General features: G+C 42.3%; 2 protein-coding genes across 2 annotated transcripts; both read right to left on the bottom strand.

The window, feature by feature from the left end:
• Window positions 1–13107: 13107 nt before the first annotated feature.
• LOC147631951 (transmembrane 9 superfamily member 1-like) lies at window positions 13108–46071 on the bottom strand. Its single transcript, XM_086808488.1, has 13 exons — window positions 45910–46071; window positions 45460–45655; window positions 44385–44489; window positions 44217–44234; window positions 44028–44122; window positions 43784–43936; window positions 43430–43564; window positions 43169–43335; window positions 14777–14871; window positions 14537–14667; window positions 14121–14363; window positions 13750–14023; window positions 13108–13633 (listed from the first exon to the last, which is right to left on the bottom strand). Exons 1-13 carry the CDS (start codon window positions 46000–46002, stop codon window positions 13566–13568), a joined length of 1773 nt encoding a protein of 590 aa, XP_086664614.1. The 5' UTR covers window positions 46003–46071; the 3' UTR covers window positions 13108–13565.
• LOC147631952 (uncharacterized) lies at window positions 27342–28200 on the bottom strand. Its single transcript, XM_086808931.1, has 2 exons — window positions 28117–28200; window positions 27342–27866 (listed from the first exon to the last, which is right to left on the bottom strand). Exons 1-2 carry the CDS (start codon window positions 28198–28200, stop codon window positions 27375–27377), a joined length of 576 nt encoding a protein of 191 aa, XP_086665057.1. The 3' UTR covers window positions 27342–27374.
• Window positions 46072–72089: the final 26018 nt, after the last annotated feature.

Raw genomic sequence — 72089 nt, forward strand, 5'->3', positions numbered from 1 at the left:
CTTGAGCCCAAATTTTCCCGTAAGATCATATATGTGAGGGATCGCTAGCGTCCCATACCACCATGATACCACCCATACATACCTTACCAATTTGAAACTCCCTAGTATGTCGTCTAGGAAATATGAATAAAATCCTATAGAAAAGGAATAAGATGGCCTTATCCTAGACTTTCACATACTAAAACGTGGCTCTATATTCCTGAGACCACATCAAGGAATAACTCTTTCTGAGTACATCATTAGGAAAAGAATCTTGAATTATTGGCGCCTCTCTAATAATAACTACCCAATAAACTCAATAAAGTTGGGGTAGAAAAATAATAATTCACCTAGATATATAAACAACTAGGTATCTAAGTTGGAATATGTACAAAAGAACAAGCAATATACTCCAAAATTATGTGCAAAAAACGAAGGCAAATGGTACCTTCAAAGTACATGATATTATCCAAAAGATCAAAAGACCCTTATAAAACCATGGATAAAAGCATAGAAGCTCCTCGAATCCATAAAAACCATAGTTGATCATAACAATCAATGCATGCCATCTAATGGTCATTAATCATGCCAAAAGAAGCATTAAAATTGGTGTGGCCAACTCATCAATCCGGAGTATATGAACGTGGTGTCGTTCAAGCAAAACTCCAAAGTAAGCAAGTGAAACAAATGTGTGTAACACTCAATAAAAAACCCCTAGATACAAGTGATCTAGGCAAAACCTGATGAGTCCATATAAAACTTGGAAAACATTCAATAAAATCCACCAAAACAAACCGATCAACTAACCCATGATGGAACTTGTCTTAGGCTTAAGAAATTAAGCATATACCACACTTAAATAAGTGCAAAATAAATTATCATGGAAAAGTGTCAAAGGTGAAACACACTTTGAATACAGATTATAGCCATCATTGAAAAACTTAAGGAACATGTCCAAAAATAATGGCTAAACAATGGTTTAAAAAATCATGAAAACATCGTTTAGAATTAATCCAAATAAAAATAACTACTAATACGAGGTATAATCGTATTAATAATATGGAAATAACCCGCATCTATCTAATGTCAGCACGAGAAAACGTACTTCAATATTAAATAACCCTCGAAAATATTAAATTCTCGAGAAAAAGAATTATCATGATTTTTTTATAATTTTTCCTAATTTTCAAGGGCCTCAAAATACGATAATTTTGAATTGTACCAAACCTATCTTATGGCATTCCAACCTATATTTTTCCAAACAAAATTGAGCGATTAGATTTGCAAAAATACCATTGATATTTTAAAAATACCAATTTCTAGGATTTCTAAAAATAATTTCTAGAATATTTCTAATTTCTCTTGAGAATCCCATCATTCATGAAATTTTCAATTCCACCGGACAATTCTCAAATCCAATGAAAATTTATAATTTTAATGGATTTTTTAATTTTTTGGGTCAAAAAATATATTTTTAAAGGAATTTGCATGGTCACGGGTGCCCGAATGGACACCACATACCAAACACCAACCCCACATTTTCTAGAAATTTAAAATGACCTTTATCTAATTTTTCACTAATTTTTAAGAATTTTTTAAAATTTTTAATTAATCCCGAACGTATTAGAATACAAACGGTCAAAAAATTTCGGATTCCGAATGGTTTTCCTGAAATACAGAAAGCCAACAGTTTCAGGAAAATGAAAAGACAAAAAAAGAGTGAAATTTATTTGGAGAAGAAGGAGAGAGGAGAGTGGAGAGGGAGACCCTTCTCCCTCTCTCTCATTTCTGCGCGCAGGTGGGGGGGCTGCGCAGCAGCCGCCGCCGCGGGTGAAAATCGCCCCCCCTGAAATTTTTTTGTAAAAGCTTTGTATTAAAGCTTTTAAAATAAAAGCTTGATTTTTTTAAAAAGTTAAAAAATCTTTAAAAAAGGGATTTCCTTTTTATAAAAAAAAGCTTTTGAAAGCCTTTCAAAAAAGCTTGAAAAAGGGATAAGAGATTTGGAAAAAATTTACTTCTCTGAGATATTTTATTTTCCCTCTGGAAATTTATTTTAGGATTGTTTAACATAATAGGCAATAAAAATCTTTGTCGCTCGGCTATCACCACTATGTCCTGTGACCTCCTTCCTCCATCTTGATTCTCTTCTACTATCACCACTATGTCATGTGCCCTCCTTCCTCCATCTTGATACTCTATAGAGAACGGGTCAAACTAAGTAGTAGAATAAACATAATAACTTCAACTTTAAAAAAAGAAATTATACTCACCTCTCCTACTATCCAAGAGTGGTGTAACAGACTCCAGAATCTTTTGGAGTTCTAATTCTCTAAGCTTTCTAGCATTACCATTATGATTCATCATAGCCTCCAAAATGATCTCATCTACCACCTTCTTTTGTATACTTTTTGTACGTAAACTCTCAGTAGTCTCCACCATCTTGACCACTCGACCCTTTATGTCTTCTAATTCCTTCCTTGATGCACCGCTTGCAAGTGCATGTTGATGAAATCCTACGTGTGAAGCACACACCTTGTAAATCCTACGTGAAGCTCATACCTTGTAACTCTAACCCCAACCCTCTCCTTAGGAAGATATGTACATCTTGCATGGGCATAGATCCTTGCACAAAGGACTACTTTTGGAGTGCAAACATACCAAGGAGCCACAATTTCCCGAACCTTTGAAACGCTACCCTTTCATTGGGAATCATTTTGCATCCCAATCCTTCAAAAATAAGAAAACATTTTATTCTCATAAAGCAAACTGCCCCCACACTTTTGCAATCTCACCACGCCTTAAAAAGAAGAGTTATGGGATGTCACCTTCTTGGACCAAACATGACCATCAAACTTAAACTGTAGACCAATAGTTTTGTTGGGGAAGATCAGCGTGAGAAAACTCAAACTAAAACTAAACATTTCCATTGTATTGGGTAGGAAGCTCCATCAAAAAATGGGTTTATGATACGTGCTAAAGATTCATGCATAGCATATTCTTAGGATTTATTCCTTTAATTACATCTACTATACTAATAGTAGGTGAGTCATCAAAAGCAAGGAGAGGCTCTTATCCATTTGTTTATGTAGAACCTATCACTCGATACTAAAAATCAACAACCAAATTAAGTATCCAAAACAAACTCTTTCTCATGATTTCTAAGTGTAAATGGAACTTTCAAAAGAAACAGCCATGGAGGCACCAATCAAATATTGAAACAACCTTCTTGTGTTTGGTTCCAAATGAAAATACTCCTCTATCTCCTTACCCACAACAATACACACTCCATTGGAAGTTCTCTTGGACAAAAAAACATTAGAGTCCACTTCATACAACAATTATACACGCTCCATTGGAAGTTCTCTTACACAACAAAACATTAGAGTCCTCTTCATACGACAATGCAAATGTCATAGCTCTCCTATATATCAGTTCTCCTCTGTAGAAAGCGATACACTCACAAAAGTGGCATTATATTGGATCAACTTCTTATAGGCTCCTAAAAATTAAAATAGCATTTAATGCCACCATTTTCCAAGCCATGATGTAATGCACAAAAAATCTTTCTAATAATACAAGGTAGTTATCCAAGGTCAGTTAATTCTCTTATAAATCTTTGTAATAACTACCAATAACAATGGGTAAAAATTCCATAATACGTACTAAAAATAACGATCCAAATTTGATATCATTGGAACTACTAAAAATAGACGACCTAAGGAGGCGTGCTCTAATACTAGTCATGAATACCTCTTCAAGGAATGATTAGTATGGGTATGTGCTCAAAATTCAAAGAAAATACCACTTTCCTTTAAAAAATTATTTCCCTTTACATTTTCCCCTCGTGTGTGTGTGAAAAAGTAAATAAGAACTCCCTCTTCTTTTAATAAAAATATAGAGTAGTCATTTGGGGAGGCCAAATTGGACAGTTGTTTGGAGTTAGGGCAATCTGTTAATGGTCTTCCTACATAAGGGCTGCCTGCACTTCCTCCACTAGACCTGCTCTTCCTCCATTTCCCTCGAGCTTACATTTGCTACCACTACTCCCTCCACTCTTTCCCAAAGTGCTTGTTTTGTTGCATGCGGTTCCTCCACACCGTAGATTAAAAAGCTATGCACCGTGTATTTTTTAGGGCTTCAATTCTAAAGTTTCCAAGAGTTTAAATCATCTACCTTGCATTAATATGGTTGCATTTAAGTGCACATATGAAGGTGGGTGTGACAAAAGCAAAGCACAAGGTGGCTTCCATGCATGCAGGCCCTATCCACATTCAAATATGTGTGTGTGTTCATGTGGAGTTTATGTGCAAACATGTATTGTTATGTGCAAAGCTTTTATTGTGCAAGACATGGAATGATAATCAAAACATATTCCCCAATGTAGTTTCTCCCAAGAAACCTCCTAGAGAGTGGGTATCTGCTATACATATAGAGTGACTCCCATGTTCATAAAATTTTATAAAAAACCTCTTGAGTTGAGAAACATAGGCCTAAATGTTTTTTAAAAGACCTCCTATGGGGGAGCCACCGGTAAAACCCCTTGGGAGAAGGATTACAGAGTCCTTCTTGTGTGTGTGTGTGTGTGTGTGTGTGTGTGTGTGTGTGTGTGTGTGTGTGTGTGTGTTTATTACATATCTATGTGTACCTTGAATGGAGGTTCTTCCAGTGAAGCCCCAAAGGGATAGGTGCATCATAGAATGTGTATATATGCATACATGTGTGTGTTTTTATGTGTAAAACTTTGAAGGAATGGCTCCCAAAAACTTACAAGGATTGGCTCTAACTTTTTTTGAAGAAATAACCTCTCCCAAGGGGGTTTCACTGGTGAAACCCCTCAAGAAGAGGTGTTGTATTTGATGTGTGTGCGTGCATAAATTGCATGGATTAGACTGCTAAGAATCTTTAAAAAAAACCACTCCCAAAGTGGTTATGCCAACAAAACACCTTTTGAGAGAGAGGTGATGGTGTGTGTGTGTGTGTGTGTGTGTGTGTGTGTGTGTGTGTGTGTGTAAATTGTACTAAATGTAAACTTCTGCCAATGGGGATTCTATAGTAGGCAAAACCCCCTCAAGAGATACAGGGGAGAAGAGAGCTTGAGCTCTTCCAAGCACACACACACACTCACACAAACCCTAGAAGGGAACACACAAGGTGAGAGGCTAAAAATTTTTCTTCTTCTTCACACACGAAAGAGGTCTACAAAGAAGATAAAGTGAATAACACACATAATAGAGTATATACAAGCGGTCCATAATGTGAGCATGCTAAGTGGAGTGGGTAGGTGTGGACTAGTCGGTGTAGTCCAGCTGTAGAATCTCTGGCAAAGATATGTCTGTGCTAGCTACCAAACCCACCAATGATGTAAACGTCGAACAATCATGCACCTCAAGCTCAACCCCAGCTCATGAACTCCAAGCATATCTAAAAATCTACGGAGCTTCTCAGCTCGTAAAGATGTCAACGACCTGATCCTATGTGCTAACGTAGGCCAAGTCTATGTCGCCTGCCGCCAAGACTCTCTCCCTAATAAAGTGGTAATGTACCTCAATGTGTTTCGTCCACGCATGGAAAACTGAGTTCCTGGCTAACTGTATACTATTAAGATTGTCACAATATATAACAATCTTTCTCTCCACATGCAACCCCAAATCAACAGGCAGCTTGCATAACTAAGATACCTCACATGATGCCACCGAAACTCCTCTGTAGTACTCTGCCTATGTACTACTTGCTGCTCCATGTCACAATAGCACTCTCCAATGAAAACATAAATCCACTAGTAGATCTCCTGTCTGAGATGCTACTTGCCCAATCTGCATTTGTGTACCCATGTAGCTTCAATGGTACACCTGCTGCATAAAACAATGCATAATCAACAGTGGCCCTCGAGACTCTTCATTTCCTTGAACCACTCTCACCATGACTTGTCATGTGGTTCGAAGCACGTGAATCAATATACCATACATCATCCTTACATGTTGCTACATCATTTCCAGACACAGCATTAACCACGTGTTACATAACAAACAACCTCTCATTATCCTCATTATTTCTGCTAGAGGATGCATAGTTGTTTTGTTTCACTTTTCCGTTTCACATGTCAATATGTTTCTTATAGCAATCTTCCTACACATGTCCAAGCTCACACAGTCAAAACAACCTCGTGTATTAGTATGCTGCTTTTGCCAATTACCACGACCTCTTTGACTCCTCCTTCCTGTAAACTGGCCTCTTTCACCTGTGTGTTGTTGTTGTGAATCCTGGGAGGACTATTGCTGTTACTGCTAACCATAATTCTGATTACCTGTTCAGCCACCACCTTGGCCACGTCCACGACCTCTACCTCTTCCTCTACTTAAACTTGTGTAAAAGGCATGTTGCTCTGAATTGTTTTTGTTTTGTGAAGACTATTGATCTTCACCCAAATTCTTATCTTCAATGATAAGCATTGACACCAAATCTATGAAGTTGGTAATGTTCTCCCGAGTCTGAAGAATAGAGGTCTTGAATACCTTGTATTGTGGCCCGAGACCACGTAGACACACTTCCACCTTATCATCATCATCAACAGAAAGAAACACCAATTGATGCAATGGATTCCATAATGCTCTTGATCTTCAAAGTATAATCATTCACAAAAATATTTTTCGCCTCCATAGTATGAAGCTCAATCTTCAACTGAATCTTTCATGCCTTGGTGTTAGTTTCATACAGCTTCACCAAGGTGTCCCATGCCTCCTTAGGTGACTTGGCATCCTGGATATGCCCAATCATAGTGTCATGTATGCTGATAGAAAGCCAATATATGACTTTCTTTGTTCCTTGATTCCAATCCTTGAATTCTTTTACATCTGCAGCAGTTGGATTAATCTCTAGTATCTCCGGTGCATCCTCATGTTCACCTTCATCAATGTAGTCCCAATAGCCTTTTCCCATCAGGATATTTCTCAATCTAAACCTCCAAGCATTGAAGTTGTTCTTGTCAAGATTCTTTACAAAAAATCTCGTTTATTCCATCATTTGACATCTTGTCTACAACACAAATTTACCAAAAACAACACTCTAGTTTGACCTACATAAACTACTGTATTTTCTGTAAGCGATACTATACTACATCCAAATTGTCACAACGAGTGACCTCAATTTACATACATACACCCAATGGCAACTTTGAGACCTCTTTGTAATACACACAGTGTCTACACAACCAATTGCCCTTCCTGTAGTTCCAAAAACAGAGTTCTACAGAGAATCGAAACTTACCCGTAGTGCCCGTGAACACCTACAAACTGAAAAACGATAGTCCAAACGCGCCCGAAACGCGATTTCGGCCCGAAAAATTCTGTCCAACGGACTTTATAATTGCCATGTAACTCTGCTCCCACCGCGAGGAAGGCTCCTCATTCAGATTTCGTTTATCAGTGCCTCTCGAAGAGCTCCTGACAAGGGTGTAGTAGCCAACACAAAGGGGGAAGAGTAGATGAAGCTCTTATCCTCGTACCGCTTGTGTTTGCTGCTCATCCCTTAGCATGAACGAGGCTCTGATACCATGAAAAGATGCAAGGGAGAAGAGAGCCTGAGCTCTTACAAGCACACACACACTCACACAAACCCTAGAAGATAACACACAAGGTGAGAGGCTAAACATTCTTCTTCTTCTTCAGACACGAAAGAGGTCCACAAAGAAGATAAAGTGACTACACACATAATAGAGTATATACAAGCGGTCCATAATGTGAATATGCTCAGTGGAGTGGGTGCGTGTGGACTAGTCGGTGTAGTCGAGCTATAGACTCTATAGCGAAGATATGTCGGTGCTAACTACCAAACCCACCAGTGATGTAAATGTCGAATGGTCATGCAGGCACCTTGTAAGTGATTCTTGTGCTTCTATTGTAGTGAATATTGGAAGAGGTAAAAAGAGAGTTTACGAGCCACATCGAGGTCATAAAGCACAAAAATGCAAAGCAAGTAATGGAGGGTAATGTTGAGACTTATTGTGATCCAGTTGTCTCTGAAGTAATGGCTACATCTGTGGTAGCGCCCACATTGGAGTTGGTGGTGTTATCTTCTAACTTACAGAGCAAGCTATCCAAGGAAAGGATGAGAGAATTCCAACTGAAGGATATCCTCCAAAAGGAGACAAATCAGACAATGATGTGGAGGAGGTGATTCGTGAGTCTATGATAGGGGCAAATTGTGCAGACTATCAACTCATTAATTATTAAACCTAATTCTCAAACACCTTTGATTCCATTGTGTCACTGCATTGTAAATCTTAATTTTTAGGCAATTAAGAAAAGACCTCTCAAATATGAAACAAGCTTTTGAGAGAACTGAAGAAACAATTCTATCAACACACACAAAGTAGAGAAACTCCATAGTTGTCCTTCATTGTACTCCACAAAACACAACACACTACATAATGATAAGTGCATAATAAAATAAACCTAATGCTAATGTCCACACACCTGACCAGTTGGGCATGGCCATTATTGTCCACACACTGCTAGGCACCAGTTCCTGATGAGGTTGCATTCTTAACACACCTCCTCAAAAGCTCTCCATGTTCATCTCATGTACTCCAAGTCTGTCTCTAAAGTACTCATACTTCTCTTTACCAAATGGTTTGGTAAATATATCCACAACCTACTCTTTAGTCTTCACATATGTCAAATCTATCCATCCAACCATCACTTTCTCCCTGATGAAATGATAGTGAACCTCTAAGTGCCTACATAGATTTCACATGTCCAATCCTCTTGTGCCAAATATCAATGTATGGCATTATTCATGACTATTAGAAAACATGCCTGACTTTGATTCTGGTATGCTTACATCTAGCTTGAACAATCAACTCCATCTTGCCTTAGTCACCTAAATCCACCTCTACAAACTTAGGAGTTTCTATAGCTCTATTCCAAGCAATACACATGTTGTTACCATGCCGATTACCCGCATCTTCCTTAGGTAAATATAGTACCAGGCCAATCGCGCAAGCAATCTCCTTCAAAGCAGGAGGAAGCCATAAAGGTAGCCCAACAACTTCCATGCCAATTGCTTGGTATTTTGCATTGGTTTATTGGGTCTATTTGCATGAACATAGATCACAGAGTGCAATATGGACTTATGGCATTGTTAATGGAATTTTTACAAACTTGAGATTTGAAATATTGTGTTTGGACCATTCCACATGAAGATATGTCCAACTTAGTGACCGCTGAAAACCCAAAAAAAAAACACATTAAACGACATCAGATCAAGATGAAGCCCTGGATCCTGTATGGACATGCCATGGCCAATTCAAGTGCCAAGTTGTTTTCGGCTTGGATAAGTAGAGATTAAATTAGGTCCTAATTCGAGGAAATCTGTTTGTTTTGGTGGATTGGAAAAGTGGTCATGGTACATCCATACAGGATCCAGGGCTCTGCCCTGATCTATTGATGTGTTTTTCTAGGTAATGGTTGAGCACCTTAACAATGTCCAATCGCATCACTCCAAAAAAATAAAATGTCCAATGTCTGGGTAATGGTTGAGCACCTTAACAATGTTCGATCGCATCACCCCAAAAAAATAAAATGTCCAATTTTTCATGAGGATCATGGCTATGCAATCCATTTTTTCGCAATCCATTTTTCCATAATCTTTGAGGATTATCTGTAGTGGGAGCATATTTGCATCAGCTGACCTTTTTTCATTGAGACATTGTGAAGGACATATAGGCGAACTTCTAGAGCTATGAAATCCATTCTACAAGAAGATATATCCGATTTCAAGATGCCCAAACGGGTTGTTTTAATGGTCCAACAGCTTTTTTTGGAAGGATATTAGGAGCTGATGGACCCCGATTAAGATGTGGCTTGTTAGAATGTTGAGGATACCCCCTTGAAACCCCCTTGTTAGAATGTTGAGGATACCCCCTTGAAACCTTCTAGCCCACTAGACGTTACTTTGTACCATCCTTCCAAGAGATATCATTGATATTTTTTCCCATGCTGGTCCCAAAAACGGCCCTGATCTGAAAGTCTCTTGCAACCCTTCCAAAACACATCAAACGATATCAAATTAGGACAGAGCCCTAGATCCTATATGGACATACCATGACCAATGAATGTGCCAAGCCATTTCGGGTTTGGACAAGTAGAGATCAAATTAGGCCCAAATTAAAGAAAATCTATTTATTTTTGGGGTGGATTTGGGCCATTGGCTATTTGATGGGTTGTTGGTGAGGCTAATAGTGATTAGTGAACCAGTGATGAGGAAAATTTATCTTAATTTTGAGTAAAAAGCTCGCAAAATTTTAGGATTGAAAAAAAAATCTCGCAATTGAAAGCTTGCATAAAAAATAAACCCCCTTGTTATGTGCACAATAAGTAAAGAACCAAGTGCGACTTATACATGTGGGTAGTCCTCTTTTATAACTTTGGAGTCTTTGTGTAAGAGATCTCCCTCCCAATATGTATTTCACTAATATTCCAAAATCTGGATACAAAATCACATTAGTGCTCCACATTGTTGCATACAACCTATTTGTTGTCCCAAAGTCCTTATAACATACTCATCTTCCAATCCTCAACTAGGAATCTCTCCATACTTGCATATTCACCCTTGCCTGGCACTTCACACCTTCACCATAAAGGTTGCTTCCATTTCACACATTTTAAGTGCTTTGGATCCCAAAGGCATATTCTAAAATCTTCATACTCTCATCTAAGAAACAACATTAAGGGTGAGAGAATATGGTGATGATCGTGTTAACAGCCATGAAGGCATATAGGGCAAAACGAGACAAATTCAATCAATAAGATGACATTATCTCTAAGACCTAGAAGTCACTCTAGGATAAACCATGATGATTTGGCTTCTTAGTTTGGTATTGCCAAGAAGATGTTGCATACAAGGGTGAAACTTTGATTTGCATAGCTAATGTTTTCTCTTCCTTTGTAAAATTGTCTAGAGATCTATGATAGTGTGAAACTAAATCCCCCACTCTATGAGGTTAATTGTAAGTGCGCTCAATCTTAAAGGACTTACATTGAGCAAATATACCTATCTCCCACTTGGAAATTCGCCCATCTTCAACCCTCAATGCACCTCTCTTATCATAATGAAATATAAAAGTTAATTATGTGAATCAAAAAGTGAATGCAAGTGTGTCCTAAATGTCGATACATCGAGTAATGGAACAAATGTCACGTATCTAAGAGTCCAAATGGTCGTGCCGAGTTCTTCATGGCCTCTGCTATGTACACCGCCATGGCTAGTGCATCATTGCATTGAGCCAAGAAGCTCACAATGTCCACAGGACAAGGCACGAGAGAGAGAGAGAGAGAGAGAGAGAGAGAGAGAGAGAGGGGGGGGGGGTATCCATGACCTCTGGTATGTACACAACCATGGCTACCGTGAGATTGCATTGAGCCAAGAAGTTGGCAATATCCATGGGACAGTGGAGGGAGAGAGAGAGAGAGAGAGACAGAGACTTACGGCTATACGTTGACTACTGACAGTATAGCACGCAAGTGTGAAACCTCGGTTTGATGCGTGTGCTACGTGCATAGCCTCAAATCATAGAGGGGTAGTTGGTGTTTTAAGGTTGTTCAGAAGCGCCTATGCAAAGTTTAACATCTATTATAGATTTATTAACGTCTATTAAAGGGCCTAAGGGTGTATGGTACGCTTAACCGCCAACAACTCAACTATGATTTGTACTTAGATTTAGAACAAAGCTTATTTCAAGACCAGATAACATTCCCTTTGCCTCAACTCGGCCATCATGTACCTGAACCTCATTGCGTGAAGAAAACAAGAATCTTGAAACATAAGGTCAAGATAAACATCACTTTGCTTTTACTCAACCATGTCTGACAATATCACCCACAAACAGCCAAGCCTAACAAGAAGCCTCAATATGTGCATTCAACAAGCTGAACTATCATTCAGCAACCAATTTAAAGCTAAGTTACTTTGGCCTGGAGGCCAGAGCTTCTTCCAACATGTCAATATCGATGTAAGGCACCCTCAAGGCTCCCTTCATTCAAGTGTCCCATTTCTAATCATCCGCAAGAGATGCATTGATACATATGATGATGTAGTACGGCCTATAGGACAAAACAAGACAAATGCAATCACTAAGATGACATTATCTCTAAGACCTAGAAGTCACTCAAGGATAAACCATGAATGCTTTGGCTTCTTAGTTTGATATTGCCAAGTGGATGTTGCGTACAAGGGTGAGGATATGCAAAATTTTATTGTCATGTGAACGTCCTGTTCTTTGATTTGCATAGCTAATGTTTTCTCTTCGTTCGTAAAATTGTCTAGAGATCCATGATAGTGTGAAGCTAAATCCCCCACTCTTTGAGGTTAATTGTAAGTGTGCTCAATCTTAAAGGACTTGGATTGAGCAAATAAATATGAAAAATTAACACTACCTTTGTTGACTACAAAAACTAACCCGCCCCCCACCCCCCCCCCCCCCCCCCCCACACACAGAGGCTGCTACCGTAGAAGCTCAAAAACCCAAAAACACTCTAGCCCAAGCCCTAGGAAAGCTGTCCCTGGATACAAAAGCTTATGAACATAATCTGAATTGAGTACAACCCCTTGCTACAATACGTCATTTAACTGATCAAGGCCATGCCTGAGCCGGCTGACTTGATTAAGTAGCACAAGCACTTGCAGCTATATGTTGACTGCTGAAAATATAGCACCCAAGTGTGAAACCTCTGTTTGATGCGTGTGCAGGCTAAACCAATGGAGTGTATATTAATTGAGTCTCCCACGTGCATAGTCTTTGCACCTCAAATCAACGTTGTTTGAAGGTTGTTCAGAAGCGCCTATGCAAGCTTAACATCTATTATTATAGATTTATTAACGTCTATTCAAGGCCCTAAGAGTGTATGAGACAGTTAACCGCCAACAACTCACCTATGATTTGTACTTAGATTTAGAACAAAGCTTGTTTAAAGACCACGTGCATCCTTGTGAATGACACAATTCACAACTAATGACGCAAGGACCCGATAACATTCCCTTGCCTCAACTCAGCCATCATGTCTAATGTCAAATGTCAATACCACCAATTACCAACCTGAACCTCATTGCGTGAAGAGCTTCAAACTCATTACGTAAGGTCAAGATAAACATCACTTTGCTTTTACTCAACCATTTCTGACAATATCACAAGTACCCACATACCCCAAGCCTCACAAGCAGCCTCAATATGTGCTTTCAACAAGCTGAACCATCATTCAGCAACCAATTTAAACTGGGCTACCTTGGCCTTGAGGCCAGAGCTTCTTCCGACATGTCAAAATACCAATGTAAGGCACCTCAAGGCTTCCTTCATTCAGATGTCCCATTTCTAATCATCCGCAAGAGATACATTGATACAGATGATGTTGTAGTATGACAGCAAGCTCAGGCAACTTAAGATGTGTGAGTTTTGGGTTCCCCAAAAAAAAACCTTTCGAAATGGCTATAGGATGCAGCCAGCTTTTACATGGTATCAGCAACTGTTCTTTGACCTATCAAAGCGAATAAGCTTGCTTTATATAGCATTCATCGCTTGATTGGCTCATAAAGTTTCAATCACACTTGATGTTCCTGTAAATCCGCCTCACAAACATGGAAGAACCAAGATAGCCAACAGCACCTGATATACACAGAATAAAAGCTTTAAGTCAATGAGTACAGAGACCACAACTGCAGGGAAGACTTTCCCCACTTACAGAAAGAGCTTCAAGGGAAAAGGAAAAAACAAGTGCTTACCACACAAAATACCAAGTCCAAGGCAGAACATAAGGGTGTAGCCAAAGTAAAAACTCGTCTGGAAGAAACCGGACATCTTGGTCTTCATGTAGTAGTAGTAGATAGAGTAAAAGTATACATACACAGCAGTTGATGCCGCAGAAAAGAAGGACGTCCATTGCCAATGGTAATTTTCAGCATTGAGCAAAAAGTATGTTCCCACTATCGTGGCACAAATGGTCACAATAATGAGAATCACAAAGACCAATAGCATAAATCCGTACACATAATAAACCTGGAACACAAGGAACATGAGAATATGAGATAAACAAGAGCTTCAATGAACCCCATACAACTGCTACAATGTGGACAGCCTATGGCAAACTGCATACCTTGTAGTTCCAGAAGGATGTGAAGATGAAGTACATCTCAATGAAGATGCTTCCAAATGGCAATAACCCTCCCATCAGTGATATCATAAAGGGTGTCAAGTACCACTTTTTCTCAGGAATAGGTCTAGGAATTGTCTTGACACGACAAGGATTGTCTGGAGCACCACTCCAATTCCTACCAATCACTGTACCAAGCAGTGCTAGAGGGAAAGAGATAAAAGCCCATATGATGAAAACCACCACCTAGAGCATAACACAAAGCATCCAAAGCAACTTTAATAATCCGTCTTCCTTAAAACAATCATCTGCATGATCACTGTAAGGAAGTTGAGACACATTGTAAGTGCTTATACAGAGGTACCATTGATCAATGGCCCATTTTTTACCAAAAGCAAAGCAAGATAAAACAAACTTACCATGGTGCCAAAGGGGATAGCTGCCAAAGAACGATAGAAAATTGCTACCATATTCAATGCAAAACCAATGCCAAAACACATGAACGGAAACAGGGAAGCTGTGAGAAGCATGGACTTGATCCAATATTTGCCTGTAGAGCATCAGAAAAGTATTAGCTGCTTTAGAAAGCAAAGCTAGAAAATCTGCAATACACTTCATAGATAATTTCAAAGCCAGATCTGGAATAGATTTATTTATACCATCATTCCGCGAGTAGAGGCCGCCACTCACATATCCAGCTATGAAGGATGTAAATGCATAACATACGATGAATACTGTCACGATCGCTCCACGTCTAGACAAGAAACAGAGTAAGTGACTAATTAATATCAACATGGACATCTATGGAGGAAGCAGTGATGACCCTTTACTAGATATGCGCCTTTTAGAAAAGCAAATGGTCTACCAGATGCCGTGGCCTGTGAGGGTGTGCTGTCTTTGATATTTATGCGTTAAATCATTCCACACTTTGCATTACATTGCTTCCCTCCTGTCTTAGGCAATTCAGGTTACGGTTCACATAGTTACATCGCTAAGCTTACCCACGCATACGAAGCAATACGGCCCTTTTGTGGGTTCAACGTGGAAGACGATGTCTATCCCGTACATGAGCTGCAGAACTCAGTCTTGAAGGGGGCTTCCTCTGACAAACAGAAAAGTTCACCAATTTGAGGATGTGTTCTTCTCTTATTGAAGCAACTAGGAGAACATAATCACATCCTCTGTAATAAGAAAATCCCACCCAGTCATCTTGATTCCTATAGCACCAGCCGGCCTAGGGCTAGGGCAGGGAACACGTGGAATTAATACGTGGAATAACCCAAGGTTAGGGTTAGGATTAACCCAGAATTAGGTTTAAGGCTTAGCCAAGGGCATGAAGACTTGGAATATTTTACATCCCGACTGGCCTAGGGCTAGGGCAGTGAACACATGGAATTAACACCTTCAAACTTTAAAATGCTGATCGGGCACATAAAACTAGCACTATACAAGAAATGCTTTCATCCAGTGAAACAAGTAAAGTTTCAAAGTTATTTCATTTCAAGGTTCTTGGGGTTTTAGTTTCAAAAAAAAAAAAGTTAAAGTACTTCGTGCACATGAGCACATTCATGCATGCCTGTACATATGTGCGTATGTAAGTATACAAACATAAACATGTAAATGTGTGTGTGTATGTGTATGTGTGCACACACACATATATGAGCCTTGAGGTCTATCTACCTCGACTTCAATTGTTTAACAAAAAAATGAATGAGCTGAGGAAGACTTGAACCACAAAACCTGTACAACACTTGGGCCTATGTGCTAGGGTTTTCAGAGATAGAAAAGAGTGCAGTAAAATCACACATACATAAACTATTGTCTATATTATGTACAAGAAAGAAGTGTTACAACTGAATCTCGAGTTCAAAAGATGGCCGAGAGTGACGATGTCAACTCGTAGCCCAACGCTATTGAAGATCTCCTTGGCCAGCCCACGATCTAATGTCACATGCGGAAGAACTACTTGTAATAAGAACTCTACAAAACACAGAGATGAACAAAGAAAAGAAAAAGAGATGTTATATACCTAGATGAATCCAAGAACGTGCCCAAATTCACCTTTTAGGAACGTGCATGTTATATACTCATGGTAGTCAACCCACAAGACTATATAACTATCAACTCCATTATGCATAGTATGGACTAGATACTACGACATCCCCACTAACGTCGTCAGTGCCCAATATTGGGTGTAGAACTCTACATCAAGATATGCTCTCACACACGCACTCCACACACACACACACACAAGAGCATATATTCACACAAAGCCCTTCGTACTGAGTTTCTGTCAAACCTCCAGAGATGCAGGGCACACTCAACCATAATGAAGCCTAGCACTAAGGGAAGTAGCAAATAGAAAGAATTAGTACAGCAAATAAGTTGTTGTAACAGAGTTTTCTGTAGATGTATCGACATGTACATAGATCCTAGCCAACATGCCTCCAAAGAGGCAAGAGTTTGCAACACCTATTTCCTCCCCTCATCCTTGTATCATGGCAACAGTGTTTGAGCATCTCGGGCTTCATCCCCACCATATCCCATGGCTCCACGGAGATACTTGACGTTGAAGAACCACTTGGCTATGTTTTCCTATCTAGACCAAAAACAACTACCTTTGGGTTGTACGTTTTCCAATCATGCATCAATTTAGCTATCACCATTTGGTCCCTCCACCAGTCTTGATCAGCGTTTCAGACGCTTAGCGGAACCTAGGTGTGAACGGGGATTTTCCACAGAACAAAGCTAGAGCACTTTACTGGCATGGTTTGGCTTGAAAGATGGCCATACAGCATGAGCACCATGAGATTTTATCATTAAAGTGACTTATTATATTTGTAAGTTAGTGTTTCCACATGAAGGGCTGGTCATATTACTTTTTTGGGCATGGACAGGTGGACAAAAGAAGGAGCCTATATGAAACTTGGGCACCAAGCCAAGAAAAGCATAAAAGTTGATATTTTTGGGCCAAAACTTGGAGTACAAGCCAACGAAAGCATAAAGTTGATATTTTGGGCAAAGTCCAGCTATTTTGAGAAAAAGGGGAAAAGCAAGGCAAATTTGGCCTATTGATTTTATTAGAAGGGGCTGGCTCTCTCTCTTTTTGCCATGCGCATCCTTTTGGAGGCTTCTCTCTGCTGGCCAACTACAGTTCACCCTCTCTCTTCTCTCTTGCGCTGGCCTTACAGCATATCTGGGATTGTTTCACCTCGCCGACTTGCTCCATGACTTCTACTAGGCTGGTCGACTTCTTCCAGGCATCCCATAGTGCTGGTCGACTTCTTCCAAGGCAGCCACATGGCTGGTCGCTTTCTCCCGGAGCTTGACACGGCTGGTCCAATCTTTTCTGGGCTGTTTTGGGACTGTTTCGGGACTATTTTGGGCTGATTTGAGAGCTCTTCTAGGGCTGATTTTATGGCTCTGTTTTGGGACTGATTTGGCACGAAATTCGGGGCTGTTTTGGGCTCCGTACCGGCCTGTTTTATGGACAGTTTATGAGCTGATTATGGAACTGTTTTGAGACAGTTTATCAAATGGACTTTGGTGGTGTATTTGTATCTTGGCACGAGATAGTTCACGTGTGCAAGATTTGTGCTGAGGCTTTGTGGAAAATCCGGTGTTGTGTGCATCTACAGATGTCCGGCACCCGATCACAAACCAGATACTCAGATCACCTGACATCATTCCAGAGGGAGAATCACAGTACGGGCTGGCACTGCTTCATGTGCAGGACAATGCACACCTGACCTCGGACGCATAGAGTGGAACCCTGGCTGACTCTCCCGAACTGGGCTCACATAGGACTAGTTTCCACTCCAGATTCTACACCGTGTTCAGATATGTCTACGTGGCATCCAAGAACAGGATGCACGTGACATCCCCTTCTGCTTAACTTGACGAAAGCTGCATAGCCTCCAAATAGTCCGTCAATAAAGCCAGATAGTCGTCGAAGAACTCTTTGTCAAACCATACCGCTTCGTGGGTTCCTTAGCTTGAAACTTCGAGAGAAACTGTCTTTGTCTTCGGCCTGAGCCATGCTTGAAGCGGTGCATAAGGATCTGTTCTGAAACCATCAGTTCAGCTTCATTAACAATATCTGGTTCGGCTTCGTCTTTCACTTCTAAAGGGATTGGACCTGCATACCGTTTTAGCCAACTTACATGGAACACATCGTGCATAGTCCAGATCGGAGGTAACTTCAACTTCATTGAAACCTCGTTGATCTTTCTCTGGATAGGAAAAGGTCCAAAGCTCTTGAATGATAACTTTGGGCATCGCTTGCCCACCAGTTTCAGTCTTTGCTTCATGATCCGAAGATAAACCCAATCTCCTTCCGTGAACTTCACATCCCTTTGGTCTTTGTTGGCTTGTCGAGTGTAGGCCTTTTGCGCTTTAGCCCTGACTCCAAAATCTCCCGGTAGGACTCTGTCATTATGTTCGCTTAAGGTACTGAAGACAAGATTCTGGTCAATAGTGACTAGAATGGTCTTCCAAACGATGCTTCATATGGAGTCCTGCCAATAGTTGAAGAAAAGGAATCATTCAAAACAACTTGAACTAAAGGCAAATACGATTCCCACTTACCTTGCTGATCGTGGACATAACACTTCAACACATCAAAGGCCAACTGGTTGTAGATTTTTGTCTAGCCATTAGTTTGTGGGTGAAATGCACTGGAAAAATTCAATTTAGTACCAAAGTTATCAAACAATGACCTGCAAAAATGACTGGTAAACTTGGCATCTCGGTCTGACACTATGGTCCTAAGAATCCCGCCACGGGTACCAATGCCTAATGAACAAATGGGCAACATCTTCGTCGATCACATTAGCCCTGCATGGGATAAGCATAACAAATTTGCTAAATCCATCAATAATAGTCAAGCACTGACGCTTACTCGGACTAGGAGGTAGATTCATGACAAAGTCCATTGATATATCTTGGAAAGGACCTTCGGAAATTGGTCAAGGCTGTAACAACCCTTTCTTCTTTCCACGATAAGCTTTCACTTTCTAACAAACGCCACACTGTTGCACATGTGCAAGCACATCTCGCCTCATTCTTGGCCAATAATACTGCCTTTCTAACTTCTCTAGAGTCGAATTCATGCCCCAACGACCACTAGTGATGGTGTCATGGACATCATGAAGAAGAGCTTCCCTGAACGACTTCATGACACAAAGTCGGCCTTTGTAAAAAAGTCAACAATCGCGTATCAAAAAGTGAAATGGTCATGTGGCATCCAATGCATGTTCCCACTGTGTACGAAATTCCTCGGAATCCACATGCATGTGCTTCATGTCATCTAGTCCCGTACCAACGAGGTCAAGTCTATTGGTCTGAATCAACGTCATTTGTCCCTTCTTGCTCAAAGCATAGACCACTGGATTGGCCTTTCCTGAGAGATACTCGATCATACCGCCAAATTGCTAGAAAATCTAGCTCCAACAGAGCTAACGGTCACTCCACTGTGCACTTGGCATTGTCTGAATCCGGTGTAATACCTAATGGTCAATGTAAACCTCAACTTCTGACCATAGAGGAAATGTTTTCGATGTTTCAGGACCTCAATAACTGCGAGGAGTTCCTGATCGTAGACCGAGTAATTCTTTTATGTGGGCAATAACTTACGAGACATGTAAGCTACTAGATGGCCATTCTGTTGTAATACACCTCCAATTGTAATGTTACTCCCATCGGTGTTCACTTGGAACAGCTCATTCCACGAGACAAGCGCTAGACAAGGCGCTTCTAACAAAGCCACCTTGAGGTTCTTGAATGCCTCCAACGCCCGTGGAGTCATTCGAATCCGAATGCCTTCTAGTCTCAACACCCTTTAGTAGATCGGTGAGATCCGCCGAGAGATCAAAAAACTTGTCTATGTGGGTGGAGTATGCCTAGCATATACCCACAAAGAATCTGATGTCAAAAGCAGCTTGTGGTACTTCCCAATTGATAATCTCGGCCACCTTGGCCGGATCAAGTCGGATGCCCTCGGCACTGATAATGTATCCAAGGTAGTGAACCTCGAACAAACAAAATTCCGACTTCTTCTCATTGACGTAGAGCTTATTGCTTTCCAGCAACTTCAAGACTTTCTTCGATGGTAGCTGAAAATACTAGTATGTCGTCCAAAAATATGAACACACACTTGCCTATTAAGTCCCTGAACACATGCATCATCATGCGTTTGAATGTGGCTGGGACGTTTGTCAAGCCAAAAGGCATGACCACAAATTCATAGTGAGCCCTTTCCGTACGGAAGACTGTCTTGAGAGAGAGAGAGAGAGAGAGAGAGAGAGGACTTTCTTGCAGGTGTTTGTTATAGAGACGGAGAGTGGGAGGGAAGACGTGGGAGTAACTGTTGAGGGTTCTTTTTTAAATTGTATTAAAAAACATCTCCTTTAATGCTAGTTATTAGTCAGGTGTATGCTAGTTAACAGTCACTTGTATGCTAGTTAACATGCTAGTTAAAGTCACTGGTCTTTTTTCTAGGAAAACAAAGAATGTGCAATCTATTGAACTGTGCTTTTATTAACACATAGTTTATGAAAAATCGTAGTTTGTTTAAATGAGGCGGTTTATAAAATGCAATGTATTTAAAGGAATGGATGTTGAATGTATACTGTGATTTGGGCCACTGATTTTATGTATTCACGTGCCCGCCTGTGACAACTATCACTCCACAGACACCCACCCCAGCCTCCACGGCTTCCGTGGTGAGCCCGGCTCCCGCAGACCCCAGTGGCTATCCCTAGTTCTTCAGATAGAGTCACCAACTCTATTCACTCATTAAAGTCAACAACTCTTACACGAATGAATCCATCATGCTCCAGGAAATCCTTCCGCATAGCACAGATCTCTAAAGAATTGTGACAGTAGTCTTCTTAGGACACTCCCTAGAAGTGTGTCCTTTTGTATCACAAAAGAAACAACCCTCCTTCTTGTATTGAGCTATCTCCTCAGTACTCAATTTGCCACTGATCCTGCCTGTCTGAGCTTTCTAGTCTGGAGTAAGCTTGGGCGCATTGGTCGAGTTCTTGGAGCCAGAGACTCCCGTGCTCTATCCTAGGAAATGAAGGAGCTAAAGAAGCTCAGCTCAAACAGTTAGGGTTTCATGTGGGAGACACACACAGAGAAGAAGGGAGAGAGAGAGAGAGAGAGAGACGTATGGGGATAAGTCAACTCACAAAGCATATGAGTGCGTGACTCCCCTATCACACATGTATATTTGCTCTAGTGCACATAGTACATGATAATATACAAGGCCATATCAAGGCTGAAACTGGCCTCATCCAATGCCCATCAAGTGTCTGCAATGAGCAAACCGCTCTGGAGGCAAACTCTTTGTCAACAGATCAGCCGGGTTGTCATCCGTATGAATCTTGACAAGCTGAATCAGCTTGTTCTCTATCACCTCTCTGATGAAGTGATACTTCACATCTACATGCTTCGTCTTTGCATGAAAGACAAGGTTCTTTGCCAACTGGATGGCACTCTGACTGTCACAATGCAACAATGGAATATCCCCTGTATAACCCAAATCAACCACTAACCGAGATAGCCATAATGCCTCCTTGCAAGCCTCTGTGGCTGCAATATACTCGGCCTCTGTAGTAGATAAGGCAGTGCACTTCTGCATCCTGGATATCCATGACACAGCACCTCCTGTGAATGTAAACACATAACCGGTAGTAGACTTCCGATTATCTGGATGACCGGCATAATCCGAATCCGTGTAACCATGCACTAATGCATCGTGTTTGCCAAAGCAGATGCACATATCCTGTGTGCCCTTCAGGTATCTCATGACACCTTTCACTGCTTCCCAATGCTTCTTGCCAGGGTTGGCCATGTATCTAGTAACCACTCCCACTGCAAATGCAATGTCCAGCCTGGTAGCAACCATGGCATACATGAGACTGCCACAAGCTGAAGCATACGGAATCTTGGCCATGTCAGCCCTATCACTATCCGACTGTGGGCTGTCCATAGCACTGAGTTTCACATATGGAGGCAAAGGAGTACTAGTCTTCTTCCATTGAACCTCTGCAAAACTTTGTCAATGTATTCCTTCTGAGACAAATACAACACATGCTGATTTCTGTCCCGAAGTATCCGCATACCCAAAATGTGATTTGCATCACCCAAATCCTTCATATCAAAGGTTTGATGCAGCCTCTTCTTCAAGGCATCCATCTCTTTACGAGATTTCCCGGTAATCAACATATCATCAACATACAAGATGAGGATTAAAAGACTGCCATCCAAAGCTTTCTTGGTGTATAAGTAGTGATCTATGTCACTCCTCCTGAAATCCTGGGATTTCATGAATGTATCAAATTTATGAAACCATTCCCTTGGTGCCTGTTTGAGCCCATAAAGACTCTTTTTCAGCTTGCATACAAGCTTCTCCTTTCCATTTACTGCATAACCCTCTGGCTATTGCATATATATCTCCTCATGGAGATCACCGTGAAGAAAAGCAGTCTTCACATACATCTGAATCAAATCCAGATCATCATGAGCAATCAAAGCTAATACAGCTCTAAGTGTGGTCATTTTGACCACTCATAGTTGTTTCTCGTACGCGTACGAACAGGTTCGTACGGTACGGTTCGTACGGTACGATACCATGCGAATTCGTACGATATCGTACGGTACAATTTTTATTTTATTTTATTTTTTCCCCAAAAATTTTTTCCCTTGGAAAAAAAATTCCAAATGCTAAAAAAAATATAGAAACCCTGCTTTACGAAGATCCCAAATGCTCGCAATACTTCGTAACTTTCCACTCAATATTCCATATGGGGTTGTTGAGAGACCTAAAAAATATGGCGAGGTAGACTGGTAGTGTACACTTGATTGGTAGGATGAGAGAATCTTGCTACATCACTTGGGGATCCCTGGTATAGGTAGGCTAGACAATTAGATTCTCAAGTTATGCACGAGGGAGAAGATTTGGACATGGCCATTTTGATCTAGAGAGGAGTCCCTAAACTTATCACCCTAGATGCACTCCTCGTATTTGTGCAAGGACGGTTCCTTAGTCATAAACGCTACACTGGGAGACCTTTGGTATTGCATTACCCATCCAGGTTCTCTTTTGGAGACAATCGAGAGATCCAATCGGGAGAGACACATATCCATGTTCTGGTTCCTCAAGCACTGTAGACTCCTCCTCTCCCAACCTTCCCTCACATTCAAGCTTGAAGCTCCATAGGTTGTAAGTGTAAAAAATAAAAACCGTATTTTATCGTACGGTATCCGAAAATTTCATATCGTACCAAAAATTCCCGTACGGTATCGTATCGTACGGTATCGTATTTTCGTACCGTGACAACCATGTGACCACTGGAGAGAAGATCTCATCAAAGTCCACACCATATTCCTGCTTGAAGCCCTTAGCCACTAACCTGGCTTTGTATCTTGGCTTTGCATCAGGTGCAACTTTGAGCCTGTAAACCCACTTGCATGGCAAAACTTTCTTGCCTGTAGGCAAATGCACCAACTTCCATGTTCCATTTTTGTGCAGAGAATCCATCTCTGACTTCATAGCACGCTCCCAAAGAGCCTTGTCTGCCCTCTGTAAAGCCTCCTTATAACAAGAGGGCTCCCCACAGTCAATGAGCATCAAGTAGTCAACCCCTAGAACAAACCTGTCAGGGGGTCTGGAGGGTCTTGTGGACCTCCGTACCCAATGATCATCATTTGCAGGTTGCTGTCCAGCCAGCATATCACCTATTGGTGGCTCCTGTTCCATGCCATAAGGTTGAAAGATCATGCCCGGTATCTCCTCTAACTGTGGGATATCCATAGGGATATCTTTTGCCATCTCTGGCTGTCCATTTGGACCATTTTCAACACCATTTAAGGGCTGGTTTTGTTGCTGTAATGGCTGATTTACAACCCTTGGTTGTTGTCCATGATGTCCATCATCATCAAAGATGACTCTGCCATGCTCCTGTTGCCTTGCAGGATCCTTATACATGCATGTTTCATCAAAAATGACATCGTTGCTGCATATAATCTTTCCATTCACTGGATCCCAAAGTCTATACCCCATTTCACCTCTATCACCATATCCTAGGAATATGCATTTGTGAGACTTAGGATCAAGTTTGGTGCGTATTTCCCTGCGTATGTGCACGTACGCAACGCAACCAAACACTCTCAAGTGCTTGTAGGACGGAGGCTTCCCTGTCCATACTTCCTCTGGCACTTTCCCACCAAGCCTCGTGTTAGGTGACCTGTTTATAAGATGAACAGCTGTCATAACAGCTTCAGCCCAAAAAACCATGAGGTAACGCAGCATGTGACAACATAGAACGGACCTTCTCCTGAATGGTCCTGTTCATCCTCTCTGCTGTCCCGTTTTGTGGAGGATCATAAGGAGCAGAGAGCTCCCTCTTGATGCCTTTAGCATCACAAAAGTCCTGAAACTGTTTGGACATATACTCTCCACCATTGTCGGAACGCAAAGCCTTCAGTGTTTTGCCAGTTTGATTCTCAACATGAGCAACAAACTTCTCAAACACTGAGAATGTATCACTCTTCAAACGAAGAGGATAAGCCCACACCTTGCGTGTGGCATCATCAATAAAAGACACAAAATATTTTGCCCCTCCCAAAGAAAGCTGAGGCATCTCACATACATCTGTATGCACAAGCTCTAATTGAGCATCTTTCTGTCCAAGAGCTTTCTTGTGGGGGCACTGGAGTTGCCTGCCATATATACAATGCTCACAAAACTAAAAACTTGAGAACTTTAGAGCAGGCAAGTAACCAAAACGAGGCAATTGCTGCATTCCTTTGACACTCATGTGTCCCAACCGACTATCCCACAGAGATTTCCGGCAGCTCGGTTGCATTTACATTAGCATGGTGACAAACACCAGCATGCATGAAGTAAAGAGTGTCCATCTTAGAGCCTCTGGCAACAACCAGTGAGCCCTTACTAATCTTCCACTTTCCACCACCAAATGTGGTAACATAATCAGCATCATCAAGCTGTCCAGTAGAAAGCAGGTTCTTCTTGATCTCAGGCACATTCCTGACATCATGGAGCATAAGCTGTGAGCCATCTGAAAACACAAGCCTCACATTACCTCTGCCAAGAATCTGGCATGCATGGTTGTCACCCAAATAAACTACTCCTTCGTTGCCAGCAGTATACCTGACAAACAAGTCTCTGCAACCTTTGACATGAAAGGAGACAGCTGAATCAATGATCCATGAGTGCATACCATGTGCATACCATGACCATCTCCTGCATGGAGTGAATGGGCATCAAGTGAAGACATGAATAGGACTTCATCCTCACTGTCACCTGCATGTGACACATTGACTTCTTCAATCTTGACTCCACTTTTGCCCTTTGGCTTTGCATCTTTGGCTTCATCTTTGTCTTTGTCTTTTCCTTTGCCCTTTTCCTTTTGATCATTCTTCCATTTGTAGCATTGCTTTTTGAAATGTCCCTTCTTGCCACAATAATGGCATTCCAAGTCCTTTTTGGAGCGGGACTTGCTCCTTCCCCGTTCTTGGCTTTTACCCCTTTGCTGGGATCTCCCACGTGCATTCATTGCATTGGACTTTCCATCAGAGTTGTTCTTCCTGTTCATCTCCTCTTGAAGGAGAGCACCCTCCACATCTGCATATGACAGCATAGCATTTGAATTGCTAGTGGCTGTCCTGAATGTGTCCCAACTCTCTGGCAAAGTGCATAAGAGAAAGGTGGCTTTGAACTCATCGTCCATTGCCAACCTTTGATTGATGACCTGGCTGACAACACCATTAAACTCATTTAGATGGGCTGTCATAGACGCCCCTTCCTTCATTTGAAGACCTATGAGTTTCTTCAACCAATACACTTTGCTTGAGGCACTTTGCTGGGCATACAAGTCTTGCAATCTTTGCCACATTCCCCAAGCTGTTTTCTCTCCACGTATGCTGAAAAGTAAAGAGTCTGACATAGACAACATGATGGTGGATCTTGCCAGCTCATCCATATCTTCCCATTCTTCAGCAGTAAGAGAAGCGGACATTACACCCTTTCTTTGATGGGCTTGTGCTGCTTCTTCTGGAGCAACACATTATAGCACTGAGTTTGCCAAATGTCATAATTATGTGAGCCTTCAAGCTTTTTGATGTGAAGCAATGAAGAGCTCTCACCTGTGGTTGCCATAGCAATATGCAACCTTTGACACAGTCAATGCCTGACTCCCTGCAAGATGTGCAAACACTACACTAAAGCACACGAAGTGCTCACAGTTGTTCTCCCAAAGTTTATCTCCCACTGCGGAAGCACGAATGCAACTCTCCTCCCACTGAATGTGATAAAATCACCAAAATCTGGTTGCTGCAGATTTATGACAGCACCTTAGATGTGCTCTGTTCCCCTTCCAAAATACTGTACAACAGTACTAAGTGCTCACCAATGATGTACCAAATCTGTACCGGCAAGTACAGCAGCTGAAAATGAGCCTTTTCCTCACTTAAATCAATGTACAGCCATACCAAAACTTGTACAAAGTTGTACCAAATCTGTACCAGAAAGTACAGTAGCAATAAATGCTCTCCTGGTTGTCCAAATGAGTGAAAATCAGACCTTGACAGTCCCCACCACTGCATACAACAGTCCCGGACAGAAATTGGGCAAAAGCCCCTTGACTGCAAGTGGATTACTGAGGGTTCAAGGCATAAAAGTCTTCCCTGCTTCTTTGCCAAGCTCAACAAGCACAAAATCTTGAAAAGCCCCTTGATTCAAGATCAATTTCTGATCATGAATGGTACATTAATGCACATGAAGGCATCTAGAGTCTTCACAATGCTTCCCCTTGGCCACATATACATCCAATACATAAAAGCCCCTTGATTTACTGGCACATTGAGAGCTTGACAGGCATCAACACATTGTCCAAAGCATCAAATGCCAGTGCCTGCATGCAAATCAACCCAATTGGCACAAAAGCCCTTTGATTTGCACTCCAATTTCCTGCAATTTAGCCCCGAATGTGAAATTGATCACATCATACAGCATGTATGAATGCCCAATGGCACAATTACATCAAAAGCCCCAAATGTTACACCCAATTTCCTGCCAATTGACCCGGAATGTGACCAATGTCACCCAATGTTGCCAATTGTGCTCAAATCTAAGCCATTAGGACCTGTACCTGCTCAATTGATGATAATGGACATGCAAATCCCAAAATTGAAGCAAATACCTATGAAATCAGCTCAAGCAGCCGAATGTTAGCACTCAGGTGTCGCAGTGATGAACTTAGTGAGCATGGAACCGAAGAGGGTGTCTTCCTGGATCGCTTGCCAGAGGTGATGATCGGGCATGAAAGAGGCCCACCAGCCGAAGAAATGCCTAAGGACGAAGATCAGGACCTGCAGCAGGACGTAGCCGCCCACCAGTGATGGCACCACCACCGCGTACTGCAGAGTCCTCGACTCCCCCGCCACCGTCAGACCCGCGAACGGATACGCCGCTGCCAACGACACGCATACCAGCACCAGACACGCCATGCCGCCCGCCATCTTCGACAGATCCTCTGCAAGCCACTTCCTCTGTGCCGCTATGGAGACGAACCTGTTAACGTTCTGTGAAGAGAGATAATGCGACACAGAGACTAGGAGGCCTGCGATGCAGCGAATCAGAGCCAGGCTATTGAAGAAGAAGAAGATATGCAGGGATGATGAAAAAGATTGGGATTGAGGCTCTGATACTAGTTGAAGGAGCTAAAGAAGCTCAACTGAAACAGTTAGGGTTTCATGTGCGAGACACACACAGAGAAGAAGGGAGAGAGAGAGAGAGACGTATGGGGATAAGTCAACTCACAAAGCATATGAGTGTGTGACTCCCATATCACACATGTATATTTGCTCTAGTGCACATAGTGCACTTAGTACATTAAAAACACTAAGTGTACTATGTAATATAAAACTTATGGGCTTGTACACACTACAAGGGTGGGCATAATGCCTTTACCCCAACAGGAAAGACCTCGTCTGGTTCTGGCCTTTTCCCCCCGAGGCAGAGTAGCAGATTGGAAAGTCTTGGGCTTTCCACCATTGTGCTTCATTTCCGCACGCTACACAAGCGAGAGTGCATCTTCGAAGGTGGCTGGCCTAAACATACGCACCTCCCACTAGATTTGCGTGTCAAGGTCATAAAGAAACTTCCACTCTTGTCCTTGTCAGATAAACCCAACCGCAAACATATGTTTGAAATTTTGTTAGCAAATTGAAGGACTGATTGCGCATTTTGACACGCTCCCCTAAACTCGTCTTTGAGTCGCTCAAGGTAATAGGGCGGTAGAAACCGTCGCTTCAAGTCGAGGACAAACTCAGCCCAAACACCTTGGCCTACATTAGTACGGGCGTGCCTGTTGGTGCACGGTCCCGAAAGACCAGTGAAAGGCAGGTGTCCACCCAGTGAAGGTGGGAATGAGCCTGTGATTTGGGGCTACTCCGACCAACATCTCTTCCAAGGTGGTACCAAACGTTATGTACTGTACGGATCCGTACGTACTGTACGTTGTTTGGTACGGAAAAAAATTTAAGGTACGTAAAAATACGTACCATTGGTAAAAATACATAAAATCTCAGAAATTTCAGCCACCTACATAAAATTTCAGTCCATGTCCACATTGACATATAAAACTTTCGAAATAGAGATACAACAAGGTCACAAACCTACTAATTCAAAAGTGAGAAATTAGAATCACAAGTCGTCAATCATACTTAATAAGTTAATCATACTTAATACTTAATACTTATTACTTAAGACAAGTCACATTGTCACAAGTGAGTCGTCCACAGATGGTGGGCTAAGGCTCAGAGAGAGAGAGAGAGTTATGTTGCTGCCTTGGGGGCCTGAGCAAGGGTGGGTGAGTTATATTGCCAGCCGTACTAGGCGCCAGTGGGGGCGAACAGAGAGGGCGGCTACGCACAGAGGCGCGAAGCGAACAGGGGCGGTGAGGGCAGAGGCGAACTGAGGCGGCGGTGAGCAGGGGGTGGCCCAGGGAGAAGGTGGCGACGACAGTAGCGAAGAGAGAGAGAGAGAGAGAGAGAGAGAGAGAGAGAGAGAGAGCGACTGTAGAGAGGAGAGAGCATGGCGGCTAGCTCTTACCGGAAGGTTGAGGTCGTACGGCCTCCAGAGTCCAGACGCAAGATGCAGACACAAGACACAGGCACGCCCAAAAAAAAACGTATGGATCGATCCGTATGTACGGATCCCCATACGGTACGGATGTACGGTACGGATTGGATCCGTACGTACGTTTTGATCCTACCTTGATCTCTTCATCGACTTGAACCAGTTTTATTTGGTTGTTTTCACTCCCTTGTGGAGAAATCTGGCCTGTCAAGCCCGTGACACTTGTACAAATATAAATACTCCAAGAAATACAAAAAGTATTGAGGGGGGGCCGGCCCTTTCCGGCCCCAGTGCTGGTGTCATTTTTCAGTATTCCCAGTATTTGTGTTGCTGATGTTGTTTCCATTGTTTAATAACATTTAAATTAAGTGTTCTAAATATGTGTATATTGTCTTCCGATCTCCAGGCTTCCTGTAGGGAGGGGTCACATCCACACTGCCCCTTGTGCTCCAAATCCTAGCTCTAATGGTCTTTTTCTTGGCTGTCCCATCTGGATTAGCTATGAGAATGTCCATGGCATTTCATGCACATGACATTCCCCTCTGCTAAACTTGATGACGGGATTCTAACTTTTTTCTTGGATGACTGTTATTATCCCATTCTGTTCCGGGAGTCCCTCTGTCATCCAAGGTTGACATATACGTGCGTACGGATCCGATCCGTACCGTACGGCCGTACTGTACGGATCCGTACGTGTACGGATCGATCCGTACGTGAGGTTTTTTGGGGGCTGAAAATCGTCGTGCGTTGTCTGATTGGGCACCCGCCTGGCCTTTGGGTACATACTAGGCCTTTGATTAATGTACATTGTATTGTATACACTTATTGCAGAGAGCGTGCGTTACAAAGAGCAGAAAATTATCGAAAAAGACCAGGCGAAAACATTTGCACAGCGTTGGAACTTTGGCGTGCCTGTAGGTAAACTAAGCATCTTCCTCTCTCTCTCTCTCTCTCTCCCTCTTGAGTCTTATCTCTTTCTCCGCGTCACGCAAGACCTCTGGCTTGCCGCTTATAAGTTATTCCTGAGTCCTTTGCATATGTGCTGCGCACTTGGCAGGTGCAGACAAAAGTCTCAAGAGCCATCATGCCTAAGCCAACTAACCCGTATTGGCAAGAGCACACCAATGTCATCTGCATTGTCAACACGCCAGGGCAAGGTGGATCTGGCACGCGACGATGGCAATGCAAGTATTGCAACTTTCAGCTCACCAGTACCATTTCTCGCGTCGTTATGCACTTGACAGGCATTGGCACAACCAATAACTGTGCAAGGTGCAAGGCAGTACCAAAGGACATTAGGGATAAGTTGATTGCTGAGAATTTTCCAGCAATGGGTGCAGGGAAAAAGGTGAAAGGTAGTCAACAGACACATGATGCTCTCCATGATGCACTCTTGGGAGACTTGGGTGGTTCTTCACAGGTTCAGGAGGAGCAGCCCTCTGGCAGTAGGAAGAGGGCTCGTACCATGCATGAGCAACAGGACTATGTGGAGGATGATGGAGAGATGCATGCACCAAGGCAGACTACCTTGCCTTCTCGAGTGGCCTCTCTTTCTTGGGTGAAGGAGCGCCAGAAAGTGGCTGAGATGGAGATTGCTCGCACTCTCATTGAGTGCAACATCTCCTTTCATGTCTTGAGGACTGAGCAGTGGCAGAGGATGGTCAGAGCCATAGCCCAGGTTGGACACAAAGAGGATTGGTCGGGGTTGGAATACAATAAGATGCGGACCACTATGCTTGAGGAGCAGAAAGCATTGATAGATAAGGCATTGGTACCAGTGAAGGCAGGTTGGGGCAGTTTGGGTGCACCATCATTTCAGATGGCTGGAGTGACATTCGTAGGCGACACATCATTAATATTCTCATTCAGCCTACGGAGGATGATGATCCATGACAGCAGAGTATGATGGCAGAGCCAAAGTATGATGAAGAGGGCAACGTCCTGACAAATGGGGACTTGCTCTCTTCAGGAGTGTCATCATCCTCATCCGATGAGGAGTTTTGAGATTCAGATAGTAGAGTCTCGAGAGTCGAGTCGAGACTCTTTGTTATTGCTTAGTGTTTTTTACTTTTGAGTCTTGACATCAGACATTTATGATTTGTTATTTGTATGCTCTAGTATGAGTCTTTTAGGTTGACATCAGACATTTGTTATTTGTATGCTCTAGTATGAGCCTTTCTACGTCTATTTTGTCTTGACAGATATACAATGTGCCATTGTGTCAAGTATATGATGTGTGTTTTGAAATTAGTACATGCAAAGTGGTTTATTTTGATTCTTGAATGTTTTATGTACCTTAAATGTAGAAAGGTGTTGAATGTCCTATTGTTTGCCAATGGTACGTATTTTTACGTACATAAAAAATTTTATTGTACGGAACACCGTACAGTACGTACATATACACAACGTACAGTACGTACACATCAACCATGCTGTCATCCATCCATCTCTGGCAACCCTTTTCTCTGAAAGCTCGGCCAGGTCTCCAAAACCACTCTGACTCTGAATAAGATCTATGCATTTGTTCCCTCCAGTCCCCAATCCAATCCTCCCCTGACTCTGAACATTGTCTTGGTCTTTATTCCTGAGAAATGAGTCGGGCACTCTCACATCACCCCTTGGAGGATAATCCTCCCTTGGGACCGTTGCCCAAGAACCTATCTGGCTCACACAACTACCATCCCCTCTAGCTTTGTGGAACACCACCAACAAACCTCCAGGGAGCTCTTCCCGATTCTGTGTTCCTTGCCTTGGGCTTCGTACCCGTGTACTTTCCTGTACCTTGGACATGTACACCATGATATGGGATTGAATCAGTGTTTAGCTTTGTTGAGCTTGATGCTCTGATACCAATGTAACACGCGGAAGCTCTGGGGGTCTTCTTTCAGCCCTAAACACCACTGAGAACATTCTAATGCAAAAAAGCAGACAGAAGGGAGAGTAGAGAGAGAGAGATCTGGCTAGAAATTCAATATATTTCATATGGTACAAAAAGGTACTCAATCCACAACCCTAGACTGCCTTGTAAAAAAGGTGAACATCACCAAAATCTGTCCTACTCTAAGGACCCATTCCATAAGGGAATGAATGAATACAATGAGGAGCACCCTTGCCTATTTATAGGCTTTTTGGAATACTTGGCATACTGGCCGACTGCTGGTCGGCCAGTCTACAGTACATTAGATGCTTTAAAATGCTATTCGACTGGGCTTCTTCATTTGTCATGATGCGCCTGCAGCCCACCTTGTCCTCTGGTTCCAGAGGGAGACTCACAGCGCGGACTGGCACTATTTCATGTGCAGGACAGTGCACACTTGACCTTAGACTCCTGTGGACGACAATGCACACCTGACCTCGGACAACTGAGATGGATCCCTGGCTGACTCGTCCCGGACTGGACTCACATGGTACCAGTTTACCATCCTAGGTCCTGTACCATTTGTACAGATATGTCGTCGTGGCATCCAACTGTGGGTTTTGCAAAGATCATATTTCGCATCACAAATTAAAGCTGTTGTAACCCACTAATTGGGATTTTCACCCAATTTGACACCTTATACCACAAATAAGGCTCTAAAGCTGCTAGTTTGAGAGTCATGCACTAGCTGCTCCTAGCAACAGCTTCTATGGGCGACACCAACACTATCTTCTTGGGCATTCTTGCCGGGCTTCATTGACACATCACCAAACGAGCAAGATTGCGCACATCGGTGTACAGCAGTTGCGAGGAGGACATTTCTCATCTCGAGGGATTTACCTATATTTCCCTATTTTTTTGAGTCATGGGTCCTCTGCCCGGGATGTCCCCCGAAATTGATTTGTAATAAATGTTCCATGTCACTGTTTGTCTGTGATTTGTAGCGCCTTGTTTTATAAAAGGCTTCATATTTCTTATTTATTCCAACCCATAGGGCTACCCCAAGACTTAGTGTGGGCATGGGGATGGTGTGGAACCACCCCCATGAGGGCCAAGAAGGCCCTGGCTAAACTCACCAGCCATGGAGGGGCTGTAGGACAGCCCTAGGGGCAAGCTAAAGGCAGATTTCAGGAGAATACAGCCTTTGCATGGCTGTAGGGCAAGTATGGGGCAGCCCATACAGGCTGCCCAGCCCTCGAGAGGTTAGCAAAACCATTGTCTAGCCAATCAGAAGCAGGCACATGATGCCCAGCCTGTTAGGAAAAAAAACACAGCATTTTATGTGATTATTTTCAGCATTAAATGCTGGAAATTCAGTCGTGGGAGTATTTTATGCTGGTCGCCTGAATTAATGCTGGCCGACTGCTCTTGTAGGAGTAGTATAAAAAGGTGAGCCCACAATCCCATAATCTCATCTCATTTCTCACCAAGAGCTCAAGCATAGAGAGGCTAGACAAGCCAAGAAGGTGCTAAGCAAAGGGGTGAAGGACTACAGGTCAAGGGCAAGGATTTTCCAACCAAGAAAGGTCAAGGATTTCTGTATTTTCTTTCAGATTTACATCATTCTAATAAAGCAAATACACCATCCGTGGTGGGGGCCCTACAGAGGGTATTTGGGACCCAATACTGTGTCCTCTCTCTCTCTCTCTCTCTCTCTCTCTCTCTCTCTCTCTTCTGCACATCTTCTTTCAGTTTGTGCATTAATTCCGTCGTGAAAAGAGTGCTGATTTTCTGAGCATTGAAGTTACCGATTCTTATCCGAAGTTTCTGCATGTTACAGTGGTATCAGAGCCTACTTCAGGTGCAAAGATTCAGCAAAGAAACCAGAATTTTTTCTCGCTCGTGTGGTTGGTTTTTAGACGCCGGTGGACTACCCCTTTCGGAGTGACTCCTGTCCCTCGAAGGACGGTTGGTTTTCAGCCTCCGGACGCCTCCCACATAGTTAGTGGATGGTCAGATTACGTTCCGGAAAGGAAGTGCATTTTCCTGCTATGGCGAGCTTCGACGACGAGAGAGACCAAGAACCATGGGACCAGGGTGCACCAGGCAGCCCAACTAGGGCACCAGGCTTGAGTGTTACAGCAGACATGTTCCAGCAGATGATGCGAGCAATCGCAGAACAGACGACCAAGTTGGACGAGCAAAAGGCGCAGATCTTGGCTCTGGAAGAGCGTACCCGTTCTCCAGCGTCGCGTTTTCCATCTCCTCCTCCCTCTCCTTCCGTATCCCGGATTCCAGATCCTCGACACAGGGACCCTTTTGCGGGGTCACAACCGCAGCCGAGCTCTTTGCTTGAGTTGCAGATGCGTGCATTGGAGATCCAACAACGAGAAGACGAAGCCATGCGACGCGTGGAGCACGAGCGTTACCTAGCAACCTTGGACGCCAGATTGACACCGGCGGTGCCCTCAAATCATTTTCCCGAGAAGATGAACTTCAGTAAGTATAATGGTAAACTCGATCCCACAACTCTCTATTCATGGTTGCATCAATTTGAAGCTTACTTTGCCGCAGTTAGAAAGACAAATACTGACAGAGTGATCTTAGCCAGTTGGTACTTGGAAGGTTTCCCCAGGACAGAGCCTGGGAGCCTCTGGCTCCAAGAACTCGAACAATGCGTCTAAGCTTACTCCAGACCAGAAAGCGGAGGCAAGTAAGACAGGTGGCAAGTTGAGTGCTCAGGAGCTTTCTCAATACAAGAAGCAGGGTAGATGTTTCTTTTGTCATACAAAAGGACATACTTCTCGGGATTATCCGAAGAAGCCTCCAAAGCCCTCCGCCGTCGCCTCCACAGCTTCCGTGGTGAGCTCAGCTCCCACACAGACCCCAGCGGCTACCCTAGTTCTTCAAACCCCGGTGCTTCAGTTGGAGCAATTATTAGCCGGGAGCTCGAAGATAAGCAGAAGGGTGCCCATGACCAGGAGTATGAGGGCAACAAATTGCTCAAGTCCTTTGGCTACATAGGTGGCTAGAGAGTCGTTGTCTTATTTGACAGCGGCAGCACAGAGGATGTGGTCACAGAACATGCCGCTAGGCATGCCCGTTTCGACCTGACTTCGGTGGACAAACAAGTTGAGGGTTTTAGCACAGGCATCACAACGAGCGTCAAGTATGAAGCTCTAGGTGCTAAGTTAGTTATTCAGGGCATAGAATTCGTGCGTGATTTTATGGTTGCCCCTCTTGTAGGAGGGGCAGACATAATTTTGATGTCAAGTGGGACAAGCACAAGTTCCAAATCAATCGAAATGTGTCAAACGCCCCAATGACCATTAAGTGTGAACCAAGAATTCCAAACTTTCCGCTCATAAGCCACTTGCAGGCTAAGCGAGCAGTCAGGAAAGGCGCACAGTGTGCGATGATTTACATCCAGACAGCCCGGATGGTGGCCAGTGCTTCCGAGAAGTACTCAGCTCTCCATGAAAAGTTCTAGAAAATTTTTCTTCGGGACAGCCTCCCTCCCCAGCTCCCCCCGTCCAGACCGGAGGACCACAAGATTAGCCTCCTCCCAGGCTCGGAACCCCCCAGCAAGTTTCCGTATCGCCTTTCCAAGGCAATGGAATCGGAGTTGGACCGCCAACTCCAAGAATTGTTGCCATCTGGCTTCATCCGACCCAACGTGTCGCCATTTGCAGCACCAATCTTAATTGTCAAGAAGAAAGATGGGTCTTCCCGTTTGTGTGTCGATTATCGTGCACTCAACAAGCTGACTATCAAGAGCAGATTCCCGATGCCTCGAATTGACTATATTCTCGAGAGGCTAAATGGAGCAAAGGTGTTCTCGAAACTAGATTTAAAGAGTGGGTACCACCAGGTGCGGATTGTGGAGGGGGACATCCCCAAGACATCCTTCTGTACGGAACGGGCCCATATGAATTTGTGGTCATGCCATTTGGCTTGACGAATGCCCCAGCTACATTTAACCGCATGATGATGCGTGTTTTCTGGGATTTGATTGGAAAGTGTGTTCATATTTCTGGACGATATACTGGTATTTTCAACTACGGTTGAGCAGCACGACATTGATGTGGAGAAAGTCTTGAAGTTGCTGGAAAGCAACGAGCTCTACGTCAATGAAAAGAAGCCGGAATTTTATCTGTTCCAGGTGCATTACTTGGAATACATAATTAGTGCTGAAGGCATTCGACTGGATCCGGCTAAAGTGGCCGAGATTGTTAATTGGGAAGTACCTCAGACAGCCTATGACATCAGATCATTTGTGGGTATATGCCAGGCATGTTCCACCCACATCGACAAGTTTTCTAACCTCTCGACAGATCTCACCGATCTACTAAAGGGAGTGAAGACAAGAAAGCAAAAAATTCAAATGACTCCACGAGCGTTGGAGGCATTCAAGAACCTCAACGTGGCTTTATTAGAAGCGCCTTGTTTAGCACTTGCCTCGTGGGACGAACCATTTCAGGTGATCACCGATGCGAGTAACATAGCAATTGGAGGTGTATTGCAACAGAATGGTCATCCAGTAGCTTACATGTCTCGTAAGTAGCTCGTAGAAAAAAAAACTACTCAGTCTATGATCGTGAACTCCTAGCAGTTATACATGCCTTGAAACATTGGAAACATTTTCTGTATAGCCGTGATAGGTTCGCACTGACCATCAGGCATTACGCTGGATTCAGACAATGCCAAGTGCACAGTGGAGTGATCGACAACACCACTGGAGTTAGATATTCCAGCAATTCGGTGGTATAATTGAGTATCTTCCAAGAAAGGCCAATCCAATGGCCGATGCTTTGAGCAGGAAGGGACAGGTAACTACGATTCAAACCACTAAACTTGATCTTGTTGGTAGGACTTAGATGACATGAAGCACACGTACGCGGATTCTGAGGAATTCGGTACACAGTGAAAACAAGCATTGGATGCCATAGGACCATGCCACTTTCTGATACGCGATGATTGGCTTTTCTACAAAGGTCGACTGTGTGTCATGAAGTCGTTCAGGCCAGCTCTTCTCCATGATGCCCATGACGTCATTACAGGTGGTCATAGGGGCATAAATTCGACTCTGGAGAAATTGGAACGGCAATATTATTGGCCAAAGATGAGGCGAGATGTGTTTACATATGTACAATGCTGTGATATTTGTCAAAAGGTGAAAGCTCCTCGTGGAAAGAAGATAGGGTTGTTACAGCCCTTACCAATTCCTAAGGGTCCTTTCCAAGACATTTCAATGGACTTTGTCACAAATCTACCTCCCAGTCCGAGTAAGCGTAATACGCAGTGCTTAACTATTGTTGATAGATTTAGCAAATTTGTTATGCTTATTCCTTGCAGGGCTAATGTGACCGCCGAGGATATTGCCCAATTGTTCATTCGGCATTGGTACCCGATTGGTGGGATTCCTAGGACCATAGTGTCAGACCGAGATGCCAAGTTTACCAGTCATTTTTGGAGGACATTGTTTGATAATTTTGGTACTAAGTTGAATTTTTCCAGTACATTCCACCCACATATGGACGGCATGACAGAGATATACAACCAGTTGGCCTTTAATGTGCTGAAGTGTTATGTCCACGATCAGCAAGGTAAGTGGGAATCATATTTGCCTTTACTTCAAGCTGTTTTGAATGATTCTTTTTCTTCAGCTATTGGTTGCCCAAAGTTGTCTTTCACGAGCTTCGGACCTTTTCCCATCAAGAAAAGATTAATGAGGTGTCTATGCAGTTAAAGCTACCTCCGAGTTGGACTATGCACGATGTGTTTCATGTCAGTAAGCTATTGGGGCTAATGTGAGTGGAAATGTGGTTGCACAATGCAAGTCAGCAATCACAGTCTTTGAGTGGACCAGGAGAGTCCTCATCTAGTGGTTCAGTTGATAGACCATGGAGTGGCAGGCTACGTCATAATACCAGTCCTTCAAATGTGATTAGTACATCACATAAAGGCAAAGACAAAGTGGTTGAGCCCCTTAGTATGCCTGACATTTCTGCAGGGCATTCTCATGTTGATGGAGAGTCTAGTGGCTCAGAGATGAGCCTTGATGAGGATCTTGGGATACCAGCTATGAGAACACCTGGTGTAAAGAAGGCTATGGAAGCCATGAATGCAAAGCTGCGAAGATCTGGAAGAGTGAAGAATCCTGTGCAGAGGTTTACCTATGATGGTTATGTGGCACATCACTATGCATACATGGCAAAAGTTGTACAATTTGTAGAGCCCACATGCATTGATGAGGCTGTTGGAAATGTGTGTCGGGAGAAAGCTATGGATGAGGAGATGGATGCACTATATAGAAATGAGACTTGGGATTTAGTGCAATTGCCTAAAGGCAAGAAAGCCATTGGATGCAAGTGGGTATACAAAGTAAAACATAACAGTGATGGAAGCATAAGCAGGTACAAGGCTAGATTGGTAGCCAAAGGATATGCGTAGACATATGGCATTGATTATGAGGAAACTTTCAGCCCAGTTGCCAAGATGGCAAGTTGTGATAGCAGTGGCTGCGTCAAAGCAATGGTCTTTACATCAGATGGATGTAAAGAATGCATTCTTGCATGGGGATTTGCAAGAAGAGGTGTATATGTTGCAGCCACCTGGTTATGAGGATATGAGTCACCCCGAGCATGTTTGCAGGTTAAAGAAGGCCTTGTATGGCTTAAAACAAGCACCAAGAGCATGGTCTGACAAGATTTCTGAATATCTTGTCACTATTGGCTTTCATGTAGCTAATGCAAATTTCTCGCTGTATGTGAGACACAGTGATAGAGGGGTTGTGCTTGTTGTCCTCTATGTAGATGACCTGATCATTACGGGGGACTATGATGCAGAGATCTTTGATGTAAAGATCTTGATTAGACAGAAGTTTGAGATGAAGGATCTGGGGGAGCTCGGATCTATCAGTGGATAGACAAGTTGTCATTTTCTGTGACAACATTAGCAGTATACAGTTGGCCAGGAACCCAGTTTTTCATGCTCGCACGAAGCATATAGAGGTCCACTACCATTTTGTCAGAGAGAAGGTTTTGGCAGGAGACGTTGACCTTGTTTATGTCGGCACACAGGATGAGGTCGCTGACATCTTCACCAAAGCATTGGGTACAGAGAAGCTCCGCAGATTCAGGGCTTCGGTTGGTGTACATGAGATGGAGTTGAGCTCGAGAGGGAGTGTTGAGATATCGAGCTCATCTAGTGAGGCGGTGGACGCTGATGACCCGCCTGGGGGATAGGCCCCACACTTACACCACTAGCATGGTTGGTGAGATCATGGGTGATATGCGGCCAGTGGGATGACAGGCTGTGTGACAGTCATTCTAGAGACGCATAGTTATAGCGCCAGCTCATTTAGTTTGGTTCACACTATAAAGAACCCTAGTATGTATTTGGTTGAGTACCTTTTCATATTGTGTGTACTCTTATCTTTGTATATGGTGTGTTGAGTGTTGTGTGAAGAAGAAGAAGATTTTCAGCCTCTCACCTTGTGTGTTCTCTTTTAGGGTTTTGTGAGTGTGTGTGTGCTTGCAAGAGCTCAAGCTCTCTTCTCCCCTGGATCTTTTCACATGTTACATTCCCCTTCCTCTCCTCTTCTTTCTCCTATTCGTTTTTCCCCCGAGCCCTTGCTCCTCATATTCTCCTCTCCCCTTCTTTCTCCTATTCGTTTTTCCTCGAGGTCCATCCTCCTCTTATTCTTCTCAAATATATATATATATATATATATATACCTAGATGAATCCAAGAACATGCCCAAATTCACCTTTTAGGAACATGCATGTAATATACTTATGGTAGTCAACCCACAAGACTATATAACTATCAACTCCATTATGCATAGTATGGACTAGATACTACGACATCCCCACTAACGTCATCAATGCCCAATAGTGGGTGTAGAACTATGTATCAAGATATGCTATCACACACACACTCCACACACACACATAAGAGCATATATTCACACAAAGCCCTTCGTACTGAGCTTCTCAAACCTCCGGAGATGCAAGGAAGACTCAGCCATAATGAAGCCTAGCACTAAGAGAAGTAGCAAATAGAAAGAATTAGTACAGCAAATAAGTAGTTGATAGGAAAAATGTACCGCTAAAGATAGAAAGAATAAGCAAAATATCAACTGGCCGCAACTCGGACGAAAACTTCACAATGTGAAATCTGCATGTCCGCTAATACGGCTGAATTATATACCTAGATGAATCCAAGAACATGCCCAAATTCACCATTTAGGAACGTGCATGTTATATACTCATGGTAGTCAACCCACAAGACTATATAACTATCAACTCCATTATGCATAGTATGGACTAGATACTACGACATCCCCACTAACGTCATCAGTGCCCAATAGTGGCCGTAGAACTATGTATCAAGATATGCTTTCACACACGCACTCCACACACACACACACACACATAAGGCATATATTCACACAAAGCCCTTCGTACTGAGTTTCTGTCAAACCTCCAGAGATGCAAGGCAGACTCGGCCATAATGAAGCCTAGCACTAAGGAAAGTAGCAAATAGAAAGAATCAGTACAACAAATAAGTAGTTGATAGGGCAAATGCACCGCTAAAGATAGAAAGAATAAGCAGAATATTAACTGGCCACAACTCGAACGAAAACTTCACAATGTGAAATCTGCACGTCCGCTAATACGGCTGAATTATATACCTAGATGAATCCAAGAACATGCCCAAATTCACCTTTTAGGAATGTGCATGTTATATACTCATGGTAGTCAACCCACAAGACTATATAACTATCAACTCCATTATGCATAGCATGGACTAGATACTATGACATCCCCACTAACGTCATCAATGCCCAATAGTGGGTGTAGAACTATGAATCAAGATATGCTCTCACACTCACACTCCACACGCACACGCACACGCACACACACACACACACACACACACACACACACATAAGAGCATATATTCACACAAAGCCCTTATTCTTCTCAAAAATAATTATATATTATGAAGGATGTGTGTGTGTGTGTGTGTGTGTGTGTGTGTGTGTGTGTGTGTCCTATTAAGGGACTTGTCATCCAGTGCCCATCAGGGTAGGCTTGGGGTAAGTCCAGCAGTTGTAATTGCATGAACCCTCCACATTGTTGTGACCCACTTGACGTTGGCGTCCATACAAATGTCACACAATTTATAAGGCCAAGTGCCTATCACCAGCAATAAGCATAGACAAGTCAAGAGGCCAGACGACCAAGTCAAGCAGAACGGAAGTTTAAGCCTTTTTTTGAGGTTTTAAAAACTGCCCATCTTGATAGAAACCCACAAAAAAAAAATGTACCTGTGTACAGTGCGAAACATGGCAGACCTCTCCTCCCAATTGCCAAGGAAAAGCTCTGTGCTGCAGGCAGCAGCATGCAGCCTGCCTGCCCTGGCATCACTTGAAAACCTTGCTATTTTCACATGTTCTAAAGGCTGAACATACGCATGTTGTGTAACAGTGTATGTTTCGACATTCTACAGGTTCTGCCAGTGTATAAGAGCCAAATCTGGTATAATTCTGACACGTACCACGATTTTGAAACTTCCACAAACTGTATGAAAATTCAAAAACGTTTTTGAAACACGTTTTACAAAACACCTGGCAACTATGGTTAGGACTGCACAGGACCCGTCTGGACAAGCCGGCATCAGAATGCAGATCATGGGCTGGTTGAGAAGGCCAACCCGCAAACCACATAGGACAACTGTTGAATGCCAATCACAAATTCCTTGGAAACACAGAGATCAACAGTCAACGTCTCGACTCTCACCAACCCTGCACTACTTCGGACCACCCCCGAGCACAGAGAGAGAAGAACCAGCGTATGCACCAAGTTCAAGATCCATATATCCCCTAGACCACCTCATAGTCAAGCTACCAACATACCCATCCCATATCATGCATGACACCAACCTACAAAGCTCAACAGTCCATGATCCACCTTTGTGCTGGATCAATGATCGAAGACCACACACATGACAATTATCAATTGTTAAGGAGCACCTACCAGTAAGCCAAGCCTCATAGAATTTCTATTTTGAGCATGAATTCATCTATTCTTCTTGGTCCGCAATTCAGCAGACCTCAGTTCAGATGCCCCAACACCCTGTTTGTACATATTCATTCCAGCAAATCCATCGGTGCAGCATATTTTGCTCTTAATGAGCTCCAGTACATAACTAAATGCAAAGTGAGAACGGCTGCACTTAGCCCCTTGTGACTCTCACTATCCTAGGACTGTTGGATGCTCTTGATCTTTTAGTGCAAAAAGTATGTATAGACGGCAATAATTAACACTTGCAGAGGCACGAATCCAACACCAGCACTGGGTCCCAACTCACAGAATTCCCTCCTCCTCCCTCCCTCCTAGGGCCCAGCGGAGTATTACTGATGTGAAAGAACAAGGCTAACCTGGCTGATATATATTTACATCTGTTACCCAACCACACCAAGCACTGAGTAGTTTCCAATCACCTCCTCCAAATCAGCTAACTCTGATGCTGCTTTGATAGGCTCCACATTACTCCTATTTGTTGCAGGTTTTGGACCAATCTACACTCCAATCCTCTGCTACTCTTGAGGCCTTGGAGCCTCCTCAAAGGTCACCGTGAACAGGAGGGGGCAAGTGCAAGAGGGAGACTTGCAGAAAAAAAAATTTAATCTAACTAGTCGGAACAAAGTGAGAATCCAGTGGCTCATAGGGCCATTCAAACGGCATCCGGAATATGTCCAACAAGATAAAGGGGAGCAATGAGCTGATGATACCCATGAAGCACGGAATCATTGCATCAGTCCTAAGGTCGAACAAGAGAAAGTATAGCACCATCACTAGCATCGGTTCTTTTGAAGTTCAAACATAGACGTAAGAGGTGTGAATCAGCTGATTAAAATTAAAGAGGAGCTCAGCACCACTTAATGAGGAACATGTTTCTATGAAGCTTGAATGTTTTGGATACAACGAGAGTTCTGAGTACTTAGAAGCATACCCAACATATAACATTCCAACTATTGCCAGCAGGATAACCAAGAAAATAAGTGCCGATAGCTGTGCCCCCGTGCCCACCAGAGCTGATAGAAGAACCAAATTTCCAGGTGAACGGAAGACATCTCCGTGCACCAACTTCCAGCCAGATTCTTCACTGACATCTCTCTCCTGGGGGAAACGAAAAAAGATCACTTGACTTGCTAACAAAAGATCAAATTCTTCAATGTAGCTATCACACAAAGAGAGGTTTATGAGAAGTCACCAATGTTTCTAGATCATCTTCTTCTCGGGCATATTTTGCATAGTCATTGCGCAGAGTTCTCATCAAGATCATTGAAACCAAACCAGTGAGAAATATGACCATCATGAAGGAGTTGAAAATAGAGAACCAGTGTATCTGAAGTAATTCCAGAAAAGTCAGACTGTTCCTAAGCACATGCTGCCCTTACTAAGATATATAGGAAAAGAGAAGAATACAACCTTGAAAAAGCCAACAAAATTAGAGCTAAAAAAAAAATGTAAAAACTATACCTAATCAAATCTCTACGTGAGCTTAGACTAAGCAGTGGGGTCATAAAAACATGTAGAACTAGGTAAACCCCAACGTCAACTTTACCTGATGCTCAAAAAATGGGTAGTCCAAATAGGCATCAAATCGCCTAGCAAAGGTGATGCTTGTTTCCAACCAACTGACTGAATATGTGAGTTCCAAGTTCCTTCCTGGTATCAAGGGTTGAGGGCTGTCTTGGGTCAGGTTGACTTGAATGATCTGATAGAGAATCAAATTAGAGATCGCCCGCGTAACAAGCATTGAACTTCCTGCAAGCTTATGCAAAAGGTTGCTTCACTCAAGCACATACCTGATCATTGTTGTACTTGATGACAAAATTCTTGTGAGAGTATAAAAGGTGCTTTGAATCACCGTTCTTCTCAGGATGGTAATCACCGACAAATCCTGCACACCCAAAATGATTCCGTGAGAACACCTTTTCTCTTGCTTGTAAAGATTAGAAAATGACCATCAAGTAATACATGAATTGTACACATACCCCATAGAGGAAGATCATCTGAAAGAAAGGCCACCGCAGTTCCATTGAAGCAGGCACAAATTACCAACATCAGTAACAAGTTGATGTAAAATTGTCCATAAATCAACTACCATGATAGTTAGTAACAGAAATGTTGCTCAAGAAAAAGGCCTCAATTTGATCACAAACCCATGAAAAACTCGAACCAGTAAGTGTTCTCAATTGCATCCTTGAAATCTTGTGCTTTTCGGACATCCATTTCAATTTTGCAGATGGGCTTTCGCTCAATGTTTTCTGCAAAGCAAAATATTCACAAAAGATAAGACCACTAAACTCTACCAAAATAAAAATCAGACTCTTTAAAACACTGGCCATGCACATAGCTTTGAGCTTAAAACCGAAATTAGACTGACCAAGATTCAAACCCCGGGCCAAGGCCATGGAATTTTTACCTGCCAAACAGAAGGCTGTAGCATCTCAATTCGCATGAGATTGGTCACCCCTGAGATAAGGTAAAAATAGGGCTTCAGCCCACAACCACAGTGCTTTAAGCTCTATTCTACCATCAGGAGAGCTCGACAATGAGCAGGAGGGCAAAGATAGAGCTCTAGTCAACATCAAGGGAGACTTCATTAGAGTTCACACAAGCGGAGGCAAAACCGATACCTATTCTAGTCTGTCATCAACAAAGCCAGATTCAACTCACCAACAAAAGCAGAAAGGCAAGAGTGAGCTCTAGTCTACCTTCGGCAGAGCCGGAATTCTATCCCACAAAAGGGGAAGAAAAGGATCCACAATGGAGGGAAGGACAATTCTCCTCACCCCTAAGGGAGTAAGAAAGAAACAAAAATCCTCATGACCCCAACATAAACTTAGTAAGAATAAGCAACAAAAGGCCCATTCTCATAGCCTGAAGAAGAAATGAAGGTTTTATATTTTTCCTTTCTGCTCATGTGATTCCTTAAACCCACAAAAAACCAGTACTGAAAGCTCTGTCAAGAGAGGCCTTCAGGGTTTGGAAGAAGTCTTCATAGTTAGACCGTTTACACATCTAGAAGCACCCATTCAAATGGTGAAATCTCAACCGTTCTCTCCACTTGGGCGGGTGATCTTCCCCATCTATTGCCCGACGGCCTTATTCTTTAAGGCCAAAAATTAAAGTATAATAGTTTTAAAAGGCACAAGCTCAGAAGTTAAGAATTCCAAGGGAAGCCACGGAGAAAAGCTTAAGATCTGTCAAGACAAGCCAAAGATTGCAGCTTACTTTTGAATCTGATATCGATTTGACTGTCGATCAGCTCATTTCCTTCCAAGACCTCACCAAGTCCACCCCACTTGTGGACAGGGATCTCTGCTCCAGCCATACAGAAGGGCAAACTGTAGTAATTGTAGGTCTCTTGAGGGTTGTAGTATGGCCCAACCTTGTTGACCCACAGCACAACCCGATCTTGCTCCGCATACTGCAAAACATGAGGCAATCTTGACAGCTTATCCCAAATATGATGATCACTAAATTTCGTGCGCGCGCTCACGCAATGGCTTTCAGAACATGTTTGTGCGCATATTCAGTGAGCAAATCTTGCCTGGGTCATGCCAGGAGATAGGAAAAGAAGGCGATCTCGCTCAAAACGAGAAGACGCAGTGCGGAGGCAAACCCTAAAAACGCTACATACACAGGAAAACAACTGGAAATGCCAGAAAACCCTACTCATACCTTGTGATCGTACTCTGAGGCAGATACTGTGTGTAACAAAAGCAACAGGATTGGAGCCGACAGGCAAGCTGCTGGCCATATTGATCGGAGCATGGTGTGATCTGCAATCGCCTCCAACAGTTCGAAGAAGAAATGATGGAAGAGTAGTAAGAAAGAATTAAACGGTGGCCTTTCAATAGGCAGCCGTAATGCTAATTAGAAAACAGAGAATATTCCTGCTTATCCATTTTTTAATTTTCGCATTTATAGGATTTGAACTGATGTTTTTTTAGCAAATAAATCCCAAAATACATTGAGATATACATCCTAGAAAACACTTCTCATGAAAGCAGAAAATATAAGAAGACAAGATTTACAAGCTGGAGAACACTGGGGGACTTATGAAGCTCCAAGTAACTCCACTAACCAGCAAGCGCTCTATGGCTTATATAAATTTCGACGGCTCTCCCTGAGGCTTGATCAAAACCAGTAGTAAAGCCAATATCATATGCCGAACCAACCCATGGGTGGAGAGTAAAGTTACTATTTTCCCATCTAGCTTGTGGATCTTTTGAGTAGATATCACAAATGAGAGACGGTTCTTCTAATAAGTTCAGCTCTTCAATGTGCATGTCATTAACAATGAGTTGAAATCTCCTCTTCTTAGGGATAATGGTATACTTCTGGAAAGTGTTTAAGAAATATGTGCCAATAATGACCTCACAGTTACGACTTTATGTAGAAATAACTTGATTAGGAATCTTGTTTTGTTAATTAGTATATCAATGATTATATATTCACCAATCCTACTAAAACCAACCATCTCCATATTGATTGTTAGTCTTTAAAATAAACACATTATCTGAAGTGATCAATCTTGTAGAAATGACTGAGATATTTGTGCCAATATCTACAACCATATTTAGTGGTTTCCAAGCCATACCTTCTCTACTCTGAGTTAAGAGATAAGCTTTGAAGATTACTAATTCTGGCTCATCAAAGGTAGATTTACCCATCTTGTAGATTGATTTGCTTGTTTTTCTTTGAGGCTCCAATTTGCAACCTTCTTCCATGTTAATTTGCACCAGTTCTTTCTTTTCAAGATGTCCTCAAAAGTCTTAAAGAATGTACTCTTTGTAGGTCTAAAGGGATTGTCTTCCATTAGCATAGCATTTTTGGATATAAGGTAATCAATCAAGACTTCTTTGTTGTTAAGTGTGGACTTGACTTCTAAGATATCATTCCAAGCTTCGATAATCACATTCTTGAAGCCTTGGTTTTCTTTGGTTGCAATTTGATAATATGCTTTAAGTTGCTTCATCTCTTTAGAGTCTTCAGCCTATATTAAGTTGCCTTTGTGTAGTAATTTTCCTAACTCATAGAAACCATCAATAGTTTGTTGAGCTAATAAATCAAGCTTTTCACATATAAGATTGTCTTTGATAAGATCAAAAGAGATATTTGTGTTTTTGGAATCTTGCATAGCTTTCTCACACTTTTGGATAGCTTTTAGGTGATCTATTTGTGAGAGATAGTCTAAGAGATGGGGATTCATTGGGTTAAAGTTATAAGTCATTCTAGCTATATCCTCAATGGACATGGTAGGGTTCTAATTAGGACCAAGCATCTTTCTTTCTTATCTAAGGCCATAGTCTACTTCTTCACTAGAGAGATAGACATGTGAATGAGGAGCTTGTTGGGGTTCTCGACTAAGAAGTAAATTATTAAGCTCAGAGTAAGGTATGTTAAGGTTGGGAAGAACTAGGTTCTTAGAAAGAACTAGGGTAATCATTATATTTGGGGTTGTGACCAAATTCACCATGTTTCCAATGTGAATTCTCTTAAGGTTGGTGATTTCCTTCATGATGAAGAATGCCTCAACTTTGATTGTGTAGAGGATCTACCTCTACTTCCGTATAATCTCTGTCATTTCGTGTTCTTCTACTAGGCTCACTGCTACTTCCACTAGAATCAATCTTTCCTTAAAACACAGAGAGAGGCAACTTTGTCATTTGATGAGTTTGATGAGTCATCTAAGTAATTGGATGAGTCATCTAAGTCAATGGATGAGCTGGATGACTCTTCTTTGGATGAGCTGGAATATGTATCTAAAAGGTCTTCCTCTAATATAAGAGTAAGCTTCATGATTTATGAGAGAGGGACCTCTTTAAAAGGAACATCTGTAGAGCAATTGATAATCAGTTTTCCTATGAGCAATTTATGTACTTTCTTTGTTGCTTTTGGGCAATCACAAGCAAAGTGCTCTTTCCACAAATAAAACAAGCACCGTCTTTAGAAGACTCTTTCTTCCTTCTAAGCACATTTCTTTTATGCATCTGGGAAAAGAAGCTTTTGAAGTGTCTTCTTCTAAACTTCTTTTTAAAGGGGCTGTGATGTTAGTCTGATTTCTTTTTATGCTAGACATCCTTTTGCTACATCCATAATCCTTGTATTGTGACCATTTTGCACAAAACCACCATAAATGAGTTTCTGCACATCAATCCAATAAGAATCAATCATGTTTAGATCACATCATTTGATTTTCCAAATGAATTCCAGAGCCATATGATTATATCAATTGGTCTAAATTTTGAACCAGATCTATACAAAGATGATGAAACAGTTTTATCAACCAAAAGCTAGTTTTGAACCAGATCTATACAAAGATGATGAAACCTCACAATGTCTACATTCACTAGCAAACATGACTAAATCAAGTAATTATACTATTCTAGATTACAACTCCAGACTCGCAAAAATTTCTCTACAAATTCCTAGAAATGAAAAAATTTTAATGGCAAACTCTACAACTTGTGATGTTAATAATCCTTGGCTCCACTACAACCTAGTCCTTTAAAAGCTAAGCCTAGTTCTTTAAAAGCTATAAACCTTAATGGTTTATTAAAAGAAATAGCCCATAATCTACTTGATATTATGGTATCTTACTATTATAGAAAGGTTAATGTGGAGCAAAAGGATGGTTTTAAAGTTCAAATGATAAGTGTGTCATTAATCTTCCAAGGAAACCCGAAGACTTGGTGGTTTAAACAAACCGTAGCCCTTCAAAGCCAAATTCTTAACCATAGTGTAGCTTTTCTCAAAACTGCTATACTAACATAATTTTATAGCATACCAGTTTATAGAATCATAGAGCTTAAGGATTCATTTTGGAAAATAAAATGATGTGATCTAAATTGATTCTTATTGGATTGATGTGCAAAAACTCATTTATGGTGGTGATCTTAGTGATGATGCAAAGTAATTCTATATAAAGGTCCCTAAAAATGCTCATAACGTTTTTCTACAGAATATCACATTGGTGAAATCCTTAGATTAATCGTTGTGATTTGATCAAATCACAAGCATCACCACAAAAAGAGCTACTACCACCATTAACATAGCCTTCTTCTAAATTGTGTATAAAAATTCCATAGATCAATCCTTGTGATTCATAAGTGCCATGCCGAGAATTATACTGTAATTATGCTAGCCATCGTAAATGAGCAGTGGGATCTAGGACATGAGAACATAATGTACACACAACAACAAGTTTGAGAACTTTGGGATGCAGGGGTGCAAGAGAGATGTCCACTATTCCTTAACTTTCTAAGTGTAAAATTTCCTAGAAGCGAGAAGGAGATGTACACTCGAGCTTGTAAATTGAAGTAATCCAAGATGGTATCTACTATATATTTGCTCATGCTAGTAATTAGATTTTTTTTGGTAAATATCTAATATTATTGATTTGTGATTTTATATTGTGAAGACATGAATTCTACATGAGCAAACACATCTTAAAGCAAAGGGCAAAGAGCTTATAAAAGATCAAGAGGCTGATAAAGATGAAGAGGATGAAGGGGATGATGATGATGAAGTGGGAGAAGTGCCATATAAGGATGCCACAAATGAAGAGGAAGAAGTAAAAGGAGGAGGGGAAGAAGATGACGAGGATGTTGGCATTGCATCAGAGTACAACGATAGCAATTTCGAGGATGACATTCAGCCCATCGAGACAACACCAAAAAATGATGAAGTGGATCATGCTGCAACACAAGCAGGTCACCCTTTTAATTGTAATTGATCACTTTCATTAATAAATAGTTGGACTACTAACATATATGATTTGGTTTTAGATGTAGATAAGCTTGGCTAGAGGTGAAGCGCTAAATGCACCATTTCGACACAATAATCCACCTGACCTAGGTGTTTGACACCTAGGTCAGGTGGAGGTGAAGCGCTAAATGCACCATTTCGACACAATAATCCACCTGACCTAGGTGTTTGACACCAATCCAAATGAATTTGCAAGGTATAATTTTACTAAATAGTAATGACAATGTAATGTATATGTGAAGTTAATGTACTTACAAAATGTATGCTTCGTAGGAGTGCCTCATGGTATGATAAGTACAGTAGTCCTCAATGTTCTAAGCATGTTGCAACATCAAAGTGCAAGTTCATCTATTGTTGTAGAAACCTCTATGCTCACAAGTATACTAATCAATTGTGCATCACATATATAATGACATGTAATGTGTGTTTTATATTGTTCTTAAAAAACTCTTCTCAACATGGTGTAGTAGTACATACTTTTGCGAATGTGAGAGTAGGGGATCCTATTAAGATAGGACGTGCAATTCAAAACCAAGAGAGTCCAAAGGAGCTAGCACATCTTGAAGATATGTTACAAAGTGTGAAAAAGACAAATTGAACCTTCAATATTAAAGGTATCAATACAAGCACATGATGTGATTGTATTATAGGGAGGTTGGCCACAGGAGGACGTGCAATTCAAAACCAAGAGAGTCCAAAGGAGCTAGCACATCTTGAAGATATGTTACAAAGTGTGAAAAAGGCAAATTGAACCTTCAATATTAAAGGTATCAATACAAGCACATGATGTGATTGTATTATAGGGAGGTTGGCCACAGGAGGATCCATTTAGTCCAGAGGAGCTAGCACGTCTTCAAGATATGTTACAAAGTGTGAAAAAGGCAAATTGAACCTTCAATATTAAAGGTATCAATACAAGCACATGATGTGATTGTATTATAGTGAGGTTGGCCACAGGAGGTTTCGTTTATGGCTTCCCACATTATCCCACCATGGAATCTCTATATACATGAGTGTTCAAACGTATAACCTTATGTGTTACTATGTAAGGTAAGGCACAAATTCTCATATTTTCATGTCAATGTCACGTAAATGGAGACGAGCCTTTATTGCTCAAGATTTGTGAGACCATTCTGGATGACAATGGCTCTTTTTTTGGCATTGGTACAATGTATCCAGTGACAACCATGAAAACAAAGGACAATAAATTCTCGAAACCAAGGTTGAATTAAAAGACAGGGAAAAGGAGTATATATAGGACATAAACCCAAAAGGGGACATAAACACGAAAGAGCCAAAAGCTATACATGATGTAGACGCATCCACGTCAAAGACCACCACACAAACTTCGACACCCATATGTGCGACACAGGATACAAAAACCTAAAAGAAAATTCAATCCCATTGCATGGGTAAACATAGTGAAAAACTGACAAACCAAAGGAAGTCAGAGAATGAAACAAGTTCTAGTACATCACTAAGTGAGGATGAGACAAGTTCTTACTCTTCGCCCAGTGCATCACATAGACCAATCAAGAAACTAAATCCCACCCAACCACCCCAATTGGATAATAATGATCACAATGACATATGCAGAATGCAACAAACGAACTCAGGAGTGCATGCTTAGCATGGTTGAATGTCTTACAGGGTCACAGGTTGTGATTGAGCCTCATAACGCCAAACCTAAACTAGCAACCAAGATACAAAACCTAGAGGAGTACCGCTTTCCCTTTTAAGAAGATGAAGACATACTCTCTATAGAAGAGTCATTTGAGATAGATTGTATGAGCTATAAGCTCGAGAAAGCACGTACGAAATTCGATAATTCCCTTACAAGATTAAAACAGTCTCTCAAAACCTCATACAGAGGAATTCTCCTCTCATCTGATGAAGCCAGAATCATATCTCAACACTTGCACCTTTAATGGATCAACCTGAGTTATACAAGGACATAACGAACTACATAAAACAGGACTGTCAGGATTTGCAAGTTTCCAAACAGCCCTCATTAAGAATTGTCAGAGGACAAGTGTGCCATTGTATGCACTCGGTACTTTTGAAAAAGCTGATACCCAAAGAGAGGATGAAAGTGAATGGGAATATGAAACATACACATGATCTGAGCTGAAACATTAACTGAAACACCCATGGTTCCTTTGGAAGATTTTATCATGATATGGTTGGATTTCCCTACAGGCAATGATGTTTAGTGCAAACGCGCATTGATTAGCCCTCGAGCAAGTCATAACATCATGACAATAGACACTTGGGTGTCATTGGGACAACCTGAACTCACCTTGACAAGCAATAGTATTGCAAAAGGAACCACTGAACAAAACATTGAAGTTCTAAGTTACTTTAGATACACTGGTCGATGGCAATATGGAATTTACATTCCATGTTACCCTAGATTCCCTTGAGTATGATGTCATCATTGGTGGACCTTGGATAAGTGAATCATTGTATTCACTAGATGAATCCATGCAAACAGTCACCTTGAACACTCCTGCATGCAATGTACAATTGCTTTTACGGGAGGAAGAAACCTTGCAGGAGCTGGAACTTCAAACATATCTTCTAAAGATCCCTAGGATTTTAGTTGGATTGGAAATTTCAAATGAAATCACCACAGCTCAAGCACAGCTTTATCCAAAATGAAAACACAATCTTATGACCCTCGAGCTATGGGATTTGTTAGGTCAACCAACACTCACGGCACATCCCGAAAGGATTACCTTTACACAAGAATTGACCATGCCATGTCTGGGGTACTTTGAACATACAATGTATATTGACACTAACCCCCTCACTTGCAAGTTTTTGGTGGTTGAGTATGTGTTGGAAGTAGATTTGATCTTGGGGCATAAATGGACTATTGCTACCCAAGCACCACTGTGCCTTGCTAGCGATAGAGTCATCACATGATGGTCAATGACAAGAAGTTGACAATACCATACTGCGAGGAAGAGGATCCAACTTTAATGGATATCTATGATGCTGAATGCAAAAGGATAAAAGCCTCTTCCACAAAAGTCCCTTTACACAATGACCTACCATCTACATCAAATAACCAACTCCGATAAAGCCTCTACTCCATCAACCCCATCCTCACCTCTATGAAGTTTGATGCCAAAACCTCGCAATCAGCAACTATTCCTGAAGAATTTCCCAGAGCCCAACCATCTAACTCTAACAAGGAACTCAAAGGAAAGGCCCCGGCTCCTATGCATCTTCATCGACAAACCTCACCAAAGGAGACAACCACATGCTCAAAAGCCTCGTCATCGAAAACCACTCCACAAGAGACTCTAACCTCATCATCAACAATGCCAATGAGTCTCAAACCTATAGCCTCAGTGCCAACCAAAGTCAAGGAGGGCCCCAAACCTTCCACATCACCCCAAAAGAAAACTCCATCCCACGACAACCACAATCAAGATATCTTAATAGTATCAAAATGTGGGTGTAGCTCAAGTCTACTATGAAGGTGCCAATAAAATTTGGTGCCTCGACAGTCAAAACCTCTTCCTCAATGCAACACTTGAAAGCAAAGGAAGAACAAGAGCACTCCACAACATCGTCCACAAACGCCTATGCGAGTTCCTCAAAGAACTCCACTAATGCAACAAGTGTGGGTACCAAAAACATTGCTGCAAGCACAAGGGTACTACCAAAGAAATACCAAAGCTTGGGTCCCCAAGCGCATCACACACAAAGTCCCCTAAGCTCACACAAAGAAGGAAGCCTCAACACCCAGCACATCGGCAACCAAATTACAGTGTTCATCAAAGATGGGTGCCTGTGCATGTACTTCAAGAACAAAGATACTATGATGGTAAGTCCATCATATGGTTGCCAAAATCGAACAATGTGAAGAAAACCTCACCACCGACTTCAACCCCGACAACTTCACCTATAGTTTGACAAGAATGGATGCCCAAGACACATCAAGCAAATCCCTCAACCACTCTCGTGCATCCGACACCAACATAAGAGCTTGTCTGTTCAAGCAAACAATCAGCAGTCTTCCCTACTGCCTTGATGTCATTTCAGCAACAACAAATTCAAGATCAAATACGAAGACTTAAGAGTACATCAAGAACAAAATAACAAATCTCTTGTCACCTCTCTCTAGAAATGATAAATGATCCATCCTAAGCAAGTGCAAACACAGTTGTAGAGTCACGGCCCATGTCAGTCTCTGCAACTTCATGTCATGACTTTCACGTCTTAGATCTTCACGTCATGACTTTCACGTTTGCTATTTCATGTCATAACTTTCACGTCTGTAACTTCACGTCATGAATTTCACGTCTGCTATTTCACGTCTACACTTTCACATCTACACTTTCATGTCTTAGATCTTCACGTCATGACTTTCACATCTGCTATTTCACGTCATGACTTTCACGTCTGCACTTTCACGTCTTAGATCTTTATGTCATGACTTTCACGTCTGCTATTTCACATCATGACTTTCAAGTCTATTATTTCACGTTTGGTCTTTCATGCCTCAGTGTTTCACGTCTTAGCAGTTCACGTTTAAAAAAAATCAACATTTGCAAATTCAAGGAGTTCCATCTCAAGGCTTAAGAACTTGCACTTTCACGATTTAAGTCTCATAATGGATTAAGCCATATCACACAATAGCCACTATATATTTGTTAAGCTTATTGCTTACTATTCTTTTGGCTAAATTAATGTAGTAGTTGCTACATAAGTATGAATCCATACTCATGCACTGGAGAACATTTGCACCAATGCCTCACCATCAACAATTTCCATATACATCTTTGGTGGATGGGGGGGCCATGGTGGGCGAAAGCCTGGTCAATGATGGTATAATCCATCGCTTGGAATTTTCCTTCAAATTATAAACCTCTCCAAACGATGCCACCATTTTCACAAATCAATGATCTTCAATCCTTAGTGAAGTATCTATATTAGCCTTGCAAGTCGACGTAATTCCTTCAATCCTCACAAGTGGCAAACATAAAAAGCACATGCGTAGAAGAAGACATGATCAGGTCCTATTTGACAAGAATCCTACCACACAAACATCATCACAAGCCACATACCTCAAATGATGAATGTCGCTTCAATGAATCAAATGAGGAACTGAGAATCACCATCTTGTTTTGATGAATAAGTCTACGTTCCTTCGGATCCTTCTCTCTCTTCTCTCCCATTATTAACATCTCTTAGTGTCCCCACTAACAAAAAACACATGTAACCTTGCGATGATTTCCAAAAATAAAGTGAGCCAAAAAAAAATGACTCACACAAATATAAAAATACAATCATTCACAATAATAACCCCCCACCCCGTTAGGAATTCCCAATACACCACTAACCTCTGCATTCATTAACTAGCTTTTCTTATTCCTTTCGGAAGAACACAGACCATTGAACGTCATTCAACATCAAAGCCATCAACAAAGCTTGTTCATTCTCCCCACATAAATGTCTTTAACGCGATCACGAGGACGCGATCGTCATCTCAGGAAGGGGGGAATGTTAATCCAATTCTAGGATTAACAAGAGTTACTGCCATTATCTTACATCAAGGAGTCACGATAGATACACAAAGGGTCATACATTCAAGATATCAAGCAATAGTGTCCAAAGCTACAACTTGGATGGGCACCCGTAATGGTGTGACAGAGTGTTTATGGCGATTCTCACTTTAAGAGTGTGTAGTAGCAAGTTAGGATGAAGTCCTAAGTGATGTACTTCATGGATATATTATGAGAGTAGTCATTGTAATAGCATTAGGCCTCTTATGAGCCTAAAGTGCCCGGTCGGCCATAGTTTAAGTGAGTGTGAATACTTATGGCCATGTATATAAGTGAATTTCTCTCATAATACAAGAGACTCTCCCATTGTGCAATTGAGTCTTGCTCTTGCTAATCCTCTTGCTAATCTCTCTCCCTAATGCATGCTAGTGAGTGTGTGTGAGTGAAGTGAGGTGAGAGGAGGGACGAGGACCCATAGTGTAACACGGCGGTGTGACAATGCTCACGGGAGATGCAGTGGAATTGCTTCTCAAGGAGTTGTAGAGCTTGGAGACCTCGGGGGTTATGAGTTTGGCCATTGGAAAGATCCTCTCACGACAGTTTCGGTTCACAAGGTAATCTCTTTTTGGATGTGTTTCAAGGAGGGTTAGGGTGAGCCTAAACACCTACTTATATATATATATAAGTTTATATTTATTGAATCCTAAAAGGCCAAAGGCCCCTACTGATAGTAATATACTACTTTTTGATATATATATATATATATAGTTAAATATATATAATTTTATATAAATGTAACCCTAAAAGGCCAAGAACCCTTTTAGCCCTCCTTTCTTGTGAACGTTGTGGTTTGTGTTGTAGGTAAGATCTCATTTCTTGCCGAGTTTTTTTCTAATGGGGGTGGCCCAGAAAGACACGAGTTCTTGTGCTGCTTTTCTGTGATGCCATATGCTCTAATTCGTGGGGGGGGGGAGAGAGAGAGAGAGAGAGAGAGAAATGAAATGTTATATTAACGTCTTCAAAAGGCCAAAGTGACCTATGAGACCAAAGTTACAACCATGTGACATCCGATACATTGTTTGGAAAAGAAAAGAAAGAACTGAAGGTAAGTATCTAGCCCTACAATACATCAGCAGCAGCACAGCAGGGAGCATTCGCCGAAAGCAGCAACTAGGGAGAGTGGGAAGCTAATGCTACTAGTTAAAATGAGGCACATGAGTACATGGATACATGAATATATGAGTATGGGGAAGTACAAAAGTGATAGTGAGACAACAGTATATGGCTGGAATGGTAATCATCCTAGGAGCTCTATCATGGGTCTCTAACGGATGGCCTGGATATCTGCCATAGTTAGCTGCCTGGTCGGACGAGCCTGATGCCTCGCAATGATGGGTAATCATCCTAGGAGCTCTATCATGGGTCTCTACCGGATGGCCTGGATATCTGCCATAGAGAGATGCCTGGTCGGACGAGCCCGATGCCTCGCAATGATGCTCTGAATCCTCTGGTGTAGGCACCGTTTCTGATGTGAAGATCCGTGAATCCTCAGGCATCTAGATCTGCCCAACTGGATAGCTCTCTCAACTAGAGTCCCACGGGGTGGTTGCTGCTGAGCTGTCGACTGTGTGTCCTCCCGGGTAGTCCCTCTAAAGAAGTCAGTAATCTGTCTCTGTGTGGACTCCCTACCAGTCGGGCATCTACTCCTGATAATGGACTCTCTGAGCCTGCGGATCTCCAGGAGATAAAAGAGATTTGCATGGTGCCATCATATGCTCACAAAGATTGGAGAGTTAGACACCTCCCAGTAGCCTACGTGCACACAGGCTGTTGGGAGGTGTTTAACTCTCCAATCATTGGCCCCTTAAGCACACCTTGAGAGAGAGAGAGAGAGACAGAGGATGGTATGATATTAGACACAGAGTCCCTAAGCACTCATAGGGGAAAACTCATGATAGCCACTAAACACAAAGACAGTGATGTCTTGACAAAAATGTGAAAGTGCTTTGAACTACCTACCACTGAACTTGATGAAGCCTGTGAAAATCTCTCTCTCTCTCTCTCTCTCTCTCTCTCTCTCTCTCTCTCTCTCTCTGTGTGTCTCTCTCTCTCTCTCTCTCACACACACACACACATTCTTCTCTTAGAAAGAAATAAGACTAAAATGGTTAAAAAAATTTACACAATCTTTGAGAAGATTAAAATTTGAAAGAACACAAGAGGGATAAATAAGAGTTAAAAAAAGATCATTTTATTTCCTTTAATGAAAGAAGTATAACATTTGACAGAGTTTGACAAACTCAAGAACCAACTTGGCTTTATATATATGCTTCAACCATTACAACAATGTTACATAAACAATGCAGAGAAAGGTTTATAGGCATGGTGCATCAATGAGCTCCATTAATCTCAATCATCCACATAGAAACATCTACATCCATTTTTGTTTTCTCAGCTGCTGCAGTGATGCAGCCATATTGTAACCATAGTGGGGCCACTTCGTTGTACTTACTAGTGAAATTAGAAGCATTTGTCGAGACCTGCAAATTGATGTCGTGCTTCCTTTGATTTCACAAAGCAGCTCGCAGGTCAAGTTCGAGTAGTGTTATTGTTGCGACATGTCAATTGCATGCTTTGTTTAATTCTCAATGGAAGTAGATGCAGCTGTCAGAACCAGAGGGTCATTTGAACCTACAAACTCTGCCATTCTTGGGAAGGGAAGAGAGGTTATGTGTGGATAGTAATGGGAAAACAAAAGCCAATAATGTTATCATTTTTTCTATGGTGACTTAAATATATAAGGGGAGCCAAGTGTGCTTTTTTTAAAATGCTATGGTACCTATCTCTTTGTGCACATGGTGCATCACATGGTGCCTCAATTGTTTAAATTATTCACAATATCTACCATTGATTGAGTTGACATAAAGAAAAAAAGTATCTTTTTTTTAAAATGTTCATTGTACTATTGTAATGACATAGTATGCAAAGTATTTTGAGATACCCTTGATTCACATGGTGCCTCAATTATCTCACTTTATGGAGAAGGTGCATCAATGACTGTCAATAGCCCATTGTTATTTTCACACTACTCATGCTATTGTGAAAGGGATACTCATTCATGGGAAAATATTCCTCTTGAGTTTTATCTTTTAAGGTGTATTTCAATACCTAAAAGTCCTTGAAGGCAAAAGTGATCATGGATGTGTTTTTTGCTATTTTGTCTCATGATATGACTCACCAAGATAGATAAAAATAAGATAATTTTGCGTGTGGACACAAAAGCTCACCAAAATAGGAAAAAAGCTCACCGTAGGAACCTCACTAAAAATATGCACACTCGAGAAGGTGTAGTCTCGATCAATTTGATCCATGATCCAAATACTCATTCTTTAGCCTCCCAATGAAATTTGGTGGGATCGAGGGATTTCCTTTCTCTAATCCAAATAACCAAATATTGTTTAACCTCCCAACAATATTAATAACATCCTTCCTTTCACAGAATCCTTCATACACACCAATTATAACTATAAGCATATGCATGCCCTCCATATATGAACCATAATTATATTAAGATGTGTGCCTTGATTGTACTCAAGGTTGCATTTCTAATCACAAAGTGCTTTCCATTGATTTCTCTAATCTAAATAGTCAAACATTCTAATCTAAGATATGTGCATTGATTGTACTCAAGGTTGCATTTCTTATCATAAAGGGCTTTCCATTTCTTTCTCTAATCCAACTAATCAAACATTCTTATCATAAAGGGCTTTCCATTTCTTTCTCTAATCCAACTAATCAAACGTTCTTTAACCTTCAACAATATCCATAACATTCTTCCTTTCACTCAATCCTTCATACAAAAATTATAACCATGGGCATATGCATGTCCTCCACATACAAAAATTATAACCATGGGCATATGCATGTCCTCCACATACAAATTATAATCACATTAAGTAATAAGAATCAATTATACTCAAGCTTGCATTTCTAATTACAAAGAACTAACTAGAAGAATACCCATAAAACATTGAGTGTGACTTAGGACATAACTGCTATAGCCAGATACACATGTAGACCAATCTTGAGATGAGCCCAAAAAAGCAAGCTCCATCGGCATGAGTCCTCCTGTTCTCTAGGCAAAACTTTTTGAGCGAGGTAAAAATCGAGCGACACATTTTAAGGAACATGCACACAAGAAGGCTAAGGCCAGTAATGAGAACACTATAGGTGTGCAACAAGGTGGAATACACCAAAACAGTCCTACCTAGATGACCCTACTGATCCACTCCCTAGTGGAATGAATGGCTAACACAATGAGCACTTGGTACCTTTTATAGGTCCCTTGGACACTTGGTAGACTGGCCAACTGCTGGTCGACCAGTCTAAAAATGCATTAAATGCTATTTAACTCAGCCGACTGGTCCTGATGCATGTCATGATGGGCTTTTCAGTTGCTTGATCTTCTGGTACGACTGACAGCCCCTTGTTGCAGCCAGCTCCACCTATCCTGCACAACCGACAGCCATCTGGTCTTCAGTTTGCTCTCCATGCCTGTCTCCAGTCTACACTGCCAACAGTGCTCTATGCTCTATCATCCTGGTTCTAGTCTTTATCTGGCTGCTTCTTCTGGATGTAGTCCTGAGAATGTCCATGGCATCTATGATGCACATGACATCCCCCTCTGCTAAACTTGATGACGGGAATCCAACCTGCTCTTGGATGACTGTCATCATCCCTATCTTTTCCCGAAGTCCCTCTGTCATCATCCATCCCTGGCAACCCTTTTTCTCTGAAAGCCCGGCCTGTTCTCCAAACCACTCTATCTCAGATGAAGATCTATGCATCTGGTTTCCTCTAGGCCACAATCTTTTCCTGCCCTAACTCTGAATACCGTCTTGGTCTTCATTCTTGAGAAATGAGTCTGGCACTCTCACATCACCCTTGGAGGATAAACCTCCCTTGGGACCGTTGCTGCCTGAGAACCTATCTGGCTCATGGAACTGCCATCCCCTGTGGCACTGTGGAACACCACCAACAAACCTCCTGGGAGTTCCTCCCGATCTGTGTTCCTTGCCTTGGGCTTTGAATCCGTGTACTTTCCTATACCTTGGACCTGTACACCATCATATGGGACTGAATCAGTGTTTAGCTTTGTTGAGCCTGATGCTCTGATACCAATGTAACACGCAAAAGCTCTGGGAGTCTTCTTTCAGCCCTAAACACTCTTGAAAACCATCTGATGCAAAAACGCAGATATAGAGAGAGAGAGTAGAGAGAGAGAGTAGAGAGAGAGAGAGATGTGCTGGAATTTCAGTATATTGCTATAGTCTGTGCTCTATCATCCTGGTTCTACTCTTTATCTGGCTGCTTCTTCTGGATACAGCCGACAGTCCCTTCTTGCAGCCACCAGCTCCACTTGTCCTGCACAACCGACAGCCATCTGGTCTTTAGTTTGCTCTCCATGCCTGTCTCCAATCTACACTGCCAACAATGCTCTGTGCTCTATCATCCTGGTTCTACTCTTTATCTAGCTGCTTCTTCTGGATGTAGCCTTGAGAATGTCCATGGCATCTATGATGCACATGACAAAAGCATACGTCACTTTTCAAACTTCCTTAGTAATATCACAAGAACGGAAGGACTCTTGGCTATATGAAGCCCCACACTTGAAACAACGAATGTTCTTAAGAACGGGAGGACTCTAAGCCATGATTCCTCCCGTTCTCCGAGAGGACTCTTGGATATATTAGTGCTTGAAACAACTCCACCTTAGTGAGCACAGCTTGGTGCATGAACTCATGTGCAACATGCTCCAAGCCAAGCACCTGGATGTAAATATGCTTGCATGGATGTAAATATGCTTGCATGGATATATGTCAGCTTTTTGCTCTCTCTTTTATGGAATCCTTTGCATAAGCACCTAGGGAACTCAGCCATTGTCACTAAATAGTACAATCCCAAGGCCCTTGACTCTTCTATGCTAACATAAAACACATGAGACTTATTACAAATTGCAGGTGCTTCTCTAATGACCTGTGCATCCAATGTTCTCCCTTTCTTTATATTGTCATGAAAGTCATTGGTCAATTTCTTCTGCCACTTGACAATCTTTCCATCCTTGAATTTGGATCGAAAGGATAAAGGAACCATCCCCGTATTGTTGGTGGTACCTTGCAAAGGAGACACATAAGGAGTAACACCCTGCAACTCACAAACCCATTCAAAGTGAGCATTTCTGTCTCCTAGGGTTGAAGAGATATATCCTCCTCCACCGGCCAAACTCTTGGAGCGGGTCCCAACGTCCTAATAACTTGATTCTCATTGACAATCCAAGAATGCTCTGGTGTACTATTACAAAACCCAAGAAATCCTCCGACCGTTCCACCAAGGCTCGATGGGTTCTATTGTTACATGAATTTGATTTTGAAGTCATCCATCGCCCTAGTGCTCAGCATGTGGTGGCAGATTACCTTTCTCGATTGGATTCGAGAGAGCTAGCAGTCGGTGTGGATGATGAATTTTCCGATGCTTCACTGTTTACGATCCAGCCAAATGCAAAGAGGGGGGGTACAGTCTGAAGAGGAAGGAGCAACTCTCTCGAGTATCCCATGGACATGGTATATGAAGAAATGTTTTCTTTTATCTCTAGTGGTGAGATGCTTGCTCATTTAACCAGGGACCAGTGGCGGCGCCTTGCTTTGCGGAGCCGCTCATTTGAAGTCAATGTGGGGGAATTTTACTATCACAATGTTGCAGACACACTATTGTGGTGTGTATCCTACCCCACGAGCAGGAGATAGTGTTGTGGGAAGCCCATTGCAGAGTTAGTGGTTGGCATTTTTCAGGGAAAATCACAGCGAAGAAGATCATACAAAGTGGATTATGGTGGCCGTCTGTTCATGCAGATGAACAGCAGTTTGTGAGGCAATGCGATGTTTATCAGTGCATGGGACAACCTTCCCAGTGGGATCAATGGCCTCTCCATTAGATTCTTCCTTTGGAACCATTTCAGAAATGGGGTCTGGATTTTATAGGCCCTATCAAACCCGTAGCGGCTCTAACCCAAGAATAGGTATATTCTTACTACCACCACGGATTACTGTACAAAGTGGGTAGAAGCATGGGCTTTGCGGGATAATACTGCTTTCTCTGTGGCAAAGTGTCGCTTTAAGGATGTTTTTACCAGGTTTGGCTGTCCAGTGGAATTGGTCAATGATTGGGGCGGTCATTTTATTAATAAAGTCATCAAACAAATGGCAGGGTTTTACTTTGTGTTGCATCGCAAATCGTCCCCGTATTACCCTCAGGCCAATGGGCAAACTGAATCTTCTAATGAGCAGATAATCCGCATTTTGACTAAAGTGGTTAGTCTTTATCGGACAGATTGGGATGTGAAGCTCCCAACTACACTCTGGGCTTACCGCACAGCGTTCAAAGTTGCAATTGGGTTGACACCCTTCAAACTTGCTTTTGGCATGGAGGCCATCACACCGGTCGAATTTGTGGTTCCCACTGTGCGCCTTGCGGTTACGGATAGATTGCTGCTAGAGGATTCATTGGCATTCATACAGACTGGAGGTCATCCAGGAATTAGATGAAGAGAGGATGAAAAGCTTTTATTGGGCGCAGGAACTAGATGAAGAGAGGATGAAAAGCTTTTATTGGGCGCAGGAAATTCAAAGTCGCAGCAAAAAGTGGCAAGTAGATCAGCATTTGAAGAAGAAACTTTTCCAAAGAGGGCAATTGGTGCTGGTGTTTTCTTCGCGCATGTTCAAGAAACCCACGAAACTGAAAGTGCGGTGGATCGAGCTGTTTTGGATATATGCTTCTTGCGGTCCCACCTCTTATTTCCTCACAAATCTTCATGGGGAAGTCCTTTCTTCTCCGGTCAATGGGTTTCAGATGCGTCATTATTTTCTGGCGGTTCCTCTTCAATGCCCTTTTTCGGTTTCTGAGAAGGATACACTTTCTCTCATGACGGTTTCAATCATTCCAAATCAAGGGAGGCTTTTGTCATTTTATTTTTCTTGGCTTTTTCTAGCTATCATACATTCATGCATCGAAAAGCGCTCATTGTTTTGCATGCAACAGCTCCCTCTCTTTTGTGGGAAGGCATTCTATCTTCTCTCTCATTTTTCCGCCTGCCTTCTGTTTTTCCTTCTTGCGCTCTTTTCTTCTGAAGTAGCCATGGAATGCCTCTCTTGCGCGCAGTTCTTGCTGGTAACACCGATCGTTCACCTCGAGCGGCTTGCTATTGATGCATGGCTCATAGATAAGCGCATCCGTGTTTATTCCAATTTTCATTATTTTGGGAGCGTGTGCAGGTACACCCGCAGTCATTGCCCTTGTTACGGCAATTAGCTATCCAAGATGTGGTGGACATATAGGATGTAGCGATGGTGCTCACCGTGGAATATATTCAACAGAAGCTGCCTTTGCTCGCAGATGGAGCTATTGTTGCTAGCAAAACGATGGCGGTTCTTGCAGCAGAGATGGAGGCAGAATTTGGTCCCAAAATTAGTGGGGAAAATAAACTTTCTGGATGCACTGATTCGGCAGCAAAGGAATGCTACAGATGGTTTCTAGAAGCTATTTTGCTCCAGGCAAAGACTTACACAATGTTAGTGAAAGTGAAACAGTTGGTCAAAACCTCTTGGGCTCGCATTTTGAAAGACAGAATTAGATTTGAGGCTCAGAGGGTGTGTTCTTAGATACAGAAAGGGCAGGTAGTACACTCTAAGGTGGGGTAGATACTGCAGATTTTGTTCCCTCTACCCGCTAATTTTATGGTTTCTCTTCAACCAGCCAGCCATTTTTCGACACCATTCTCTATAATTTTTTTAGTAACTATCATTGTTTCTGATGTAGTGCCGGTTGCAAAGTAGCAGTTCTAGAGGCCAAAAGCGCTCTCATGCTGCAGAAGTGGCTAGTGACGCTGAAAGAGTTGATGGCACTATTTTTGTAAGTGTCACTGCGGCTGTGCCAGTGGGTACTCCTGTGCGCCCTATGGTCGCAATGTCACCACAAGGGGTTTCTGCTCTGCACAGGTGGTGCCAACAGATTTAGGAGCGGTCATTGGTAAGCAGCACGGCACCGGTAGTTGCGTCGAATACTGCCCTTCGAGAACTGATGCCTGCAGGGATTCAACAAGTTATAGCGCCTACAGTTTCAGCTTTCGGGGTGGGGACCACAGTCTTAACTGATGCGGTAGTTACCTCGGTTCTCCCTTTTCCCTGGGAAACCCCGCAATATGAGGTTCAGCCAGCACACCTGGATAGTGTTGTGTTGTTACTCTAGCATATTGCATATTTCTGCAGAAATGTTTCTCAAGGTAATGCACAAGCTACTCGAATAACTGCTCTTGAAGCACAGGTGGCGCAGCTTCCGTCTCAAAATGATAATTTGTTGCGTGAAGCTAATAGGATTCCAGGACTTCATAATAGAATTTCTGCTCTGGAGAGCAGTGGTTGCAGGTAGCTGGGAGTAGTGAAGAGGCAACAAGAGACAATCATGAAGTATTGTGCAGAGCCGTTAATGAAGAACTTGCCAGACACTGCACTAATGAGGCTTTAGCTAATTATTTGCAGCAGCATCTAGGGGATGTCTTGATTTAATATGGAGGATTTAGAGTCCTTAGCTTTAATGCTCAATTTTGAAGTTGCTCACATCAATGGTGGGAAGAGCAAATTGCCCTTTGGAAGGCCAGTGTCTCACAACAACAGCCATTAATGGTAGCACCACAATTTTCAAACGTTAATACTATTTCTGTGCCCATTGCACAGAATGATCGGGGTAAGGCTCCTATGGAAGAAGGTTCTGCTTCGTAACCTGTTCTTCTGGCTACTGCTTTGACAGTTGCGGATATTGCCAAGCTTGTCCGAGAACGTGACGACGCAGTCCGTTCTTTGGCAGAGCAAACTGCTAAAAGGTGCAGAGCTTCTTCTCATTGGTGAATAGGCAAAAAGAAAAAATTCAGCGCCTCTGTTTCTGGCTGGAACAGATGGGACATTCCTTTGCCCTAGCACTACCCCCTCAACTACCTTATTGGATTGAAGCTAATTCATTTCTTAGCCGGCATTATGAGTGCCATGTGCCTTTTGCTTAGCTTCAAGCCCCTCCTGCTCTCCTGCAAAGGGTAATTCTCAGGGAACCTACACTTGAAGAACGAAGGGCCGGCAGGAATGATTATGTGCAACAATGGATTCCTCGCATGTAGTGGCCTGCAACACAGCCAGTAGTGACAGAAAGATACATGGATTTGGTTCGGAAAATTGATGAATAGCATAGAGCCAGAGTTCCACAATCTACAGGAGAGCATACTACAGTTTGTTGCTATGGAGGATGAAGCTGTTTCTAGTTTTGCAGCAGGAGAACAAATTGAAACTTTGGATTCGGATGATGAAGCTTAAAGAGGGATGCAGATACGGTTGGATGGATAAGGCACTTCACTTGACTTCAAGGGTGGTTTGCCATTTTTTGGGTTCGTGCAAGTCCACCGTGCATGCCAAGTGTTGCGGCATTAACCACACACCGCAACCGCATTCTTGTAACCACATTGGGTGAATTGTGTAATGCGCAATAGTCAGTTAGGGATTCCAGGGGACGTTGATGATGATGAATGAAATTAACATGAGATTTCATGATTAAATTCCATGGTGAGATGAAAGGGTGGGCACCACACTTAGTTTTCAAGCTCAACTAAAGTATTTAAGCCCTTTAAAGGGATTATTAGATGAATGTATTAATGCTCTAATCACAAAAAATATATTCTTTCCAATCTTAAAAACCATGAAAATGTAGGGTATCTTGGTGGATGGAATTGAGGCATCAAATTAACAAGTACATCTAGTGAGGTTACAGCATCAAACATTAAGATTTTAATGTGAGAGTATATATTTCTCCATTCCTTCAAAAATCAACAGCTCTATTGATGAAATTAAGAAATTGAAGGGTATGCTAGTTTAAAACAAGTAAGCTAACCTCAACTATACCTTCAATTTATTGTAAATGACTAAGATTGCACTACCAAAACTGAATGGAGCTTCCATTTTTGGTCGGGGCTGATGTTACCATTGTATTGAAGGGGTACAAAAACCTCCCGCGATGTAGCTCCTTAAGTGTTGTTTTTGCTTGGATTTGACGTACTAGTGTTGTTTTTGCTTGGATTTGATGTACTAGTGTATTCAATGGGTACAAAAACACGTAGATGTAGCTCCTTAAGTGATTATTCAATCACATGAAGGAAATCCTCTGATTTTCCCTTTTCTAAGTAGTGCATGTGTCTTGGTGGGTGTGAAAACTATATCTTTTACTCGTCCCTCTCTTGACCTTGTTGCTAGTGAGCGAGTGTGTGAGTTGTGTTGTGTGTGAGAGAGAGAGGTTGTTTCTTACAAGAAGGCACATGATAATCCACTTGGAGGATCACCAAGCTCTACATAGACAACTCTCAAGGTGACAATGAGAGGTGGATCTTTGCAAGTGCTAGCAACAAAAAATGTGTAGCCTCCTCCTCAAGATGGTGGGTAAGAAATTGGTTCCCAACAACAACAATTGAAAGGTAAGTGCTCTCCACTTTAGCTAGCTTTCTCTCTAGTTTGTGGCGTGGCATTTGTGCTAATTTCTAGATAGGGAGTTTTGAGGAGCAAAAGTTTGAGTAAGTGGTCAGGATGATAATTTTATCACCTCCGATAGTATCAATTGCTATGAAACTATCCAAAACATCCTTGAGGTTAACTTAAAGATGCATTAAAGTTACAAATTTGATGTCAAGTGGTTCACGATGGTATGTTAGGGTCATCAAGCCACCATAAGAACGTAAGCAGATTTTATGCCATTGATTTCCCCAAGTTAATTTGGCAAGATGAAAAATATACTTTCATTCTATCTAAACATTGTGTGTAGGTAACTATCAACATGAATTCAAATCAAGAGACTCTTTAACATTCTTTATCCAAACGTAGCTAACGTTTATAATTTTCATCTTAGTAAGATGTGTTTCAACTAGATCAAAATGGTGGTATGTCAAACAAGTTGCTCCTTGATTAAAGACTATATTTCAAGATGTTGTTAAATATTTCATGGATGAAGTGGGGGCGATATTTTTTTGAGCAAGAGATGATGTAGAAGTGAATGAAAATAAATTACAAGAAATCGATGAGGTTGCCGAAAGTGACACCACCAAGAATCAACTAGATCTAGTCAATGTCCAAGAGGATGAAGTAATCAAACCAAAACATGCTGATGTTCTTTCCACCTTCTCATCTAGTAGTGGGATGAATATTTTCATTGATGTTGGTGAGGATGTGGAAGACAAAAGCTCTATGTTTTTTATCTTTTGATTTACTATTTTCATAGTCGAATAATTCTAAGCTTACATGTATAGGTGGATTGAGAGGAGAGGCCAAGTATTGATTGGAGTGAACAAGCACATCAATGATGCCACGGGGATTGAGATGAAGGACATGTTAAATCACCATGGCCTTTGATGCACATGTTGGCAATAAGCCCAACTTGTAATCCCTAGCCTTTTTAATTGTTTTACATAGGATATCTTTTAGTCTAAGATCAAAGATATAATCCACCACCAAATGTCATAAGGAGTGATGTCATCCCAAAAATGTATCCAGTCCCATTGAGTATACCTCTCGTGGCTATATAAGCACTATGTACAAAATCATTTATAATAATGTAATCAAGTCTATTTTCATTATGAATGGCTCACTTTTCTTTCACCCTTAAATTTTAACATGGTATCACAGTGAGGTTCTTATTACCTTTAGACTTCTATTTTGGAGCTTCTAGCTTGGAGTTTTCTAACCATTTTCAAATTTGGAGTTTTTAATTCATTTTGCTTGTGGACCTTTCCCCAAGTTTCTTTTTTCTATTTTGGACCTTTCCCCAAGACTTTTTTTTTCTATTTTCTTTTTGCACCACCCCTTGAATTCTAGGTTTACATAGCTCAGCGCATCTCTATACGCTATCCTATCGCCATCTGTTTCTTCATAAACTTGATGCCGTTACCTTCGACAAGTCTATCAACACTCCTCGGCTGGTCTCATTATCATCCACAACAAGTGCGAGAGCATCTGTAAATAGATGAAGCTTCAAAGTGCAAGATGACGATATATGGAAGCTGGTCGTGAACCAGAAAGTGCTTCCTTGGTCCACCACACTGAGCTGTCCAGAGCTTCATCGACAGCTTTCTCTTATTGACGTCCCTTCATATGTTTTTGCAGCCAGCCTCCATGGTGCTCTTGCTTTCTGTGGCTTCTTTGGCACCCTATTTCCAGCAGCATTCTCGGCCTCTTGCGTGCATACACTTAGACACTTCCGTCACCTGCTGCCTCGATCTTCATGTTCGTTGCCTTGTGCCTATCTAACATCAATCAGATCTCCTCCCCAGCAACTTGTTATCAAGCAGCTTCCGGTAATCGTGGGGTTTCTTGTTCATTTTGCAGTTATGTGTGTGTGTGTGTTGGCGCGCTCTTGTTTCAAATATACCAATGAAGTACGAGTCTTGTTCTTTTCTATCCAACTAAGTTGTACTCTTATTCATTGGTTGCAATGTCCCGTCAATTTGAGGCATTGGGATTCTGTAACCAGTCTTGTTTGATGCTCTAGTCTTGTGTCTAGTTGCAACTTTGTCCCTCGGCCAGTTTGTTTGTTCTTGTTCCTCACCAATCTTGTGCATTGGTCTTGTAAATCCTCTAGAGATTGTCATCATAATCCTACTCTATTGTTCTTGTATCTGGTAGTGCTTTTTTGAAAAAATATTAGGCATCTCGGCTTTCTAGTAGTTTGAGTCTTACGCTCTTGTATGTTAAAGCCTACAGTATCACTCTGTATGTTTCCCTTGCTTGTGATGGAGCAAGTCAGTCATCCACTTCAACCACCCCATTCCTCCACTTCAACCACCCCATTCCTCGTCACTCTTCTACAATATTCGAGAGGAATATTCCATAGCAATCTTACTCAAAAGCATGCCTCCCACTTTTGCTCAAATCGTGACCATTCTAAAGGAGAACGAGTCCATCCCTTCTTTAAAAAGTATTATTAACTCTAATTTGCAAAGAGAAGAGAAGAAGGCTTCACACATCATAGAAGGTGCATATGTTGTGTCCTACTCCAACAAAAAGAAATGTGCTCATTACGGAAAGACCAACACTCATCCAAAGACTGCTTCATCAATAATCCATGCTCTCATTGTGGGAAAACCAACCACTCATCTAGCAGGTGTTACCTCAAGGAAAAGCAACAAAAGAAAAAGGAGAAGGCTCACATTGTCGATGCAGAGGAAAGCCACCGTGTGGCAACAAGCAACAAAAGAAAAAAGAGAAGGCTCACATTGTCGATGCAGAGGAAAGCCACCATGTGGCAACAGGTTGCAGTGAACACTTTAATGATTCTTATGCATTTTAACTCTTTTGTATACTCTCTTTTTAGATTATAAGCCTTTGTTTTTTTCAATTCCCTTGATTATTATAAGAGAAGAGTACACACACTTTACTGTTATAAAAAGGGAGAGCTTTGACTCATTGTTTCAAGGAGGATAGTTATAAGCTAAATCCATGTATTGAGTGTCTTTCTTCATAAGTTTGGCTTAAGGAGGGTTTGTTGGCAATAAGCCCAACTTGTAGTCCTTAGTGGTTTTAATTATTTTACATAGGATATCCTTTAGTCTAAGATCAAAGATGTAATCCACCACCAAATGCCATAAACAGTGATATCATCCCAAAAATGTGTATCTAGTCACATTGAGTGTACCTCTCATAGCTATATAAGCACTATTTACAAGACAATGCAATCAAGTCTATTATGAAGGGCTCACTTTCTTTCCCCTTAAATTTTAACACTCCACACAAAAAAGAAAAGTAGGCGAATCGATACGGTTATATTTTATAGTTGGTGATTACAAAGCAAGATAGTAACTACCCATGCATGAACATGAAGGGGCAGGGGCATTCCTATTATTAATATTATTTTATCTTTCCCTGTCTTGTCATCACAACTACATGACGTATCTAGGGTTGGTACGGCACCACTCCAACATTGCAGAGGTGAGACAACGCGCAGAATCGACATAGCCTTGGAGGTCAGGTTTCCAGGCAACGATCTCACGTGCGAGGCGAGTGCAGTCTTGGTCTCTGGCCTTGATCATGACACAAGCTTGGGAGACCGCCTCCTCGAACTCCACTGCCGCAGCACCGCTGCTGCTCTTGATATTGTGGTGGTGCAGCACAGCCAGCAGCGTCACATGGTCGCCGTCGGCGATCTCGGCCTCGAATGAGAGCACATCGTTGATCCAGCTGACATGGTCCCCCACAGCATCGTGAAAGGCTTGCAGCAGCGGATGGCTCAGAGTCGCGTCGTCGAGCTCTACGCCCAGCTCGAACTCGCACGCCACCAAGACGACCCGGATGGCCACATCCTGGCGGCGTAGCCGTATATACTCCTCTACATCCGGCAGCCTCCCTTGCTCTCTCAGCTCGACAAACGCCAACATACCTTGGAAGCACTCTCCCAAGTGCGCGGCGAAGCGCTTCTGCTGCCTGCGCGGCATGCCCAGCGCCCGCATCTCGCCCCACCACTCCTTTCCCACATCTACCAACAGTTGCAGATCTTCTTCGGAGAAACAGCTTCGGCGGCTACCACTAATTTCTGGCCCACTGTTGCTCACATTTAGGACCGCTGCCTCGGATTCCTCTCCTCCGAACATCACCTCCATCAGCAGAGCGCATAAACCCCTCGCTGCCGTCAAATCCTTCCCCATCATCTCTGCGTCATCCACCAGATCATCCAAAAGGAAAAACCAGTAATTGAGCTTCACTAAAGTTAGGGACCTCGCCACGCAGCTACCGTTGGGAAAGAGCATGCACGCAAACAAATCGTAGCGAATCTTGCGCTGCTGCTCTATTTTTGAGGCGCGGTAACGCGACGCCATCCACGATCGACTTAGCTCCACCAAGGCCTCCTGTCTGGGGTGGTGCTTCACCGGGAATGAGCACTCCAGGTGCTGTGGGACGCGGAAGCTTTCGGCCGCACTGTTGAGGAGGCTATCCAAACTAGGAGCGGGTGGCGTGTGGACCGACCGAACACAATGGAAGGCTGGTTTCCGCCGCCGCTCTATTTCAGGTGTGGGCGCTAGTAGGACGGGGCCGCGCGACGCCAACCGCAATCCACTTGGCTCCACAAGAGCTTCATGCGTGGGGCGGTGGTTAACGGTGACTGAGCACTCCATGTGGGAGCTGGCTGGTCGGCAAAGGAGTGAGAGTGAGGGTGGCGAGGGGGGGTGGCCGGAAAAAGAAGTGAGAGAGAGGGTGGGGAACTGACTTGGCACGAACGAGTGGTGAGGGGGGTATGTGGAAGCAAAGCAGTAAAGGAAGTGAGGGGTCATGTTAGTGGCGAAAGCTACTAGGGATGAAATGGAGGGGGTGAGGCCGAGCCCTGACTCGCTAGCCGTAGGGAGGGTGGCTTTATAGGAGTAGAAGGGGGCTCTGAAACAGTACACATGAGAAGGAGTCAACGCCGACATAGAGGAAAAATACATGGCTGGATAACGTGGCCGGC

This window comes from Cibotium barometz, chromosome 14 (assembly GCF_041138505.1).
Source record: "Cibotium barometz isolate CiBa-2024 chromosome 14, ASM4113850v1, whole genome shotgun sequence".
Taxonomy (NCBI): Eukaryota; Viridiplantae; Streptophyta; class Polypodiopsida; order Cyatheales; family Cibotiaceae; genus Cibotium; species Cibotium barometz.

Coding starts and splice junctions, on each gene's coding strand:
- LOC147631951 (XM_086808488.1), bottom strand. CDS start 46,002: ATGCTCCGATCAATATGGCCAGCAGCTTGCCTGTCGGCTCCAATCCTG. Junction 45,656..45,909: donor CCTCAGAGTACGATCACAAG/GTATGAGTAGGG, acceptor CATGTTTTGCAG/TATGCGGAGCAAGATCGGGT. Junction 14,668..14,776: donor CCTCTACTCGCGGAATGATG/GTATAAATAAAT, acceptor GATGCTCTACAG/GCAAATATTGGATCAAGTCC.
- LOC147631952 (XM_086808931.1), bottom strand. CDS start 28,200: ATGGTGGAAAGCCCAAGACTTTCCAATCTGCTACTCTGCCTCGGGGGG. Junction 27,867..28,116: donor ACGAGGTCTTTCCTGTTGGG/GTAAAGGCATTA, acceptor GAGCTTCTTTAG/CTCCTTCAACTAGTATCAGA.